The 63,564-nt window shown below is 46.4% G+C and overlaps 2 protein-coding genes across 5 annotated transcripts; both read right to left on the reverse strand.

Annotated features, from left to right (window-relative positions):
- Positions 1-5,101: 5,101 nt before the first annotated feature.
- Ints15 (integrator complex subunit 15) lies at positions 5,102-19,037 on the reverse strand. 2 transcript variants are annotated; one of them, XM_059248871.1, is made up of 6 exons: positions 18,637-19,037; positions 17,866-18,087; positions 15,010-15,175; positions 10,153-10,677; positions 9,265-9,304; positions 5,102-5,888 (listed from the first exon to the last, which is right to left on the reverse strand). In XM_059248871.1, the coding sequence occupies exons 1-6, from the start codon at positions 18,796-18,798 to the stop codon at positions 5,687-5,689; spliced, it is 1,317 nt and encodes a 438-aa protein (XP_059104854.1). In that variant the 5' UTR covers positions 18,799-19,037; the 3' UTR covers positions 5,102-5,686. The 2 variants fall into 2 exon arrangements, with proteins under 2 accessions (XP_059104854.1, XP_059104853.1); XM_059248870.1 differs by having other exon boundaries at positions 18,607-19,037.
- Positions 19,038-20,016: 979 nt separating this feature from the next.
- On the reverse strand, positions 20,017-42,163 carry Zdhhc4 (zinc finger DHHC-type palmitoyltransferase 4). 3 transcript variants are annotated; one of them, XM_059249391.1, is made up of 8 exons: positions 42,076-42,163; positions 41,285-41,460; positions 30,390-30,514; positions 28,799-28,872; positions 27,306-27,484; positions 25,374-25,499; positions 24,224-24,468; positions 20,017-20,357 (listed from the first exon to the last, which is right to left on the reverse strand). In XM_059249391.1, exons 3-8 carry the CDS (start codon positions 30,504-30,506, stop codon positions 20,067-20,069), a joined length of 1,032 nt encoding a protein of 343 aa, XP_059105374.1. In that variant the 5' UTR covers positions 30,507-30,514; positions 41,285-41,460; positions 42,076-42,163; the 3' UTR covers positions 20,017-20,066. The 3 variants fall into 3 exon arrangements, with proteins under 3 accessions (XP_059105374.1, XP_059105375.1, XP_059105376.1); XM_059249392.1 differs by lacking the exons at positions 41,285-41,460; positions 42,076-42,163 and having other exon boundaries at positions 27,306-27,571; positions 30,390-30,428; XM_059249393.1 differs by lacking the exons at positions 27,306-27,484; positions 30,390-30,514; positions 41,285-41,460; positions 42,076-42,163 and having other exon boundaries at positions 28,799-28,867.
- Positions 42,164-63,564: the final 21,401 nt, after the last annotated feature.

A 63,564-nucleotide genomic window follows, 5' to 3' on the forward strand; every position in this document is an offset into this window, starting at 1 on the left:
CACTTTGAGAGGGGAAGTCAGGGCATCGTGGCAGAAGGCACCTCAAATGTGGCAGCAGGATGAGGCTGCCTGCCCACATCTGGGAGGATCAGGAAACAGAGGCCAGGCAGGACTTGGTCCGGGTGTGGCTATAAACCTCAAGGCCCACTTCCTGAAACTGACCTTTCTCCATCTATTTCCCACTTCCCAAAGGTTGTACAGTGTCCTAACACAGCACCACAACTGAAGACCAAGTGTTCAAACTCAGGAGCTTGTGAAATGTGGGAGTCTGAATGTAATTGTCCCCATAACCTCATAGGGAGTGGCACTATTAATTGTGGAATGGTTATGGCCTTGTTGGAGAAAGTATGTCACTGTGGGGGTGGGGTTTCTGGTTTCCTATGCTCAGGATACTGCCCAGTGTCTCAGTCAACTTCCTGTTGCCTACAAGATGTAGGACTCTCAGCTCCAGCGTGTCTGCTCCCTGTCATGATGATAATGCACTAAACCTCTGAACTGTAAGCCAGGCCCAATTAAATATCTTCTTTATAAGAGTTGCCATAGTCATGGAGTCTCTTCACAGCAATAGAAACCCTAACAAGACATGAAGACACTTCACATTCAAACTGTGACACTTGTCAGTGCTCACCTGACCAGACACCCACATTTATCAGCAATCAGCTCTATGTTCTCCAGTGTGGTGCAGCACTCAGTTCTTCCTAGAGTCTCATCCTGGCACACAATGACGCCATTGGACCAGTCTCTGAAGACTTAGGTGTTTACAGCCAGGTGGCGTGTGTGATGGCTGTTTTGGCTAACTTGATAGTCTAGACCAGTGGTTCTCAACCTTCCTAATGCTACAACCTTTTAATACAGTTCCTCATGTTGTGGTGAACCCCAGCCATGAAGTTATTTTCATGGTTGCTACTTCATAACTGTAATTTTGATAGTTATGAATCATAATGTAATATCTGATATGCAGGATCTCTGATATGCAACCCCTGTGAAAGGATCATTTGATCCCCCCCCCCCAGGAGTATGACCCATATATTGAGAACCACTGTTAGAGAGTCACCTGGGAAGAGAGCATCAATGAGCAACTGTTTAGATTAGGTTAACCTGTGGACATACCTGTGAGGGATTTTTAACTGGGTTGTGATGGTGAGCCCCACCGTGAATGTGGGCAGCACCATTTCATGGGCTGAATCTTGAAGAGCGTGAGCTGAGCACTAGTGTGCATTTATTCATTCTCTCCACTCCTGACTGTGGGTGTGATGTGACCAACTGTTTCAAATTCCTGACGCCTTGGCTTCTCTGCACTGACGGAATGTGGCCTGGAGTCATGAGCTAAAGAAATTCTTTCTCCCTTAAGTTGCTTTTGTCAGGGAATTTTATCACAGCTATGGGAAAGAAACAAAGACACCTGTCTTCTACGGATAGCTACTCAAGCAATTTTTTTTCCTAATTAAAAGAATTCTGCACTTAGCAAGTGGGTACAGTGAATCCCATGAGAATTGGCATGTGCAAACTAAAACTTATATACAAATGTCCATGGTGACTGTGGTGATTTGAACAGGAATGGCCCCCAGAGACTCGTGTGTTTGAATGCTTGGCCCATAAGGAGTGGCATTATTAGGAGGTGTGGCCCTGTTGGAGGAAGTCTGTCCCTGTGGAGGCAGGCTTTGAGGTCACATATGCTCAAGCTAGGCCTAGTGTGGCAGGTGTAGTGGTACACACTTTGAATGCCAGCATTTAAGAGGTAGAGACAGGCAGATCTCTATGAGTTCTGGGCCATCTAGGGCTACACAGTGAGAACTCTTCCCTAAATAAATTGATAACTAAAGGCTGTAAAGATGGCTCAGTGGTTAAAAGTACATGCTACTCTGGTAAAGGATCCAAGTTCAGGTTCTCAGTACCCAAGTCGGGCGGCTCACAACAGCCTGAAACTCCAGTTCAGATGCCCTCTTCTGGCCTCTGAAGGTACTACTGCACACACATGGTGAACAGGCACACATGCAGACAAAGCACCGCCACACACAACAAAATCCTTGAAAACTTCAGACCAAACGAAGGAAGCCAGGCACAAAGCCACATTCTGTGCAATTCTCTGTATCTTCAGAAAAGGAAAACCCATACAGAAAAAGGGGATGGGCGTTGCCCAAGAGAAGTAAGTGCTGAGGTACATGGGCATCTTTTGGGGATACTGAAGGATTCTAAAACAGGTGATGCTGGAATGGCCATGTGGGGATACAGTAAGAACCACCGCACCGTGCGCTTCAAGTGGATCAACTGGGTGTGTGAATTCTAGCTCAAACTGCTACTTACAAAGCAAACACTGGGGATCAGGAGGATGGCTCAAAAATGTTGCTTGCTACCAAGAGTGTCGACCTGAGCTTAACCCTAGAACCTACTTAATGGGATAATGTTGTAGAATATAATTATTATTATTATTATTTTTTTAAGACAGGGTTTCTCTTGTGTGATTTTGGTACCTGTCCTGGATCTCACTCTGTAGACCAGGCTGGCCTCGAACTCACAGAAATCCACCTAGCTCTGCCTCCCAAGTGCTGGGATTAAAGGCGTGCATCACCACCACCTGGCTTGTGGAATATAATTTAAGATGTGTTACATTCTGTGGAACATTTGTTTAATGGTGCAAAGATGTGTTGCATTCTTTTATGTTGCATTTGTTTAACTCTGTAAAGCTGTGATACTTTGCCTGTCTAAAACACCTGATTGCTGTAATACAGAGCTGAACAGCCAATAGGTAGGCAGGAGAGAGAAACAGGCAGCGCTGGCAGACAGAGAGAATAAACAGAATGAGAAGAGAGGGAAGAGTGAAAAAGGAAAAGAAGGATGCCAGGGGCCAGCCACCCAGCCACCCAGCCACCCAGCCACCCAGCCACCCAGCCACCCAGCCACCCGGCCACCCGGCCACCCAGCCACCCAGCCACCCGGCCACCCAGCCACCCAGCCAGCTATGGAGTAAGAAGGAAAGAAAAGTAGAATAGAGAAAGGTAAAAGCCCAGAAGCAAAAGTTAGATGAGATAATTTAAGGAAAGCTGGCAAGAAATAAGCCCAGCTAAGGCCAGGCATTTATAAGAAAGAGTAAGTCTCTGTGTATTTATTTGGGAACTGGGTACCAAGCCCCCAAAGAGTAAAAGAGTTTAAAAAAAAAAATCAACTACAGGATAACCAATGCCCACAAATTGTTCTCTGATCTACACACACACAAATAAAATAAAAAAATAAATGCAAAAGAAGTTCAAGGTCATCCGTGATTATTATAGAGTTCAAGCTAAGGCTGGGCTATACAAGACCCTGTTTTGAAAACAACAACAAACAAAAACAGGGCTGGAGAGACGGTTTAGCAGTTAAGTGTGCTTGTTGCTCTTCCAAAGGACCTGAGTTCAGATCCCAGCACCCATGTCAGGCTGCTCACTGTGGTGATATTTTGTTTGTACTCTAACAAATAAAATTTGCCTGAAGATCAGAGAACAGAGCCAGCCACTAGATTAAACACAGAGGCCAGGCAGTGGCTCACACCTTTAATCCTAGCACTCAAGGCAGAGATCCGTTTGGATCTCTGTGAGTTCAAATCCACCCTGGACTACTCGAGATTAATCCAGTCTAAGAGAAACAGAGCCAGGCAGGAGTGGCACACATCTTTAATCCCAGCACTTGGGATCTCATGCCTTTGCTCCCAGTATTTGGGAAGCACACACGTCATTAATCCCAGCACTAGGAAGGTTAAGACAGGAAATGATATAGCTGGGCGGAGAAAGGCATATAAGGCGTGAGGAGACAGGAACTCAGTCCTTTGGGGTGAGGACTCAGAGGCATTCAGTCTGAGGATTCATGGAGACAGGATCTTCCTTTTCCCGCTGAGGAGTTGGCGAGGTGAGAAGCGGCTGTGGCTTGTTTCCTCTGATCTTTCAGCATTTACCACAATATCTGGCTCCAGGTTTTCGTTTTTTGTTTTGTTTTGTTTTGTTTCTGAGACAGGATTCCTCTGTGTAGTTTTTGGTACCTGTCCTGGATCTCACTCTGTAGACCAGGCTGGCCTCAAATTCACAGAGATCCACCTGGCTCTGCCTCCCCAATGCTAGGATTAATGACATGCACCACCACTGCCCGGCAGCTCCGGGCTATTACAAGACCAATTAGGATTCGTGCAACAGCTCACAACCACGTGTAGCTCCAGGGGATCCAATGCTGCCTTCTGGCTTCTGTGGATACCTGCACTCAAGTACATATACCCACACACAGACACATATACATACATATAATTTAAAAATGACCAGAAACTCCCAAAAGAACCATTGTCCTAGGTCCAAGTCTAGACCAGGCAAGTTTGGTGGAGGCCACACTGTTCGGAGAGTAACTGAACTTGGAAACTACATGAGAACGGATGGTTCTTTCTGAAACAGTGTGCACCAAAGCCAACCTCCCAGACTAGCCCAGACTAGCACTTATCTCTTCAGCCTCCAGGAGGCATCCCAGAGAACAGACATTCTTCAGTTCCATGTTAACAGATTTACACATAACTATGAAAGACATTTAAGAGGGAACAATAGCGCCAAGCCCCACCCCCTTTTTAAAGCCTTTATATATAGTTCATGGCTCTTTCAACAATTTTTGTCTTGTTGTTTGAGGCTCAGTCTCATGCATGCTGGCCTCAACACACTATGTATAGCCAAGGATGACCATGAATGTCTGATGCCCCGTCACCACCTTCTAGGTGATGGGATTACAGGGGTGCCCCCACATGCCACTTTGTGTGTGCATGTGCACATGTGTGCACAGATGCAGGTATATGCATATAGAGGCCAGAAGACAACCTTGGGTGTTGTTCCTTATTTTAATGTGTTTTTGCTGTCACTGACCTGGAATTCATCAAGCTGGCTAGACTGGCTAACCCATACACATCAATTTTTTAAAACCTGATTAATTAATATATATAAATATCTATATCTATAAGTATATATAGATATAGATATAGATATAGATATATTCCACAGAGCTGGGAGTGCAACTCATTGAAAAAACACCTGCTAAGTATGTGCAACACCGTAGGTTTGAATCCCAGCACCACAAAAAGAAAATTCCATAATGCCTATAAAACTGTTTAGAAAAAATTTATTTTGAACACATGAAAGGAAAATTTAGAGATACCTCCAAATAAAACACAGAAGATCCTTCCCAAGGTGACGGGGAATCCCAACAGGTGTCCCTGAGCAGTGCCCAGTGCTGCATACAAGCGTGGGTCTCTCCCTCCGCACTCTGAGCTCATGGAGCTGCCGAAAACTTGGGTTAGTGGCAGAGACACGTCACATTCCTGAGGCAGGGCACATGGACCCGAGAGGCGGCTTACCCGCCAGCATTCCCTGGTGGCGGGCTGAGAGTGTCTGTGCGTGAGTGACACCATCACTCTGGGACTGGCATATTTAAAAACACCCGCAGAGCTCTCTGCAGCGGGCTGAGTGCGCTCCCTTTCATCCATCCAATCTGGATATTTAACATGACCAGGTAGGAAGCACCCAGGCAACAGCAACTTGGGACATCAGTACCAAGATGGTTCTGCCAGCTGGAAGGACCACCTGCTGCCTTCCAGGGGTCCTTGTTCATGGGGCCAGCACCCCTCTCTGAAGGCTTCCTTGGCCCAGGTGCAAGGCACACAGCCGCTTGGCGGCTCAGAACGGCCAGCCTAGCGGATGGGCCTGAATGGAAATGTCACGCCTGAGATGAAGGTGTGCCCTGGGTGCGTAGGCAGGGCTGGGTGGGCAGCTGGGTGGGCTGGCACAGCCCCATAGGCAAGCGGGGGTGTGTGGATGTGCGGGTAGAACCCAGGGGGAAGGGCGGTGTGTGGCGACTGCTGCACTGGGCCTGAGATCACCAGCTGGAGCAGGCTGCAAACACAAGGAGAGAGATTAGGACCGAGGCCCCAAGCCCAATGTGACCACTTGGGCCTCTGGCCTGTTCTCCCAAACTGTACAAGCCTGATAGCACAGGCCTGTCATCCCAGCACTCCAGAAGCTGTTCTGTCTCCCTGCACCTGGTGCCTCACACATCTCATGAGTCAGGGGCTCCTGGCAGGTGAACTTGAAGCACAGGAGACTGGGGAAGGGAATGGAGCGATTTGCAGGATCTAGGCCAGGACTGAGAGAGAAGGACCTGCAGGGATAAAGCTACAAGCCCACCAAGGATGGGAAGAGGCGGTCTACACTGGGAACCATGGGCCATGTGAAACTATCCATGTGACTGATATCCATACCCCTCAACCCTCAGAACATGAGGCTCATGCTGGCTAGTTTTATGTCAACTTGATACAAGCTAGCGTTATCAGAAAGAAGGGAGCCTCAATTGAGAAAATGATTCCATAATATCCGACTGTAGGGCACTTTCTTAATTAGTGACTGATGTGGTGGGCCCAGCCCATTGTGGGTGGTGGCACCCCTGGGTTTCTATAAGAAAGCAGGCTGATCAAGCCATGAGCAAGCCAGTAAGCAGCACCGCACTCCATGGCCTCTGATTCAACTCCTGCCTCCAGGTTCCTGCCCTGCTTGAGTTCCTGTCCAGATTTCCTTTAATAATGAACAGTGACATGTCAAGCCAGGTGGTGGTGGTACACGCCTTTGATCCCAGCACACGAGGGGCAGAGGCAGGTGGATCTCTGTGAGTTTGAGGCCAGCCTGGTCTATACAGTGAGTTCCAGGAAAGGCTCCAAAGCTACACATAGAAACCCTGCCCCCCTTCCCCCCCCAAAAAAAACCAAAAAAAAAAAAAAAAAAAGTGTAAGCCAATTAAAATAAAGCCTTTCTTCCCCAAGTTGCTTTGGTCATGGTGTTTCATCACAGCAATAGTAGCCCTAACTAAGACAGCTTCCATGCCAGCCTGGGCCAATGGCCATTCACAGCGCTGAGGACAGCAACATGGCCATCAGAAAAATGTCAATTCTGATTGAGTCTTGACTGCATTCCATACATAAGCCCCACAAAAGTGGCTTTTCAAATGACCCTGAGATCTAGAGTCCAATGCATCTCAGCCCCTGGTAAGCTGAGGCACCTACTCCCCAGCCCCAGAACCCTCTAGGCCAGCCCACACCTTCCCCACTCAGGACCCCGAGGCTCTATTGTGACCCTCACCAGTACCTCTTCTTCCTTCCCTTCCTACATCCCCCACCTTCTGGAATTCCCCATCAATGCTGGTTTGAAACTCTGGTTCCTTTCCAACTGTTGGCATGATCAGAACCTCCCCCTGCTCTAAAGCTGAGCACATCCATCTTCCTGAACTCAGTCTGCCGACCAGCCCAGGCTCTCCCTACTAAGGTCACAGGCCACCTCCAGCCTCCAGCTTAAGTCTCTGCTACTGACACAAGATCTCTGCTCACTCCTGTCCACCCTCCCTGAACCTCAGCCTGGCCATGTGCCTGGAGTCCATGCTGCTCGCTCTCATCACCAAATCCAGCCTTCCAAGAGGTCCTCTCACCCACCTGGCCCCTAATTCCACCATGCTGCACCTCCCAGCATGTTGTCTATATGATACAGCTGTACGCAGTGACAGCCTGCCCCCAAGTGGACCCTCCTGCTCTTTGGACGCTGTCTTATCCTTCTCTAAGGTGGAACTGTCACAGACCTTCCTGCAGCATACACGACCCAGCGCCCACAGGAGATCTCAGACAGTACAGAACACTGTGGGTGTGAAGAGAGCTGGCACAGTTAAGGGGCCAAAGCCCCTCTAAGGACTTTTCAAAACCCCAAAACCAACAGCAAAAGCCACACAGATTTATTTTCATTTTATGTGTATGGATGTGTAGCCTGCAAGTATGTCTGTGTACCACATGCATGCAGTACCCACAGAGGCCAGAAGAGGGCATTAGGTCGTCTGGAACTGGAGTTAGAGCTGGTTTTGAGCTGCCATGTGATTGCTGGGAAGCCAACCCAGGTCCTCTGCAAGAGCAACAAGCGCTCTTAACCACTGAGCTCTCTCCAGCCCCTCTCAGCTATTTCATTTACATCACATTTTCTTTTTGTTAAAATAACTCTGGCCAGCAGGGCCGTGGTGGTGCACACCTTTAATCCCAGCAGGCTGAGTTCAAGGCCAGCCTATTCTAGAGTGAGTTCCAGGATAGCCAGGGCTATGCAGAGAAACTCTGTCTCAAAAAACTAAAAACCCAAAACCAAACAAAACAAAAACCTCTGGGCAAGAAGCTCAACTAAAACATTTACAAACCAAGTGATTCCAGGCCAGCCTGGGCTACATGAGACCCTGTCTCAAAAAAAAGAGGGGCTGGAGAGATGGCTCAGAGGTTAAGAGCACTGACTGCTCTTCCAGAGGTCCTGAGTTCAATTCCCAGCACCCACATAGTGGCTCACAACCATCCATAATGAGATCTGGTGCCCTCTTCTGGTCTGCAGGTGTACATGCAGGTAGAGCACTGTATACGTAATAAATAAATAAATCTTTAAGAAAGAAAAAAGGAAAAAAAAAACAAAACAAAACAATGTATCAAGCCAAGAGAGCAGCACTACAGTTGCCAAAAGTTTCTTCCAGAAGTTTCCTGTCCCTTTGGACAGTCAACCCAAACCAGAAAACGTCAGAAATCACAGCAATCCAAGTGAGACTCAGTGTCTTCTTTCCCATATAATGACTGTGACTAGGGAGAGACCCATGGGGCAGAGGAGACAGGTTTTCAAGCAGCATTTCATCTTTCCTTTGCTGTCACCCCATGAGGCAAACACCATTACCAACCCAGAGGGAAATGAGACCCAGAGACACATACAGAGACTGCCCAAATGCCACCAAAAATCTCTCAGAAGCCAGGACCCTGCTGAGGGAAGCCACCAGCACACCTGGCTGTGGGGTGGTAGCCCTGTCCCTTCCAAATAGAGATGTAACTTGAAGTCACCAGAGAGTGACAGCATACCATCCTTAGAACATACCAATTTTGGCTTCACTTCTAAGGACGGAGTCACAGAAGTGAAATGCCCGGGTTCTAAGAGGGACAACAGCTTACTCAGACACCATGACCAAGCACTGCACTAACAGAAGCATCCTGATTTAGCAGCCTGCAGTGACAATGGGAGGGAGCACACTGTGGCCTCTCCCACTCCAGCAACAGGGCCACTGAGAGCCTCTGCTCTTCCCTGCAGAAGGCTCATCAGTGGGAACCCTGCCCCCTGCAGCCCAGCTTTTCCCAGGACCGAGGGGTCTGTCCTGCTTTGCCCCCTACCATCCCCACCCTGTTCCAACAGCACCAACCCACTTAGAGACCGGGACACCTACTTGTTGTGGGGTAGCCGGGAGCACAAGGTTCTCAGGTCATCTGAAACCAAGGAGACATGAGATTAGATCTGGGGAGACCTGGGTGCTGAGGTCTTAACAAGAATACCGCACAGACATCAACAGGGACTGTCGCAGCAAGTTCCCAGCCTCCTTAAAGCTGGGTTCTCCTGTGTGGCAGTTTTTACTTTGTATAACAAACCCCAAATGGAAGGAACCATTTGGGAAGGGGTTAGCCCTACTGACAATTTGCTGAGCATCTGGAAAAGAGCCCGAAGTCAGGGCTCTCATCGACTTATCAAATGCCCAGAGTAAAATGGGGAACTCATCACTGGTAACCCTCTAGCTGAGGATGCAGGCAACAGTCCATCAGACAGCAGACACGGGGCTGTCGCCGCCGCAGCTCAGGGGTAGAGTGCTCACTTTGCACGCACCAGGCCCTAGCTCAGTCTCTAGTACTGCCCGCCCTCCACCAAAGGAGGGAACCAGACAGCAAACGTATCTGGGCATGGCGGCTCACTCCTGCACTCCTAGCACTCAGAGGCAGAAAAACTGCCATGAGTTTCAGGCTAGCCTGGGCTACAAAGCAGGAGCCCCCTTACCCCCTCTCTCTGTCTCTCTCTCACACAGACCCCAAACCTTAGTCCTCCAGAGGAAACGTTCTGTGTACTCCAGCAGCCCTGTGCCAAAGAGCCAGGCAATATCTAAATGTCCTAGCTAGAGCACATTAGCACCGATGAGGGGACTCTGGGGGATGTCCTAGGACTTTCCACCAGCCTCCCTTGTAGCCACCAGGATGGGGAGCAAGTCCTAAAATAAGCAAAGGTGGTGTCTGTCTAGGATGCCCTGCCCTTTCTGCCTACACCATGGGGCCACGGGATCAGCACTCACCTCTCGTGCAGAGCAGGGCTCCTGATGCCATGGCTACCTGCAATGCCTGGGCCAAGCGGTCCAGTGCAAGCTCGATCTCCTGGGAGGCATTGAGGGGGTTCAGTTCATCTGCCAGTCTGTTGATCTCCTCTACAAGCGGGACCATGTGGTCAAACAGGATGAGTCCCAGGCGCCCATACAGATTCTTCTCGGTCAGGTGCAGCTGGAGCGTCATAAGGACCTGCAGGACACTCAGGTGGAGCTTCGAGTACAGCAGGTGTGAGTCTCTGTCCGTGCCTGTGCCTGAGTCCTTGGCGGCCTTGTGACCAATGTGGCCGTTGGAGAGGCAAGGCTTCTTCCTTTTGTAAGCCAGAGGGGCCTTCACGCACCAGCGGATCAACCCAATGAGGGGTGTGAGCTCTAAGAATCCTATGGGCAGGTTGGCGGCAATGGGAGTATTTAAAAACGTGATGAGAATCAACCTCGGGTCCTCGAAAATCCAGCTGACAATCATTTCAAGCAAGTCCAAAGGTGGGATGAGGTCATCTGCAAAGAGACACTCAGTTGGGAATGGTTCTGGCCTTGGAGACAGGAGCAGAGTGGACAGTGGGTGATGGATGGAAGTTTACGGCCTTCCTCTGGTGCTCAAATATCTACTGCCCAAGTTCCCCCATCTTCCACCTTCTCTCCTACACCTGCTCCATGGGTTAATGTCCTGTCCCCAGTGTCCAGGACCCTATGGTCAAGGTCAAACCTCAAAAAACAAAAACAAAAAACCCCACAAAACTCAAAGCACCCCAGTAAGCTGAACTCCCTTGAACTCCATCACTCCCCCACACACATGTATTTATTTAGTTTTTTTTGGAGGAGGCGGCTTGTGTGCCGTGGGGCATACGTGGAGGTCAGAGGACAATCTGCAGAGCCCTTCTCTTTCCCCCTTTATGTGGGTCCCAGGGATTGAACTCAAGTTGTCAGCTGGGTGGCACATGCTCCGACACACTGAGCCATCCCACCCATCAGCTCCTAGCTCAAAACTACTGGCATACTTCATCTGTCTCTGGGTATAGGTTTCTACCCTATATCCAGTGTCTCCTCCGTAGTACAGTGAGAGCTATAGTGGCCTTCAGAGAGTAGCTTGGAGTCTTGTCAGACATCTACCAACTGCCAAAGGCCACCTCAACTCCAAAGCTGGAACCCTTATCAACAAACCAGCTGGACTCCTGAACAGCATTAATGAGGACAGAGTTGGCACTAACTCTGGGCCTATTATGTGTTAGGTGCTGGTCCTGGTCCTTTATAAAGACCCAACCACTTAATCCACACAGCACCGCAGACTGCTGCCCCAGAAAACAGAGGCAAGGTGCTGTTGAGTCCTTTCTTGGGACTCATTAGAAGCACACGGTGGGCTTGTATCTGAGCCTGGCTTTTATGCCACCAGGCTACACTGCCCAATTTGCAATCAGCTGGTATGTGCTCAGGCTGGCTGTGGCCCAGCCTCCTCTCTGGGAAGAAGCATTCTCAGCTCACGGGAAAACAAAGCATGACAGAGTCCCTTCCTATGCTCTGCTCAAGCATGGCAGGGAAGGACTTGGGAAGCATAGCACATGCTCCCTCTGTTAGAATAAGGTTTCCAGCCTTGTCTCCTCTGCAAAGCCGGTCCTTTCTCAGACTGTCCCTACTCTGTGGTACACGTGTCCCTCCAGCAGTAGGTAGCAGCTGTAGTCTACAACCTCCCTATGGCAGTTCTGCCTCTGCCCCTCGATTCCCCAAGGAGTTAGTTTCTCTCTGAGTAATGCCATCTACATTTCCAACATGTTCCCAGGCCTCAGTAGAGACACTCGCAGTGGCCAGAAGGCAGCATGTGCATAGGTGAAGGTATGCATCTGTGCTCTGGGCATGCATGCACAGGGCACGTGCTTAGTGACTGAATTCTCCATCTCCACATAGAAGACCTGTGCTCTTGAATCTGTCTAGCAAGAGGTGGTACCGTGTGGTTAGGGGATTCCTTCCTTTTGCTAGCTTGCAGAAACAGACCACCCCATATGCTGTCAGCAGCAGCATCCAAAGGCAGCACTGCTCGCCATTTTGACAACTGTCTTCAGGGCTGGAGCCAGTGCTCAGTGGCTGGTCACTGTGGCTTATATGAAGATATCCTGTCTTGGATACACAACACAACAGTGGCTCCTGAGCCTGACTTCCCATTCCACATGCAGCTCACCCACTCTCAATGTCAAGGCCAACTTCCATCCTGTTGGTCTAAGGTCTGTAAGGAACTGCAATGAGGTGAACTAGGTCTAGTGACATCTCTGCCACTGGAAAACCAAAGGCTGAGTACAATCGCTGGCTAGTGACCGCTCTTGGGAACTTTGACAAGAGTGACCAAGGACGCTCTACCTTGCCAGCAGGGCTCTGCTTCACAGAACCTGCCAATCTGAGGCAGACTGATGGAGGAAAGAGCATGGGGCTACAAGGGAATGCATCCCCACACTATTTCCAAACGAATGTTCCAGAGAGTAACAAAGTTTAGGTTTATTTATTTTACTTTATGCACAAGAATGTTTTGCCTGCGTGCGTCTATATGCACTATATGCATGCAACTCAACCTGGGTCCTCTGTAAAAGCGACAAGTGCTCTTAACTGCTGAGCCATCTCTCCAGCCTGAGAGCAACAAAGTTTAAATGCAATAAAAAGGATAAGAAGGGAGACACACATATAATAAAGGGGGCTGATGAACAGAAATAGGAAATGTTCCCGAAGGCTCTCAAACTACTGGCTTAGCTATCAGATCAGGACAAGACACTACTTGTCAACCCCCAGGGCTGCAAGGGCAGGAGGAAACTGAATCCTGAACACAAAAGCAGGCCCAGAGCTTCACTCCACATAGAAAGCCACACACATACCTTTCCATTATGGGAAAACAATGAGCCTGAGCCGCACAACACTGCAGAGCCACAGAACACAGATGTGAAAGGACTTACGCAAAAAAGCCCTATTTATTGACCCTGGTCCTGGAAACCTGTCCACGACAGAGGAAATGGATAGCAAAGTCTGGGCTGTGGAGGCCTCAGCCCTCTACCCCCATTTAACCAGTCAGTCGACTTCTACTGTTTGTTTTTAATGGGGAATCTGACTAGAGAACGCTGCTACTCGACAGGGACAAGGGACACTTGGGATTTCCTGCTCAAAGCCAAATCTCATGGCTAGCCTGGGAATCTCTACCGACAGCTGCTGAGGAAGTCTCAAAACTGTCTTAAATGGTAAAACTGGGACCGAGGATACAGCGCCACTGAGGAAGAATTGCAGCTAAAAAGGTTTACCTGACAGCGCCATGGTTCAGTGGGCAAAGGTACTTGGCTCCGAGCCTGACAAGCTGAGTTCCACTCACAGAACACAAATGGTGGAAGGAGTTGTCCTCTGACCTCCTCACGTATGCAGTGGCATGCAATGGCATGCAAGTGCCCACACATATACACACACAAAATAAATAAATGTAATATGATGAGAAAAAAAAAAAAAGGGTTTAACTCCAAGGCTGGAGAGATGGCTCAACAGTTAAGATCACTAGCTGCCCTTCCAGAAGACCTGGGTGGCTCACTACTTTCTGTAATTATAGTCCCAGGGCATCCGACATCCTCTTCTGGTCTTCATGGGCACCAGGCATGCATGTGATGCACAGATATACATGCAGGCAAAACATCCACACACAGAAGAAAAAAGAGGAAGAGAGGAGGAAGATGGGGAGGAGGAGAAGGAGAAACCTTAAAAAATAATAAAATAGCCAGGCAGTGGTGGCACATGCCTTTAATCCCAGCACTTGGGAGGCAGAGGCAGGCGGATCTCTGTGAGTTCGAGGCCAGCCTGGGCTACAGAGTGAGTTCCAGGACAGGATCCAAAGCTACACAGAGAAACCCTGTCTCGAAAAACCAAAAAAAAATAAAAAAAAAAAAAAATAAGGCCGGGCAGTGGTGGTACACGCCTTTAATCACAGAACTCAGAACTCGGAGGCAGAGGCATGTGGATCTCTGAGTTCCAGGCTAGCTTGGTCTATAGGGTAAGTTCCAGGACAGCCAGGGCTACAGAGAGAAACCTTGCCTTGAAAAACCTAAATAAATAAATACATAAATAATAAAATAAAAAGAGCACTTGCTGCTCTTCCAGAAGACTTGAGTTTGGTTCCCAGCTCCCACACAGAGCAGCTCACAACTATCTGTGACTTCAGCTTCAAGGAACTTGCACCCTCTTCTGGCCTTCTTGGGCAACCACTCTTACCTCTACATACCTACACACACATGCACATAATTAAAAATGAATCTTGGGGGAGGCAGGTCATATGTCTATGGAAAAGGACCGATCTCAGCCCCAGGCCCTGGCTTTTTATGCTTATTTCCACCACTGAGACCCAAGCAACTGAGAAGAATTTAACAAAGTCCCTTTTAGAAAATGGAAGAGGTCTAGATGTCAACCTTTAGGCTTAGGCCCACAATAAGGATGCATATTTCACAGTTAAAAAAGTCAATGCAAGGGGCTGGAGAGCAGTTAAGAGCACTCATTGCTCTTTCAGGACCTGAGTTCAGTTCCCATGCTGGGACAATCTGTAACCTAGCTTGAAGGGATTTGATATCCTCTTCTGGCCTCTGTGGGCACTACACCCTTGACACACACATGCATGGTATGAACACACTCATGCACACAAAAATAACAAATAACAAAACAAAAGCCAATGTAGTCACTGGTGCATGGGATGCAGTTCCATGGTTGAATGCTTGCCTAGCATGCACACAACCTTGGGTTCCACCCCCTGCACCGCTAAAAGATAAATACACAAGGCTGGCCTTCACCAGGAGCTGCTTTGACAGGAACAGCCTGCTTGACACTTACCTGAAGACAGGTCATAGAGCGCAGTCACGGACGTTATGAACTGGCAGCAGAAACGGGGACTGGCACTGAAGATCTGCTTCAACGTCTGAACCGAGCCTGGTACCAAATAGCAGTAGTCATCCACTAGGGCCCTAGCAAGTCTCACGCAGTAGACCACAGGCGTCCGCTGGAAAGAAGCCACAGTCCAAGTCACTGAGGAATCCTGAGCTAGCAGGTAACAGCAGCATATGAACAGTGATCCTACATACAGGAGTGGATGGAGGTACTTGGAGGACAAGGAGAGGAGTGTCCATGGAACCAGTCTGCCTCCTACCCACGTATGTGAACATCGCTCCACTGGGATGGCCATGCTCCTCCGCCTGCTATCCCAGGCTGCTCCTGCACTTGAGGGCAGAGGTGAGTCCTTACCACAGGGATCATGCAGCTGAAAAGCTGGAATATTTGTGTAAACATTCTGAAGAGAAGCCAATTTTGGTAAGATGGTTACTGAGGCCAGACACCACAGATCAAAGTTAACCATTATTACCACTGTGAGGTTCGGAAGAGTCTGTGAACTGTCACATGATGAAATGTTTGTTACAGCTGGGCATGATGGTCCATGCCTTAATACCGGTGCTAGGAAGTCAGAGGCAAAAGGATCAGGAACTTTAGCTAGCCTAAGCTACTTAGCTAAATTTGTCTTAAGATTTTTGGGTTTTTTTGGTTTTTCGAGACAGGGTTTCTCTGTGTAGCCCTGCCTGTCCTGGAACTTGCTTTGTAAACTAGGCTGGCCTCATCTGCCTCCCAAGTGCAAGGTTTTTTTTGTTTTGTTTTGTCTTTGTTTTTTGTTTTTTTGTTTTTCGAGACAGGGTTTCTCTGTGAAGTTTTGGTGCCTGTCCTAGATCTCGCTTTGTAGACCAGGCTGGCCTTGAATTCACAGAGATCCACCTGGCTCTGCCTCCCTAGTGCTGGGATTAAAGGCGTGCGCCACCACCACCCGGTAAGATTTCCTTTTTAATGGTATGTATACCTGTGTTTCTGTGTATGTGCATTCAAGCAAGCCAAAAGAGACGGACTGATCTCTTGGAGCCGGAGTTCTAGGCAGTGCAAGGTGCCCGAACTGGGTGCTAGGAACTGAGTGTGGGTCCTCGGTAACAGCAGTCTGTGCTCTCACCCTCCCGCCAGGCAGGGTTTCTCTATGTAGCTTTGCCCCTTTCCTGAAACTCACTCTGTAGCCCAGGCTGGCCTCGAACTCACAGAGATCCGCCTGCCTCTGCCTCCCAAGTGCTGGGATTAAAGGAGTGCACCACCACTGCCCAGCCATTCTGTGCTCTTAACCACTAAGCCATCCCTCCATCCCTCTGCATACCATTAAGATCGAATCATTTTGCCTAAGAAATAAATTTTTCATTTATTCTGAAGATGAGGCATTTTTCTTTATTAAAAAATTTAATTTGGGGCCAGATGTGGTGTCACAAACCTTTAATCTCAGGAGGCAGAGGTAGGTAGATCTCTCTCTGATTTAGAGGCCAGCCTGATCTACATAGTGAATTCAATACCAATCAAGGTTATACAGTAAGACCCTTTAAAAGAAAAAAAAAAAAAAATGGGGGATGGTGAGATGACTCAGCCAGTAAAGCCCTTGTCCCACAAGCCTGACAACTTGAGATAAAACCCCAGAACCCACATAAAGGTAAAAGGAGTTGGGGCTGAAGAGACAGTTCAGTACTTAAGAGCACTGGCTGCTCTCCCAGAGGACCCAGGTTTGATTCCCAGCACCTACATGTTGGCTCCCAACCATCTGTAACTCTAGTTCCTGGGATCTGAAACCGTCTTCCAGCTTCCTTGGCTGGCGCACCAAGCACACAGGAAGTGCAGACATACATATAGGCAAAACATCTACACATAAAAAATACTTTAAAATCAATAAATAATAATTTAAAAAAATAAAGGTGAAAGGAAGCCAGGTGTGGTGGCCCACATCTTTAATTCCAGCACTTGGGAGGCAGAGGCAGGCAGATCTCCGAATTCAAGGCCAGCCGGATCCACAGACGGAGTTCCAGTACAGCCAAGGCTACAAAGAGAAACCCTGTCTCCAACAACAGACAATAAAAAAAGGTGAAAGAGCCGGGCGGTGGTGGTGGTGCACACCTTTAATCCCAGCACTCGGGAGGCAGAGCCAGGCGGATCTCTGTGAGTCCGAGGCCAGCCTGGGCTACAGAGTAAGTTCCAGGACAGGCGCAAAGCTACACAGAGAAACCCTGTCTCGGGGGAAAAAAAAAAAAAAAGAAAAAAAAAGAAAAGAAAAAAAAAAGGTGAAAGTAGTGAACTGACTTCACAAAGTTGTCCTGACCTCCATAGATGTGCTGTGGTACAGGCAACCACACACACACATCATACACACACAATAATAATAAAAATTTTAAATAAGCTGGGGGGGCGGACATATACCTTTAATCCCCAGCACTCGGGAGGTAGAGGCATGTGGGTCTCTGTGTGTTTGAGGCCAGCCGGTCTACATTTCAAATCAGACCCTGTTTCAAAAACAAAACAAATTGTAACCATTTACTACTTACTACTGGGTGCATAAGAAGGCTACAATTCCAGAGCCAGGCACAGTGGCGCCTCTGCTCCTCAGGAGACTCAGGCAGAAGGGTCATGAGGTTTGAATCCAGCCTGGGCTACATACCAAGCCCTTGTTTCAAACAAACAAACGTTATCGTCCATAAAAAACGGGACTGGGTGTAGCACACAGGCAGCAATGATCGACTTCATCACACATGTGTAAAATACCTCTACTGACATCCAGCTACGTCCAAACTCTTGTAATCCTGTCTATGGAGACTCTGGGAAGTAAAACTACTTTGAAAACAGTACCTGGAGCCAGGAGGCCGCACATTCCAACACCGGGATCCGACACACAGCCACGGCCATGGAGACCAGCTTTCCCAACAAGCTCATCCGGCTGTCGTCGGCTTTGTTCCCTTGGGGGCTGAAAAGGGAGGAGAAAATGATCTGCCGTACAGAGTCCTTGCTTTGCTCCTGGAAATAACTGCACATGATTTCAAGAAGCTGGAGCTCCTGGAGCGAATTCAGTCTCTGTAAAAACAAACCCGGGAGAGAAGCTGTGAGAGATGGGGGCCCGCACCTGTCCCTTAGTTCCCACAGTAAAGGGTGGCTGCTCTTTAGTTCCCACAGTAAAGGATTCGGGGAGTGAATGCCTGAAATCCCAGCACTTACGAGGCTGAGGCTAGAGGATCTTGAGTTCTAGGCTGGCCTGCGCTACATAGTAAATAGTGAAGCAGTGTTTTAAAAAACAAATTCTGTTTTGTTTCCCCCAGGATGTACACTTTTTCACCTTTCTGAAGCCTTAAGAAAAAGCCGTGCATCTAATTAAGCAACATCCCAAAGGACTCAGGTTTGAAACTCTAGTGATGTTAATTAAGTAGCCAACTCCCAAAATTCTTCTCCTGGATCCTCGGTAGGCGACTGTCACACACGCCTGCCAAAAAGGCACGCGGCTGAGCATCGCCGCGGGACTGCAGGACCGGGGGCTGGAGGAGAGCGACCTCGGGGCGAGCGCTTGTCACCGAGCGAAGGCACGGTCGGGGCGGGCACCTTGGGCTGCGCGCCGCGCTCCTTGGGCACCTGGAACACGAACTCTTCCAGCAGCTCCACGGGGCCCTTGTCCACGATGGGCAGCGGCGCGCTCTGCAGCTGGCTGCTGAAGTAGATGTCCAGGTGGTACAGCACCTCCTTGGCGGCGCTAAGCGCGTCGCGCCGCAGCAGCGAGTGGCGGATGTCGCTCATGGTGCGGCCGCCGCGTCCCCGCCGCGCGTCCCACTTCCGCCCGGAGAGACAAAGACGCGCGACCAGCCTGGGCTCCGACGCGGGCAGGGCCGCGGCTCCCGCCCGCCCGCCGCTACCTGGCGCCGACCTGCTCAGGGGGCCATCGTCGCCGTCGCCGCCTCCGTGGGCCAGCGGGCGCCCTGGGTCCGACTGCGGCGCCGCCCAGAGCCGCGGGAGCCGACGCCGCTCGGCCGAACCGGCGGCGGAATGCCGGGGCGGCGACGGCGGCCCGCAGGGGCCAAGCTCAGGCCGCGGCCGCGCGCTCTCGTGGGCGCCCCCTGGCGGTGAGGTCCGCACGGGCAAGCACGAGGGCATGAGGCCCCGCCCCGCCGTCTTGGCAAGGGTTTCTGATCTTCCACCATGTATGCAAGCCTTTTCGTGCTCCCCATCAACCAGGGCATGTTCTTAACCCCGGGGGCTACTAGGGTCGATGATGCTGGTAAGCACCACCGCCCAACCCCCCACCTAACGCCCTGCCCCCACCTTCTGTTCCCAGAGCCAATGTTTCCAAACTCTCTCCTGAGTCGGGGGCCCCTCTTGACCCCTAGGCTCTGGCCTAGCCCAGGAGGACTATGGGAATCTTAGTACAAGGTGCAGCCCACATGCTTCCTGCTCCTGAAAACCCTACCACCCTACAACAAACCCCCACTCCCACCCCAAGATTTTTATACAATCTATGGGCAATCATTTACACTTTATATTGGAGATTTTTTTAACATAGCCGAAAAAGTCTTGAATGTGGCCCACAAGTACAACAATGAATGAGAGGCCTATGGCTGCTGAAGGTAGACCTAGGTGAGGATTTGGTTAAGGTGATGAAGAGCCCCTGGACGAGAACATACTAGGGAAAGAGTATGGGCACAACCTGGGCACAACCCTGAGACGTGGAACTACCAAGATCCTGTTATACATCCAGGAATAAGGCAGTATGGTCCTTGTTCAGATGAGAGAATGCAGTGAGAGACAAAGGTCTCCTGGTCACCCATAGCCTTGGACAGGACATCTCTCGACCCTCCTGACAGAAGCTATTGGTTCTAGTAGAAAATCAGCGAGCGGGCAATCTGCCACGGCGCTGGGAAAGGTACACGGAAATCAGCAAGCCTCCCTTGTTTCCCCATCAAAAGCCCATTCACACTCACACAGCGGAAACCAACACAAACAATGCTTAGGAAATAAATATCCATATGTACAAATAGATGTGTACTGTATTCAAAAGAACACTTCCCATTCTATTTCTTCTTTTTCTCATAGCAGGGGATGGCAGGTAGAAAGATCTCTTGAAGGTTGCTCCAAAACCCATGGGAGTGAATGTTCTGATAGATGTGAGGCTCAGCTGATGAGGACCAGGCCACTAGAGGGCAGTGCTGGCACCAGGCCCAGTCACCTCTACACCACTCATTTGTGGTCTGGTTAGTGGCAGCTAGGTACAGAGCGAAGCACAGGTAGCCGGCCAGGAGCAAACTCAGTACCATGACAAAGCCCAGCAGGAAGATGATCCTTGGGAAAGCCAGGAACAGGTACTGGGGACAGAAAAGCATAAGTGTTAGCAAACAGACTATGACACCTGTGAGCAGCAGCCCTGACTCAATGTGAAGACGCTGAGCTCAGTTCACCCCCTGCATCACATCTGACCCACCAGACCGTACACACAGCTCAGAGGTACAGCAATGCCGTAGCATTCATGAAGCCCTGGGTTCAAAACTCTCTTTCTCTCCTCTCTATGTCTCTCTGTCTGCTGAACATAGATATGAGTCACAGTCAAAACAGAAAAACAGCCCAGGAATAATCCCAGTGTGTGCAAGAGTTTCTTGCTGAATAACTGAGGTGTTCACAACACAGGCGAAAGACGACTCAAGACACAGCCCTTTGCCAGTCCGATATTTACAAGATAAATAGTGAAGACAGTTCATGCATCAAACTAAAATCCTGCAAGGCAGACCAGTGTCTCTCTTTAAACCACTGAGCACAAAACACCAGCACAAGGACACTGATGGCAGCACCAGCCCTTTCAGTCTCTTCTTACACACAATGGTGTGGGCTGGTTAGCACAACACTCAGAAGGCGGAAGCAGGGGAATGGGAAGTTTCAGGCCAGCCAGGTTGCAGATACCTTGTCTCAAAAAAAAAACCAAAACAATAACAAATCAAATGACCACGCATAAAGAAGAGTAAAACTTTGGGTCTGTCACACTACAGCACATCAAGGAGCCATTAAAAATCAAGTCAGATTGTGGAATATTGCCCAATGAGACAAGTAAGCCTCAGGGCTCTCACTGATTCGTTATGTGAGTGCGGCACAATGATGGCGAGGGTATAATAAAGGCAGTCTGGGAGTCCATGCCCAACTTATGTGCCAACTAGAAGACGGACTACCTCTGGGAACTGAAACTGAGGGTAGGTTTCTCACATTGCAGTTTTTCTTTTAAACACTATTTTTTTAAATCTCTGGGTGTGAGAGTTCAGGTGCATGTAGAGGTCAGAGAGCAGGGTCGGGCGTCTGTCCTTGCTTTCTGCCTTGCCTGAAGCCATGTCTCATAGCTTACCACTACATTGCCACGTTAGCCTGGTCTGGCAGCTTCCGGGATTCTCCCGTCCGTGCCTCCCAAACTCTCACCTAGCTGCAGGAGTGCACCACCAGACTGTGCATGGGTTCTGGGATCCAAACTCTCACCTAGCTGCAGGAGTGCACCACCAGACTGTGCATGGGTTCTGGGATCCAAACTCTCACCTAGCTGCAGGAGTGCACCACCAGACTGTGCATGGGTTCTGGGATCCAAACTCTCACCTAGCTGCAGGAGTGCACCACCACACTGTGCATGGGTTCTGGGATCCAAACTCTCACCTAGCTGCAGGAGTGCACCACCAGACTGTGCATGGGTTCTGGGATCCAAACTCTCACCTAGCTGCAGGAGTGCACCACCACACTGTGCATGGGTTCTGGGATCCAAACTCTCACCTAGCTGCAGGAGTGCACCACCACACTGTGCATGGGTTCTGGGATCCAAACTCTCACCTAGCTGCAGGAGTGCACCACCACACTGTGCATGGGTTCTGGGATCCAAACTCTCACCTAGCTGCAGGAGTGCACCACCACACTGTACATGGGTTCTGGGATCCAAACTGAAGTCCTCAGGTTAGTGTGCCATGTTCCTTACCCAATGAGCCACCTAGATCCCAAGCCAAATATGACTTCTTGGTTATTAGAATATCATGTTGTTTTTATAAAACGCAGGGTGAAAAAATTTAGAAAGATTTCAATGTTTTTGGAAGTCAGAAGAGGAAAAACCACTCATCAAAACTCTTGATGAGGGCAACTGTGTAGCACAAGTCACAGAGAGGAGAAACATGTGAAGGATGCCTCAACTTTCTTATACCAAAACTCCTACACCAACTGGGCATGGTGGTAATACATGTATTCCCAGCACTTGGGAAGCTGAGACAGGAGGATTGAGTATCTAAGCAAGCCTGGGCTACATAGTGATACCCTACCCCAAAACCAACAACCAACCAACCAAACAAACCCTTTAAAGGTAGGGAGGTAAAAGTATTGGTGAAGATATAAAGAAACTAGAAGCCTTATGTATACGCTGCTTGTAGGAGACATTCAGGCTGCTGTTCAAGTGGTTAAAAGCTCCCATGTGACCTTGTAATTCAACTCCTAAGCACACACCCAAGAGAAGACATGTTGACATGAAATGTGTATGCACTGTTCACAGCAACATTACTAAAAAATAACCAAAAAATGGAATAGCCAAATATCTGCCAACTTCTGAACATATAAAATATACTATATATAATATAGTATTGCTTGGCCACAGAAAGGAATGAAGAACAGACTCTGGCTACAGCATGTACCTTCAGAGCACTGTAAGGAGCCAACGTATAGGGACACATACTGCATGACTGAATCTATGAAATGGCCAGTTCAGAGGTTCTCAACCTGTGGGTGGAGACCCCTTTGGAGTCAAATATCAGGTATCTCGCATATCAGATTATTTACATTACGATTCATAACAGTAGCAAAATTGCAGTTATGAAGTAGCAACAAAAATAATTTTATGGTTGGGGTTCACCACATGAGGAACTGTGTTAAAGGGTCGGAGCATTGGGAAGGTTGAGAACCACTAGTCCAGTTAAAGGAAATTCATAAAGCAAATGAATGATTCCTATGGCCAGGGAGGATGGAATGAGGAGTGTTTTTTCAGGAGTAATAAAATGTTCTCAAATGTAAAAGTGGTAATGGGAACACTACTCTGCTACCCTAACACCACTGACTTGTACATTCACATAGCACTGAGTTTGATCCCCAGCTCTGCATAAACCAGGCTTAGTGGTACACACCAGTTATCCCAGCACTCAGGAGTGGGAAGCAAGAGGATCAAAAATTCAAAGCTAGCCTGACGTATATGAGACCCTTCACAATAAATAAATTATATTAGTTTAAAAAGTATGTCAGCTAAGTGTAATGGCACATACTTTTAATCTCAGAACTCTGAAGAGAGAGAAACACAGATCTCTATGAGTTCAAAACCAGCCTGGTATACATATCAAATTCCAAACCAGTCAGTCAGAGACTGAAGAAAATAAAAATAAATGACCTAGAACCCAAGATTGGGAGCTCAACACCCCCAGGGATGAACCTACTACTATTATTTTGCTAAATGGACACAGTATCAAACTACCCTCTAAATTCATATTTCTCTACCCATAGGTTAGTGAAGATCTCAGGCCTCATCAGAGAAAAATCTTGCTAGTGGACAGTGGCTAGTGCAGTCAACTGGTCGAAGTGCAGAGAGTCTGTGGAGTGCTCAGCCCTAAACAGGACAGAACCCTCTCTCTCTCTCTCTCTCTCTCTCTCTCTCTCTCTCTCTCTCTCTCTCTCTCTCTCTGTCTCTCTAACACACACACACACACACACACACACACACACACACACACACACAGGACAGGAAGGATTGGATTGGAGTTAAGCAGTGTCTTCTGGACATGACAGGATCATGATCTCATAGCAGGTGAAGTTGTCTGCACAAGATCAAGCCAGGCAACATTCCAGCATAGAGCAGGGAGGGACACCAGCCCCCACCCCTAATGAGGAGCTGTAGATGGTTGATGGCTGAGGGAGGGGGGCAGTCAGTTTCCTTTAAGGGTGTGGCTCCTGGGGGTTGACATGATCCAGTGAAAGACCTCACCACTACGAGTACATGGGCAGCACAAACCGGGCCCCATGGGTTTAAGAAAAGAAAAGAGAAAGAAGGACACAAAGTTGGGAGGGGCAGAAAACACTGTATGTGTGTATGAAATCCTCAAAGAGCTCATCAAAATAATGGAGTTTTTAAAAAGAATAAAAGAGTAGCTTTACGTTTTACAGTTTAATTCAGCAAAATTACCTGAATAAGAAAGACTGTGTCCACAGACTGGAAATGCCCCAAGTCATCAATGTAAGTTTCCTGGTACAGATCCGACGCTGCCACTAGTCGGACCAGAAAGGCAGCGCTCAGGATGGCTATGGTGGCAGCCGATGCCGTCAGTGTCAAGAGGTAGATGAGGAAGTACCTGGTGTTCCAGGCCCCAATGCAGTTGTTCACCCAAACACAGTGATGATCGAATCGGTGCACGCACCAGTCACACACCCCTGCAAAGAAAAGAAGGTGGCAGAGCCGGTCTGTCCTCGCTGAGACAATGAAATCAGGCACGCTCCCCGAGACCCTCACTGGAGCACGGCAGCTGTTGTCACCAAGCTTTTAGAGCTGCGGCTTCTGAGGCTGGAGGATGGCTCGGGGTGTGAATGCTTGCTGGGCAAGCACGGATTCACATCCCTAGCGCGCACGGATGCCAGGCGGGTTTGCAGCCTCCCTGTAATCGCAGCAGGCAGAAGGCCACAGGAGTCCCTGAGCAGCTGGCTACCTAGACTGCCTGAACGAATCAGAGAGCTCTGGTTCGGGCAAAGTCCAACCGTCAATATACAGGGTGAAGAACGATAGAAGACGCCCAACCACCAACCTCCGGCCTCCACAAGCACAGGCCACACATCTACCCCCACACACGGGAACATGTGCACGCACACACGTGTATGTATTTAAAGAAGAACTGCAGTGTGTAACTACTATAGTCACTGAGCACCAAGTAGGGACAAGAAAAATCTGAAAAAATAGTTTCTTGACATTAACAAATTTAGTGGTTTTTCACTTATGCAAAACTCCTGAATTCAGTGTGAACACTTGGTGGCACAAGAGTGAGTCTACTACTTGTTGTGGACAGTTTGCTTCCCTTTTCCTGGAGTTGGGGATGAACTCAGGCCCTGCGTTTTGTTAGGTGTGCATTCTACAACTTCTGACCCCCATGTCAGTCCACTGTTCTACCAATCGCCTCGTCAGTGTGGCTGTGTGAAGGAAAATGTCTTAGTACTGGGTTCGGCTGTGGGAAACCGTGGAGAATGGCCAGCATGGAGCTTGGTGTGCACCTCCTCTGGTAGCATGGCCTTGTGGACAGATGGGTGTGTGCTGGGGAGGGCAGTGGAGCCCCGAGAGACACACTTACTGCAGTGCTTGGACCGGGCTGGTTTCCTTAGGTCACAAGTGGAGCACCGCGAGTTCTCTGGAAACATTACATCATCGAATTCATAGACTTGCAGAAGTAATGACTCATTCATTTTATTGATGGTGCCTGAGAAGAAAAGGGATGTCAGTTTTAAGCAATATGGTTGACCAGGCCTACGAAACCCAAACCGGCATGATGCAGCTAAACTTGCGGTGTTTACTATTTTAAAAAATTCACTTTACGTTCTGTGGTGTTCATGGGTGTGGATGCACATTGTGTGGAAGCTGGAGGCCACCTTCCAGTTTTGTTTCCTAGGTGTCAGCCAGCCAACTTTTCTTTCTTTTTTTTTTTTTTAGGCAGATTCTCACTCACTCGGGGCTCAGCAATCAGGCCAGGCTAGCTGGCCACCAAGCTCCAGGGCTGCTCCTGCCTCTGCCTCCCACTGCACCCAGCTCCTGGGTTGTTGTTGTTTTTTTTTTTTCTTCAGTATGTTCTGGAGATTGAACTAGGGTCCCTATGCTTGCATAGGAAGCACCTCACCAACACAGCGACCATCTAGCCTCTAACTCACTTTGAGTAACAACTGGCTTATTGAGACATAACTCAGAAATCCAATTCACTTCTTTGCTGTATTTATGTAGTGTCCTGTGTTGGAGTGACTAATGTGTGCGGAGGTGTGTGGGCTACAGCACATGTGAAGGCCACAGAGCAACTGTGAGGAGTCAGGGTCTCTCCTCCCACTGGATGTCCTAGGATCAAATTCATTGCCAGGCTGAGCTTGTGCCGCACGCAAGTGCCTTTGCCCACTGAGGCATCTCACTGGCCCTTTATTTGGTTTCTTGAGACAGTTTTCACACTGTAGCACAGGCTGGCCTTGAATTTGATGCAATCCTCCTGCCCCAGCCTCTGAAATGCTGAGATTATAGATGTAAGCCAATTTAAAGCACACTCAGTTCTGTGGTTGACAGGGCACCAGGGTTGTGTAACCATCGCCGCAATCAATGTTGGAACACTACCATCACCCTGAAAAGTACCTTTTAAACAGTCACTCCCAATTCCTCTCTAACGCACTTACAGAAATGGAGCCCTATGGCTGGGAGTTAGTACAATGGCAGAGCACTTGCCTAGCATCCAGAGGGCCTGAATTCAATCTGAATTCAATCCCCGGCATCATTACAAAAGAGAAGAGGAGCCGGGCGGTGATGGCGCACGCCTTTAATCCCAGCACTCGGGAGGCAGAGGCAGGAGGATCTCTGTGAGTTCGAGGCCAGCCTGGTCTACAGAGTGAGTTCCAGGAAAGGCACAAAGCTACACAGAGAAACCCTGTCTCGAAAAACCAAAAAAAAAAAAAAAAAAAAAAGAGAGAGAGAGAGAGAGAGAGAGAGAGAGAAGAGGAAAACCGGGCCGGGGTGGTGCACACAATTAATCCCAGCACTCTGGAGGCAGAGGCATGTGGATCAAAGTGAGTTCCAGGACAGCCAGGGCTGTTACACAGAGAAACCCTGTCTAGAAAAAACAAATCAATTAATTAATTTAAAAAGTAAAATAAAATAAAAAGGAAGCTGTGTCATACTGACCATAGCTCCAAGTAGACATGAGCAAGTGAATGAACATTTCAAAAACTAAAAAGTGTACTGAAACCAGCACATGGCTGTGACCCCAGCATGGTGGCACAAGTAGGAAGCTCGTGAGTTCAAGGTCAGCCTGAGACACAGAGCAAATCCCTGTCTCAAAATAAACAGTGCACACTGGAAGATTTCACACTAGTTAAATAACCCATGGGTCAAAGACCAAGAATAAAACAGAAAACACTCAAAACTGAAGGAGTGAAAACGTGAGAGAGGGATCTTCTGCCATCTTCTAGGGAACAGCGTTACCTATGACATGATCAGCAAGAGGCTTGAGCTGGTACTAGCCTGATGCCTGACTTACCCGGATTGGCTGAACTAGTCAGGGTGAAGAACACCAGGTTCACGCCCAGCAGCAGGTAGGGCAGGAGGAGGTAAGGCAGATAGAACTCCAGCTCCTGGCAGTAGCCAAATAGCTCCACGGTGTACTCAGCATAAACCAGCCCTTGCAAGAGCAGGTGCAGGGCAATGAAGGTAGGGTTGCTGGAAGGAATCACATGTGGCTTAAGCACAGGCCCCTCCAAGAAGAAATCACATGAGTCCAAGGACCATCCCTAGGCCAGTCACTTCCTGTAAGAGTTAAATACGGCCCCAACGTGATACACATGCCTGCAATCCCAGCACTTCAGGGATGAGCCAGGTCTGCCTTGAGTTTGAGGCCAGCCTAGGCTACACAGCAAGTACAGGCTAGCCAGGGCTATATAGTAAAGCTCTTGTCTCACAACCAAAGTAAAAGCTAGGCAAGGAGGTGCAAACCTTTAATTCAAGCACTCAGGAGGCAAAGGCAGGCAGATCTCTATGAGTTCTACATAGAAAGTTCCAGGCTAGCCAAAGCAACATAGTGAGACCCTGTCTAGAATAATAATAGTAGTCGTAATTGGGGTTGGGAAGGTGGTTCAGTAATTGGGGGCATGTGCTGCTGTTGCAGTGGACCAAGTTCAGTTCCCAGCATCCACACAGGGGCTCACAACCCTCTGTAACTCCAGTTCCAGGGACTCCAATGCCTGTGTCTGACCTCCACCAGCTCCTACACGCATGTGGTACACACACACTCAGGCATATACACATAAATATTTAAATGAAACAATAAATGAAAAACCAACACATTTTGCATAGATTTTACAGAACTATTTAAGAATACTTTGCTATTTCTTTTTTTTTTTTTTTTTTGGGGGGGGGGTTTTCGAGACAGGGTTTCTCTGTGTAGCTTTGCGCCTTTCCTGGAACTCACTCTGTAGACCAGGCTGGCCTCGAACTCACAGAGATCCTCCTGCCTCTGCCTCCCGAGTGCTGGGATTAAAGGCGTGCGCCACCACCGCCCGGCGCTACTTTGCTATTTCTTCAGCATCTTCACTTGAAAGCAGACCTGATGGCAGTAGGCGCAGTGGCTCACGACTGTTAGCCAAGATAACAGGGGAAGCTGAGGCTAGACGACTATCACGAGTTTGTCTGGTCCATGTAGCCAATTCCAAGCCAGCTGTAAGCTTACCTGAGCTATAGAATGAGACCCTGTCTCAACAAAACCAAAGCAAAGTGGCCATGTTGGTCTGGGGTTATAGTTCAGTGGCTGAGGTAGAGAGCTTGCCAGACACACACAACATCCTCAGTTCAATCCCCAGCACTATAATCAATCAAAAAATGAAAAGGTAAAAGCAGGCATCTTCAACACTCTGGAAGCTTCCAGCCTCCTTCCCCTTCTAGGCTGGAAACCACAAGGCACTTCCAGCAGCTACAGCATGGCAACATGCAATCCTGCAGACTGAATCCGGCCATGTTTAAACCCTGATCCACAAATACCGTGTGTGGAAGAGCTGATGAAGAAGCCTCTGCGCAGCCCTCTGAAGGCATTGTGGGATTACACAGGAGCACACCTGAAATCACAGGAGAAGGGTCAGCCTCCCTCCTCAGTCCCCTCACTCCCACACAAACTGGCAAGGGTGGTAGTTCTAGCCATTGTATCTTCATACGACAGAGAAGCAATCCAAGAGAATAAGGAGGACTTGCTTCTACTACCTTTCCTTCCAGGCCAACTTGCCCACGTTGTTATGGTGCATGTGTGTGGCGTGTTTCTGTGCACATGTGTGCACATGTATGTGCTCAGAGGTTGGTGTCAGGTGTCTTCCTTGATGGCTCTCACCTTATATATTGGCACAGGGTCTCTCAGAGTTCACCTATTTGGCTAGTCTAGCCACCAATTTACACTGTGGCTCTCCTGTCATTGCTTCCCAGGTACTAAAATTATAGGTTGGCCACCATCCCAGCCAGCATTTATGTGCATTCTGGAGATCTGAACCCCCAGTCCCTCTGGTTGCCCTCTAACACTCAGCCATCACCACAGCTCCCCCTCTACTTTTGAAACAGTCTCATTATGTAACCTAAGCTAGCCTGGAATTCATGATCCTCCTGCCTCAGCTTCCTAAGTGCTAGGATTTAGGAGGTGTAGACAATTTCTGCATTTCTGCTTTGACTGCAAAGATGTACATGTCAGAGTCTTTGAAGAAAAGGGAGTGGGCAGAGGCTGGTGTGAAAGCTGCCTTTCCTTACCCTGAGTCCCCATGTTCAAAGTCCAGAGCCCCAGGGTCCTCCCAAGTCTACCCCTTCTCACGGCTACTTGCCCCCATTTTGCTTTGACCCCCAGAGGAAGATGGATGGTATGATGTCAGATGATGATGGACAGCCAGATGCTCAGCTTACTGCTCACATGTCTCCCACTTCTAGCTTCACGCCTGCTGCAAGCATGTCTGTGCAAACACTCTTCACATCCCTGACTGCTGTGGGATGGTCTGTATGTCAAATGTGTTGCTGATTGGTCAATAAATAAATCACTGATTGGCCAGTGGCCAGGTAGGAAGGATAGGCGGGACTAACAGAGAGGAGAATGGAGAGAACAGGAAGCTGGGTGAGGGAGACACTGCCAGCCGCCACCATGACAAACAGCATGTGAAGATGCCGGTAAGCCACGAGCCATGTGGCAAGGTATAGATTTATAGAAATGGATTAATTTAAGATATAAGAACAGTTAGCAAGAAGCCTGCCACGGCCATACAGTTTGTAAGCAATATAAGTCTCTGTGTTTACTTGGTTGGGTCTGAGTGGCTGTGGGACTGGCGGGTGACAGAGATTTGTCCTGACTGTGGGCCAGGCAGGAAAACTTTAGCTACACCTGACCAACTACAAGGTGTTTAAAAAGCCAACCTTGAAAACTAGACCTATCTCAAAGCAAAGTAACAAGACTACTTTTTGTTTGTTTGGACACGGGGTCTTTCTATGGTCTTTCTATCAGCTTCCCAAGAGTTGGGATTAAAGGCAAGACTCACAGCACCTGGCCCAGTGAGCCTTTCAGACTATAGCTAGTACAAACTTCAGCAGTATCCAAGGATCATTGTACCTGTGCTCCTCCCAGGACCAGGCCTTTCAAACGCTGGTTTTTTGTGATGATGCAGATCATGACAACACCAATCAATAAGAAGGCCAGGTAGAACAAGAAGAGAAACAGGAAGTCCATGCTGGAGGCTGTGAAGAAAGACACAGCGTGAGTAACTGCTGTGGAAGGATTTATCTATCCCCCAGCACATATCCCAAGCCCTGAGTTTATTCCTGCATTTGAGATTCATACCCAGATTGGTGGGCATTAGTCCATCCTCAGATGAACACTGTGGTCTGCCTTCAGGGCAACAAATTCCTTTTATTAGTTTGTCTGTGGGCTGTGTGTATACTTGTCTGTGTGTGCACATGTCTACAGGTGTACATGGACAGGTTTATGTGTGCTCAAGCCAGAGGTTGACATATCTTCCTCAATTATGCTCCATTTTATTTTAAATTATACTTTATTTATTTGTCTCTGTGTGTATGTGGGTGCCACGGGGTGTGTGTGTGTGTGTGTGTGTGTGTGTGTGTGTAGGACAACTTTTGAGAGTTATTACTCTTTTTCTACCATGTGAATCCAGGGAACTAAACTCAGGTTCATCAGGCTTGGCAGCAGGTGCCCTTACCCACTGAGACATTTCCCTAGCCCTGGGGCTTGGTTTTATTTTTGTTATTGTTTGAGACAGCGTCTCAATATGCAAATCATCCTAGCCTCAACAGCATGCCTCTGCATCTTAAGTGATGGGATTAAAGGTATGTATGACCATGCCCAGACTTATTTTTAATTTTTGAAAATTTCTTTGTGTATGTGCATTTGTCTAAGTGTGGGTGAATAATGTCGTCTGATGGCATGTGTGTGGCCGTCAGAAGACAACTGTGGTGCTAATCCTTCCCCTCCCCCTTGTTGTTTCTTCGCTGTGGTGTTTGCCAGGCCAGCTGGCCCGTGTGTTCCTGAGGATCCTCCCATTGCACAGTAGGAAAACCGGAATTACAAAGACACATGCTACTACATCAGGTCTCTACATATGTTCTGGAGATTTGAACTCTGGTCTTCACACTTGCAAGACAAGTACTTCACTCACGAAGCTAGCTCTCTTCCCAAAGTATTGGTCAAGGCAACCCAAGTCAACGGGGTCCTTTCTTTCCCCTGTCAGTACTGAGAATTGAACCTAGGGCTTCATGTATGCTGGGCGAGCAATCCGTCAGTGAACTACCACCCATCCCTTTTCCACATTTTTTTGAGGCACGCTCCCTCTCTGAACCTGTAGCTCACAGATTCAGCCACACTGGCTGGCCAGCAGGTCCAACAGACCCACTGTCACCTCCTCCCCTGGGCTGGGATTATAGACCTGTACTGCCCGACACATTTTTTTTTTTTTTTTAAGTAAGATGAGAAGGGCCTTCTTATTTTACTGTTTATTTACTAATCTGTTGTTGAGGGTGGGTGCTTGCAGGTGAATGTTTGCCGGCATGAGGAGGATGTCAAGTGTTCTCTATCATTCTCCATCATATGCCCTTAGAGTCTCCTGCTAAACCTGGAGCTCCCTTTTTACTGTGGTACTGGGGACTCAAACTCAGGACGTCATCCTTTCAAAGTAAGCACTCTTACCCACTGAGTTATCTCCCATCCCCTCAACTTTTGTGCTTTAACATTAGGTCTGGCCATCAAGTTTGAGTCCTCCAGATTAGAAGGCATTATCAACAGAGCCATCTCCCAACCCCTTATTTGTTTTTTGAGACAGGGTCTCACTAGGTAACCCAGGGTAGCTTGGAACTCAAAATTCTCCTGCCTCAACTTTCAGGATATTGGGATTACAGAGGTGCACCACCACACCCAGCAACAAAATATTTTACTTCCATAAGTAGTCACATAGAAAGTGATAAAGTCCCACACACACACACACAAAGAACTGCAGACCTCATCAGAATGAGCAATTCCTAAAAGTAATCAGGTTCCTAACCCAGAATCATGCATCATGGCCTATTAAACAGGTCGGTGGCACAATGTTACAGATCACCATGAGAACCAGAAGAAATACAAAGGCCTATGTTAAGAAATTGGAAATGGTCGGGCAGTGGTGGTGCACGCCTTTAATCCCAGCACTCGAGAGGCAGAGGCAGGCGGATCTCTGTGAGTTCGAGGCCAGCCTGGTCTACAGAGTGAGTTCCAGGACAGCCTCCAAAGCTACACAGAGAAACCCCCGAGTTATCTCCCAGTGTGATTTTTGTCTCGAAAAACAAAACAAAACAAAACAAAAAAGAAACTGGAAATGGGGGGGGGGGGCGCACTGTGGGGAGAGCGCACTTAGGAGGCAGAGGCAGGTGGATCTCTGTGAGTTCCAGGCCAGCCTCGTCTACAGCATGTGTTCTAGGACAGCCAGGGCTACACTGAGAAACCCTGTCTTAAAACGAACAAACTGGAAATGGTGGCACTGTCTTCCAGGCAGGATTCTGGGCCAGCATTCCAACTCAGATAATCAAACCAGAAACTATTAACTAATAAAAGAGGAAACCAGAGGCGCGGCGGCAGCGGCCCGCAGAGGCAGGCAGGCGCGGCAGCGGGCGGCGGGCAAAACACAGTTGCAATAAAGACCAGAAACTGAGCTATTACCCGCCTAAGAGTTAGTGAAAACAAGCTCTTAATCAAGAGCTTGGAACAGGGACGCCTTTAATCCCAACACCTGGGGAAGGAGCCATCTCTGTGGGACGGAACCAGAACTGATCTGAACACTCTGTCTGAGACCAACCAGGGCCCAGCTGCTCATCCTGTCAAACCCAACAACTTGGAGGTGTTGGTGAGACTACCCTGCTCAGCTGAAATCCGTCCGGGAGAGGATTCAGAACTCTACAGTTTGAAGTCTGAGAAAACAAGATCAGCTGAGGAGTTGACGAATGAACAAAATGTGACCTAAGAACACAGAAGAAGGCACCACCCAGCCACCGAACCAGATCACCAGAATTGTAAATATACACTTCACCGACTGAGAACAGGTAAGCTCCCATCTCCAGACCGACAGATCAGGTCCCTAGCCACTAGGCCCTACCCATTGGAGTCCCAAAGACCAGACAGCTTCCTTTCCCTGCTCCTCCACAAAAAAAAAAAAAAAAAAAAAAAAACATCTAACCCCTACGAACCTAACAACCACTGAAACCATAAGCACACCCTGCACCAACTGGGAACAACTGCTCCCAGAGACAGAACTCATTAATGCTGATTTGACTAAGCTGCTCCCGAAGAAACAGAGCCCAACAGCACCAATTTAACCAAGAACTCCTAGTGAACCAAGACTAAAAATTAGAACAAGAGAGGCACCTTCAGACACAGACACCGCCTGCACCGAGCAGAGGGAGAGATGAGTAGACGCCAGTGCAAAACTACAGGCAACAACATAAGGACCTATATGACAACATCAGAACCTAGTGATTCTACACCTGCAAGACCTGAACATACCAAGGCAGAAGAAGTAGAAGAAATCAGTCCTAAAAATGACTATAAGAAGATGATAGAGGCCCTTAAAGAAGAAATAAAAAAATCCCCTTAAAGAGGAAATAAATTCCCTTAAAGAGGAAATGAAAAATTCCATTAAAGAGGAAATAAAAAATTCCCTTAAAGAAATGGAAGAAAAAACAAACAAAAAATTGGAAGAAATCAAAGAAAGCCAAGAAAAAGTAATTAAACAGATGAAGGAAACAATTCAAGATCTGAAAGTTGAAATTGACACAATAAAGAAAACACAAACTGAGGGAATGCTGGAAATAGAAATCCTGACTAAACAATCAGGAACTACAGAAACAAGCATAACCAACTGAATGCAAGAGATGGAACAGAGAATCTCTGACACTGAAGACACAATAGAGAAAATAGATTCATCAGTCAAAGAAAACACTAAAAACAAAAAAGTCGTAACACAAAACGTCCAAGAAATTTGGGACACCATGAAAAGACCAAACCTAAGAATAATAGGGATAGAAGAAGGAGAAGAATACCAACTCAAAGGCACAGAAAATATATTCAACAAAACCATAAAAGAAAACTTTCCTAACCTAAAGAAAGAAATACCTATGAAGATACAAGAAGCTTACAGAACACCAAATAGGCTGGATCCAAAAAAAAAAGTCCCCTCACCACATAATAATCAAAACACTAAACACACAGAACAAAGAAAAAATATTAAGAGCCGCAAAGGAAAAAGACCAAGTAATATATAAAGGCAAACCCATCAGAATAACACCAGACTTCTCAATAGAGACTATGAAAGTTAGAAGGTCCTGGACAAATGTTATGCAGACACTAAGAGACCACGGATGCCAACCCAGACTATTATACCCAGCAAAACTCTCAGTCACCATAGACGGAGTAAACAAAATATTCCATGATAAAACCAGATTTAATCAATACCTGTCCACAAACCCAGCCCTACAAAAAGCACTAGAAGGGAAAATCCAACCCAAAGAAGCTAAACACACCCATGAAAACTCAGGCAATAGATAATCCCACACCAACAAACACCAAAGAAGGACAACACAACACAACCACAAAAAATAACAGGAATTAACAATCACTGGTCATTAATATCCATCAATATCAATGGTCTCAACTCACCTATAAAAAGACACAGACTAACAGAATGGATAAGAAAACAGGATCCCTCCATCTGCTGCATACAAGAAACACACCTAAACTTCAAAGACAGACACTACCTCAGAGTAAAGGGCTGGGAAAAGGCTTTGCAAGCAAGTGGACCTAAGAAACAAGCTAGTGTAGCTATCCTAATATCTATTAAAATAGACTTCAAACTAAAATCAATCGAAAGAGATCAGGATGGACATTACATATTTATCACAGGAAAAATCCACCAAGATGAAGTCTCCATTCTGAACATTTATGCCCCAAATACAAAAGCACCCACATGAATAAAAGAAACACTACTAAAACTTAAAACGCACATCGAACCCCACACATTAGTAGTGGGAGATTTCAACACACCACTCTCACCAAAAGACAAATCTACCAGACTGAAACTTAACAAGGAAATAAAGGACCTAACAGATGTTATGACTCAAATGGACTTAATAGATATCCACAGAACATTCCATCCTAACAAAAAAGAATATACCTTCTTCTCAGCACCCCATGGAACCTTCTCAAAAATTGACCACATGTTTGGTCACAAAACAAATCTCAACAAATACAAAAAAATTGGAATAACCTCCTGTATCTTATCGGACCACCATGCTTTAAAGTTAGACTTCAACAACAACAAAAATTATAGAAAGCCTACATGGAAACTGAATAATGCCCACCTGAAACATCAATGGATTAAGGAAGAAATAAAGAAAGAAATTAAAGATTTTCTAGAATTCAATGAAAATGAAAGTACAACATACCCAAACTTATGGGACACTATGAAAGCAGTGTTAAGAGGAAAATTCATACCTCTAAATGCACACATAAAGAAGATGGAGCAATCCCATATCAATGAATTAACAGCACAACTGAAAGCTCTAGAACAAAAAGAAACAAACTCACCCAGGAGAAATAGATGCCAGGAAATAATCAAATTGAGGGCTGAAATCAACGAAATAGAAACCAAGAGAACAATACAAAAAATCAATGAAACAAAGAGTTGGTTCTTTGAAAAAAATCAACAAGATAGACAAACCCCTAGCCAAATTAACCAAAGGCAAAGAGAGAGCACCCAAATTAACAAAATCAAAAATGAAAAGGGAGACATAACAACAGAAAACGAGGAAATCCAGAGAATCATCAGATCATACTTCAAAAATCTGTACTCCACAAAAATGGAAAATCTGGAAGAAATGGACAATTTTCTGGATAGATACCACATACCAAAATTAAATCAAGACCAGATAAACCATTTAAATAGACCAATAACCCCTAAAGAAATAGAAACAGTCAGCAAAAGTCTCCCAACCAAAAAAAGCCCAGGACCAGATGGTTTCAGTGCAGAATTCTACCAGACTTTCAAAGAAGAATTAATACTCTTCAAATTGTTTCACACAATAGAAACAGAAGGAACACTACCAAACTCTTTTTATGAGACTACAATTACCCTGATACCCAAACCACACAAAGATGCAACAAAGAAAGAGAATTACAGACCAATCTCCCTCATGAACATTGATGCAAAAATACTCAACAAAATATTGGCAAACCGAATCCAAGAACACATCAAAACAATTATCCATCACGACCGAGTAGAATTCATCCCAGGGATGCAAGGGTGGTTCAACATACGAAAATCTGTCAATGTAATACACCATATAAACAAACTGAAAGAAAAAAAAAACACATGATCATCTCATTAGATGCTGAAAAAGCCTTTGACAAAATCCAACACCCCTTCATGATAAAGGTCTTAGAGAGACCAGGAATACAAGGAACATTCCTAAACATAATAAAGGCAATTTACAGCAAGCCAACAGCCAACATCAAATTAAATGGAGAGAAACTCAAAGCGATAACCACTAAAATCAGGAACAAGACAAGGCTGTCCACTCTCCCCATATTTATTCAATATAGTACTAGAAGTTCTAGCTAGAGCAATAAGACAACAAAAGGAGATCAAAGGGATACAAATTGGAAAAGAAGAAGTCAAACTTTCACTATTTGCAGATGATATGATAGTATACATAAGTGACCCCAAAAATTCTACCAGGGAACTCCTACAGCTGATAAACTCCTTCAGTAAAGTGGCAGGATACAAGATTAACTCAAAAAAATCAGTAGCCTTCCTATACACAAATGATAAAAAGGCTGAGAAAGAAGTCAGAGAAACATCACCCTTTACAATAGCCACAAATAATATAAAATACCTTGGGATGACACTAACTAAACAAGTGAAGGACCTTTTTGATAAGAACTTTAAATCTCTAAAGAAAGAAATTGAAGAAGATATCAGAAAATGGAAGGATCTCCCATGCTCATGGATAGGTAGGATTAACATAGTAAAAATGGCAATCTTACCAAAAGCAATCTACAGATTCAATGCAATCCCCATCAAAATCCCAACACAATTCTTCACAGACTTGGAAAGAAAAATACTCAACTTCATATGGAAAAACAAAAGACCCAGGATAGCTAAAAGAATCCTGTATGATAAAGCAACCTCTGGAGGCATCACCATCCCTGACCTCAAGCTCTACTATAGAGCTATAGTAACAAAAACAGCTTGGTACTGGTATAAAAACCAACATACAGACCAATGGAATTGAGTTGAAGACCCTGACATTAATTCATGCACATATGAACACCTGATTTTTGACAAAGAAGCCAAAACTATACAATGGAAAAAAGAAAGTATCTTCAACAAATGGTGCTGGCATAACTGGATGGCAATATGTAAGATTACAAATAGATCCATATCTATCACCATGCACAAAACTCAAGTCCAAGTGGATCAAAGACCTCAACATAAATCCAGTTACACTAAACTTAATAGAAGAGAAAGTAGGAAGTACTCTTGAACGCATTGGCACCGGAGACCATTTCCTAAATATAACACCAACAGCACAGACCCTGAGCACAACAGTTAATAAATGGGACCTCTTGAAACTGAGAAGCTTTTGCAGGGCAAAAGACACAGTCAATAAGACAAAAAGACAGCCTACGGAATGGGAAAAGATCTTCACCAACCCCACATCTGACAGAGGATTGATCTCCAAAGTATATAAAGAACTCAAGAAACTAGACATCAAAATACTGAACAATCCAATTGAAAAATGGGCTTAAGAGCTAAACAGAGAATTCACAAAACAAGAATCAAAAATGGCTGAAAGACATTTAAAGAAATGCTCAACATCCTTAATCATCAGAGAAATGCAAATCAAAACGACTCTGAGATACCACCTTACACCTGTCAGAATGGCTATGATCAAAAACACTAATGACAGTCAATGTTGGAGAGGATGCGGAGCAAAGGGAACACTCCTCCACTGTTGGTGGGAATGCAAGCTTGTACAAGCACTGTGAAAATCAGTATGGCGGTTTCTCAGAAAATTAGGAATTGAACTAACTCAAGACCCAGCCATACCACTCTTGGGCATATACCCAAGGAATGCTGATTCATACCACAAAGATACATGCTCAACTATGTTCATAGCAGCACTATTTGTAATAGCCAGAACCTGGAAACAACCTAGATGCCTGTCAACTGAAGAATGGATTAAGAAAATGTGGTACATATACACAGTGGAGTACTACTCAGCAGAGAAAAACAATGAAAGCATGAAATTTGCAGGCAAATGGATGGAACTAGAAAAAAACATCCTGAGTGAGGTAACCCAAACCCAAAAGGACAAACATGGTATGTACTCACTCATAAGTGGATTCTAGAAATAAAGAACAATCAGACTACAACTCACAGAACCATGGAGACTATATATATATATATATATATATATATATATATATATATATATATAGCATGGGGGACCCTAGGACGACTGTGGCTTATAATAAGTTTTGGTTTTACTCAATTACTGAGCAAGCCTCAATGAAACATTTCACAATTAAGATGGGAATACATACTGTATCAAGCTGATAATAGAAAGGTGGATAAATTGATTAATTTGAAAAAGTGAAAAATGAAAAAAAAGAAAGAAAAATTTGAACTGTTTAAAAAGGAGCCAAACAAACATATTTTGCTGGAGTAAAAAAAGGGGGGGGGGGGGACTGGGGACTCATCATTCCTCTCCACATTCTATTCTTTCCCTTGTTTTATATATTTTAAATTTTTTATTGGTGGTTTCTGCTGGAGTATCCACTGCAGATAAGCACTGGAGGTCTCCTGTTACAATTCACTCTCTGGAACGATGGAAGGGTCTTTCTACTAGCACTTGAAGGAGACCCGATCTGGTGTTGGTGTAGGCCCGTGGTTCTGTTTGTCTTTCCTCAGGACAATGAGGTTCCTCTTTGGATTCCTGAGCTCTGTGTTCACCCTGTGACTGCTGCTGAAACCCAACATAACAGAGACCTATTGGGCCTTAATGAAAAACTCTCCACTTCCAATGCCAATGGGGATTGAGAGCCCAATATGGCCAGCTTTGGCAAGCATTAACATAAGCCTAGGAACTGTAGCCATGCTTTTGGATTCTCCAGAAGAGCTGCCAGCCTAAGTCATGCTGGGATCAAGAAAAATGGGCCTTGGAGGTTCGTGTTCCTGGAGTTGTGTATCCATGCCAGTGGATGTCCACAGGCTCCAGAAGAGAATTTGACATTGCTGCTGCTGTTGTTGCTGTTATAGCAGTGGTGGCCACCGCTGCTACTGTTTCTGGGATTACCATTTTATAATTGCTTACTACAGCTAGCACAGTGGAGACCCTGGCAGCAAAAGTAGCTACAACAGTTAATTAATCTTTCATTCTATTGGGCATGATAAATTTAATTCAATAGTTATATACATTTCGATTGGCTTTGAAAATTATAAATTTATAAACTCAAGTTCCATTGGCTTTTGGGATACCATCTTACAAGGACTCCAATTTGCAGTAAGGCTCGTTAAGGAAGGGAATGGCTCAGTTGCCTTTAGCCTACTGGCTATGGGTGGGATAGGACCTCTGTTGGTCTTTTCTGTGTCCAACACACTGATTGCAAGCCCAGTGCCACTTTGAGATCTTTGGCAGCAGTTAATTCTGCAACTCACACACGATTGAGCCTGTATGATAATGAGTATTCAGAGATGGGTAATGCCTGGGGGGGTGCTCACCAACCTAAGACAGAGCGCCTGTGTGGCCTGGGCAGTGGTCTCCATGACAGGTAAGGTGACCTGCTGACTTCCCACTCAACCTAAGTCAGAAGCTCATTTTTTAGTAAAAGGGGGACCTGTAGGGCCCTGCCCCCCCCCCCATTTTGGGTAACTGTTGCCTTGCCTGCTGACCTTGACCTTAATATCCTCCCTATGCTAATCCCTGCCGGGTTCCACGTTCCACCCTCCTGAATGCTTAAGGGAAGTTCCTTGTCTGTGTATCCTGCATAATGGGCGTTAACAGCTTAGATGCAAGATTGTAAAACATCAGTAGCGAACTTCTGCCCTCCAGGGTTCTCCCATTGTGCTGTAAGCCTGTATTTAAGACCTCTTCCCTCCTTCAATAAACAGCATTCTGGCACACAAAAAAAAAAAAAAAAAAAAAAGAATTCACAAAAAAAAAAAAAAAGGAAATCTATAAAACAAGAGAAAATATTTCTAAGGACCATATCTGGCAACAGGTTAATTTCCAAGACTTTTGGTATTGTTTGTAGGTTCAGCCTTCTCTTGTATCTATATGCCTCAGCATACTGTCATGAAGTTCTCTTCAGTTTAGCACCTTATCTAGCTCTGGTGTTAGAATGATGATTTCAACATAAAATATCCTGAAAAATGTACATTCCTCCTCTACTTTTGGAACACTTACTCTTTTTGAAAATTTGTTCAAATTCTTCAGAAAGTATATAACATCCTAGATTTTGCTTCATTGAGAGATATTTGGTGGCTAACTCATTTTTCCAGATGTAATCTGTTTAGATGTGTAGATATTCTGCTTCTTTATCTTATACTTAGAATTCTGTATATCCACTGAATCTATCCTGTATTAGCAGTAAGCTAACGTTGTTTAAATTACTCATACTAGTATAATAATCCTTTGTGTTATCTCTGGGGCATCAATTTGATTGTCAATGCTTTTATTTACTATTACTTTTTAATGTTTATCTCCTTTTCTTATTTTAGGGAGATGTGTTCAGTGGGGGTAGAGGAGTTGGAGAGATAGATATGATCAAGACTCACTGCATACATGTAAGAAAAATTTAAAGTATAAAAAGAAATTTGTTAAATGCTAATCTTAATGTAAGTTCTTATCACAATAAAGACCACATCAAAAAAAAAAAAAAAAAAAAAAAAAAAAAAGAGCCGTTCTCACAAGGTAACAGAAGGTCTCCCGCCTACATATTTCTCTTGGTCGGACACTGTTCAGCGGCACCTCTAGCATTCATTCCTCTTTGCCACATCCACCGAGAATTCAGATAGCACGTCAGCTTGGGTAGCGCTGTGCGTCTGGAACGTGCAAAGATGGCGGCATGGTCGTTCCAGAGCTGGCTGCGGAGACAATCAAGTGCAACGCTTACACCGTGTTAAATAAGCTTCAATAGCGGGATGCACTGCGAAAGGCGTTTGGAAGTAGAGGATACTGCCCCGCTGCTGAACTGGGACGAAAATTTAAAGTGCAGTAGCTTTGGGTCTACCACCCCTATAGATGTCACTCTCACTATAGGTATCTCCGCGGCGCCCTCATCGGGGTCCAGACACAGGGCGAGGTGGCCCCCTTGAGGTCCCGGATAGTTTTCCCTTGGTGGACACTTTCCGGACACACTATAGTCAAGACGCTCGCGTACTTGAGGTCACAGAATCTACCGCTGTTGATGAGAGCAGGGAAGGGTAGTGGTGAATGGAGCTCATCCTACAACCAGACCCGGGATGCATCAGGCTCCGAGAAGATCAGGGAGGCTCTGCAGCAGGGTGGGAGACCGCAACTGCGTCCGGAGCCCGGAATGAGGACCAGGCGGACAGCCGACTGGGAGGGGAGCACGCGAAGCGGGGTGCCGGGGGCTCGGAGAGGACTGTGGTCCCACACATAACCAGGAGGTCTAAACACCGGGTACCGACGGCCGCCGCCCAGCCTGCGTGTCACAGAGCCTCCCGAAGCTGCCTTACCCCAGTCCCAGACAACTGTCAGCCACTCGCAGCTGGCGCCATCCAAGCGCTCCCTGAGACTTCCGGCGCGTCCTTGGCGTCATCGGAGCCCGCGAGAAGGATAACTTTCGTCGGAAGTAGTTCCCCGAGGTCGGAAATCATCGGGATTGCACGCTTGTGCCTGTAGGACGTTCTGTTTTGTTTTGTTCTCACCTATTTTCGTTGATTTTATTTCTCTTCCCCCCCCCCCCCGCTTCTCTTTTAACATGTCTCCCTCCCTCCTCCTCTCCGATCCCTTCCTTTCTTCCTTCCCACCTTTACTATTACTTGACATTTTCCTACGTGTGTACAACAGATCTTGGTCATTCCCCACGACTGCTCTCATCCCCCTCCTACCGACTCCCTTCATTTCACCAAACCCCCATCCCATTTTCGTGGCTTTTAGTTGATTCGTGTGGGTGGGTTTGTTTGTTGTTACCCACTGAGTTTAATTCGGATTTCTTGTATGAACATGGTTAGAAAAGCTATTTTCTTTTTCTTTTAAAAATTTTATATCTGGGTTGGGGATTTAGCTCCGTGGTAGAGCGCTTGCCTAGCAAGCGCAAGGCCCTGGGTTTGGTCCTCAGCTTAAAAAAAAATAAAATAAAATTATATCTAAAGCTAAGGTCTCCGCTAGGCATTGTGGCTCAGACCTTTAATCCTGGCATTCAGAGGGCAGAGGCAGTTCCATCTCTTTGAGTCTAAGGCCAACCTGGTCTACATAATGAATTCCAGGCCAGCCATGGATACATACCTAGAGCTTGTATAAAACAAAACAAATGAGCAAACAAAACTGAAGTCCCACGGCATTATACCAGGCTGGTCTTGAGCTTTTGCACCTCCTTGTCTCAGCCTTCCTTTGTTGGGATGACAGGCATACACAACCACACCCAACACAGGAACTGGAATTTTCTAGCACTTTTGCAAAAAAAAAAAAAAAAAAAAAAAAAAAGGAGAAGACTGTCTTGGGTCTGGTGCAGGAGTACCACTGGGCTGCACAAAACAGCCTGGGCCTTCTCTGTGTCCTGGGAGGAGCTTGGTAGTGGCTCCTGACAACCCAGCAGGTGCCCTAGACAGTGGCATCTGTGTCTTACAGGTGGACAGTTTACTCACAGTCAGCCACATCCTTGGGACCTGGCCCAGTCCCCAGCATCTTCCACTACAGAAGTCATATGTCCCCATTTGAGTCAGATTCTGCTGTATGCATGCCCCTTGCTCCTGTGTACAGCTCTGAACATCCTCCCTGTGGGGGGCAGTGACTAGTGTTTGGCCAGAATCCTTGAGGATAAAAGGGCTATTTTGATAATAGGCAGGCTTGGGGTGAGAAGAGCTACTTCCAAACATAGCACCGAGAAGGTCCCTGTGAATGTTGCTTTGCTCTGAATGCCTGCAGGTCCTCTAAGAACTATTCTTGACACCTCTGAAAAACAGGTCCCTTTGAGGAAAAATGTCTGATCTCTGGCCACCTACCTCAAAGCTCACTTTTCCTGTTTGCTTTGCTGCCTACCCCAGCTTCTTGATTCCTTTTTCCTTTTAGAAAAAGAAAATTGTACCTTTCTAAATATATTGCATCCGAGGCCTTTGCAAACTTGGGAACACAGAACGGGCAGCCGTGGTGAGACCTGGAAGAATGGTTGCATACAGAGATCATCTCCATCCACAGTAGGTAGGCTGGATCTCATCAAGGTCTCCAGCAGAGTCCAGCCTGCCGCTTATCACTTAGCTGATAATTATTTTGAATTTTCTTTTTTCCCTCACATGAATGCAGAGCTTTATTCCCATGTCTTTCTGGTTTTCTCCAGATAGTTTCAGTTCAGACTAAACTTGAATCTCAGGTTCAGTCATCCATTTTGTCGCCTTTCATTAAACACACAGAAAAGGGGGTGGAATGGAAATGAGTCAAATTATCCCAAACAAAATCTTTGGTGGCCATCTCTTCCAAATCACATTCCCATGATGGAATTATCCTTATTTAGTAGGTGTCCTGCAAACTACTTTCTTTTTTTTGTAGGGGAGACAACTTCTCGTTGTGTACCCCAGGCTGGCCTTGAATTCACAGTCCTCCTGGGTCTGCTTCATGAATGCAGGGATTACAGGCCTGGCAAGACTCATTTTGCGTTTATGTATATGTTTTCATTCAGTAAACACATATTGACTAATAAGTGCCAGCTGCTGTTCTAGGTCAAGGGAACATAGCAGCCAAGTGAAGAAGTTGCTGGCGTTGGGACTAGGGCTACTGTAGATAGCCAGTTGGTAGAGCCGGGGTTCCATCGCAAGAACCACATAGAACCTAGCACATGCATATAATGCCACTACTGAGGAGGTGAAGACAGAAAGAGTATAAGTTTAAAGTCATACTAAGCTACAGGACAAATTCAAAGCCACCCTGGGTTACATGAGACCCTGCACTTGGCCTGTGGGCCACAGGTTGGATACACCTATCTCTAGACAGATCTAAATTTTTGTTTGTTTGTTTGTTTGTTTGTTTTTGTTTTTTCCGGAGCTGAGGACCGAACCCAGGGCCTTGCACTTGCTAGGCAAGCACTCTACCACTGAGCTAAATCCCCAACCCCCAGATCTAAATTGTTAAGGTTAGTGAGTACACCTGTTTTTTTCACCTCCAACATAGTGGATTTAACATTTAACTGTGTGCAGTTAGTCGTGATGGCATACGCCTTTAAAACCACCACTCCAGAGGGAGGCAGAGGTGGGTCAATTTCTGTAAGTTAGAGGCCAGCCTGATCTACATAGTGAGTTCCAGGACAGCCAAAGCACATAGTGAGACCCAGTCTGGAAAACAAAACAAAATAAAAACATTCTTACTGTGGGACATTATGTTCTCTCCTACTTTGTAATTTTTTTTTCCTGGGGTGGGGGTTGAGACAGATTTTCTCTGTGTAGTCCTAGTTGTCCTAGAATTCACTCTGTAGACCAGGCTAGCCTCAAACAGAGATCTGCCTGCTCCTGCCTCTGCAGTGCTGGGTTTAAAGGTGTGTGCCACCACTGCTTGGCTACTTTGTAGTTACAGGTAGTTTTTCAATGATATATTTATAGCTTTAAAAACTATATAGCCCGATCTGGTAGTACAGTCCTGTGACCCCAGAGCAGGGTACAGAGGAAGGAGGCTCATGAGGGTGAGGAAGAGAATCATGAGTTTGAAGTTGCCGTGGACCACATGGATGCTGTCCTGTAACCCCAGCAATCAGGAGGTTGAGATGTCAACCTCTGTATAACAGAACCCTGTCTCTAAAGTCCAAGTTCTGGATAAATATCTCAGTGCTTTGCTGGCTTTTGAAAATCAAGTTCTTCTTGAGCTTTCTTTTTCCTCTCTGCCCCTCAGAACTTCCGGTCACAAACACTGGGTCTGTTTTATAAGAGCTTAGGAAAAAAACCACAGAAGCCCAAATCCAAGGATTTTACTCAAGTCTTCTAGAAAGGATTGAGTTGCCTTTGATGCATGGAGCAAAGAATTCTCCTTAGAATTATTCTTAGACCTTCCTGTCAACCTCTGAAACTGGACCTGTGATATCAAGTTGGTTTTCTTTAACCTGTCATGAGATCAGTTGACAAGATCAACTTTTACACCATGATCTCTTGTCCCCGGGAGGAATGTCTGAGGCAATGTGGAAATGGGATAAAGACTTCTTAGCTCGGCTGGGGGACATGGCTCACATGGTGAATACTTGCCACTTAAAAAATCAAGCATAGCCAGGTATAATGGCACATGCCTTTAATCACAGCACTTAGAAGGCAGAAGCATGGGGGTTTTTGTGAGTTCAAGGCCACCCTGGTTTCTATAGTGAGTTCCATGACAGCCAGGTCTGTGTATAGAAACCCTGTTTCTGGGGGAGGTGGGAGCCAGGCATGGTGTCATGCTTCTGTAATCCTAGTACTGGCAAGCCAGAATCAGGAAGATCAAATGGATTGGCTGACTATCGTGTCTAGGCTGATGGGCAAGCTTCATGTCCCAGTAAAAAACTGTTTAAAAAGAAAAAGGAAGTGGGGACTGGCAAGATGGCCCAAGGGGTAAGAGAGCTTGTTTTGCAACCTTGAGGACCAGAGTTTATGTCCCAGTTATTCCTATACCAAGGCAGAGGTGGTACCCTGTGGGCTTTCAACCCCAGCCCTGAGGGGTTGGAGACAAGAGGATCACTGGGGCTTGCTGGTTGTCAGCCTAGCTGGGAAAAAAAAAAAAAAAGAAGCAAAAGCTCCTGTTCAGCAAGAGATGCTGCTTCCAAGAAGTAAGTGGAAAGTGGTAGAGAATGACACAGGGAATCCTCATCTAGTCTCTATATACACACAGGTGTGTGAGCCCCATTACACATGTGCATGCAACACACACACACACACACACACACACACACACACACACACAATTTTAAAATATAAAGACAAAGTGGGTGTCTCCTGAGGAACGAATGAGGTTGACCTCTGGCCTCTATACACATGCTCACAAGCACACAGAGACCTAGAGATTCTGTAGCTGTTCACTCAGGAAACATGTATTGGTCATGGGGAATTTTTCCATGCGAAAACAGATGGGTGCGGGGAGGAATGTAATAGAAGTTCATTTCTTGGTGGGTGCTTTTCTGGTGTGTTTTGGTTTGTCATGATATCAATGGCAACTATTTTAATGTCTAACTCATAGTAGATGCTCAATACAAATGGGCTGGATGGGGAGGGGTGAGTTATACTTGATGAAAATCTATACCGCAGAAAATACTCATTGCCAGGTGGCTCAAAGGTGCTGGCTGCCCTAACAACCGGAGTTTCATCCCCAGAACCCACATAATGGTAAGAGAGAATTGACCCCCCACAAGTTATTCTCTAACCTACACACACACACACACACACACACACACACACACACACACACACACATGAAAATAGCAGAACAAAAATTACTCTGGCCAGTAGGTGGTGCCACAGTGTGTTGCTGTTCTCTGGCTTGTGTCACAGCTTGTGGGTGTCCAAGCCACACTTTGGAATTTCCACTTTCCTTTGTTTCTTCGACTGGTGCAGTGTGCTTCAGAACCTCACCACCGAGGCTCCTAAGCACCTTGACAGTGAGGTTCCTAAAAGTGGATGGTGAGGACAGAATCTCTAATTTGGGTCTCACTTTGGGCTGCTCTTAAACTGCATAGTTCTCCTTGTCTTGAATACTTAGGTGTACGGGTGACCTGCTGGAGACAACTTAAGCAAGGGAGGATTTGTTTGAGCTCACAGTTTCAGAGGGTTCCGTATATAGTTGCTTGACCCCGTGCACTTGGGCAGAATACCAGGGTGGTGGCGTTGTGTAGCAGAGGGTGTACCTCACTTGGCAGCCGTTGACAGGAAGCAGAAAATGAGACAAGGAGGGGACAAGGGGTAGAAATAGTTCCCCCAGCTGGGGTCCAAGCATTCAAAACATGAACCTGTGGAGACAATTTGTATTCAAGCCAACACCCAGCATTAGTCTTGTCAGCATCAGCTGTGGTGTCTCTCCTCAGAATGATGCTTGCGAAGGAGAAGGCACAGCATCTCAAACCTGTAGGGAAGAAATGAGTGACAGTTTTTAGTTCATGCTCACGGTCATGTGACTCAACGCATCATAGTTAATCTTCATTGTCAGCTGGACTGCATTTAGAATCACCTAGGAGACCTCTGGGTATATCTATGAGGGCATTTCCAGAGGTTTACGGGTGACTGAGGAGGGAAGACTCAATTTGGATGACACCACGCTATGGGCAGGGTGTTTTGAAAGTGAGCTGAACACTAGCATTTACCTCTTTCCATCCTACCTGCAGATCCAATGTGTTCAATCATCTCCATTGCCATGACTTTCTAAACCAAAGTACTGTCACCCTTCTGAAATCATTAGTCAAAATGATACCCTGGGGGGTTGGAGAAATTGTTGGTTTTAAATGTGGCAGCTTTACTCTGTGAGGAAAGGTCACGTGGCACAACAAAACCCAGTATCAGAGCTTTATTGGTAGGGGAACAGAAGAGAGCATGGCCAGGCCTGTTGGAGAGAGGTGGGGGGAGGAGGAGAGAGCAGAAGAGAGGGGAGGAGTCTGTGACCAGATTTTTAAGGATTTCCCTGCACATGTGCATGTGAGCTTACGGAGCTACGCCACGCATGCAAGATTGCATAATCATGCAGCACACTGATGATGTAAGACAGAAGACCCCTTACTTAGCTATTGAACTGCGCATGTGCAGTCATATAGCTGGAGGAGTGGCAGAATCCTAACAGAAATGACTCAGCAGATAAAGTGCTTGACACCCAAACATGGCGACCTAAGTTTGGATCCTCAGAACCCATGTAATGCCAGGTTGCCATGGAAGCCCACCTGTAACCTCAGCACATAAGATGCACAGATGGGTGGCTCCCCTCCCATAAGATGCACATAAGATGCACAGATGGGTGGCTGATTTGCCAGGTTCTGGCTATCAGTGGGAGACCCTGTCCCAACATATGAGATGGAGAATTATTATGGATACCAACCTCTGGCCCCCATACATGTATGTACATGTGTGCTCACCGACGCAAAAACAAAAATTACTCGGGAGGCAGAGCCAGGCGGATCTCTGTGAGTTCGAGGCCAGCTTGGGCTACCAAGTGAGTTCCAGGAAAGGCGCAAAGCTACACAGAGAAACCCTGTCTCGAAAAAACCAAAAAAAAAAAAATTAACAAGCCCTCCCTTAAGTTGCTTCTGCCAGATATTTTCTCACAGCAGTGAGAAAAGTAACTAATACAACTCTTTGAACACCAAGGACATCTTGACCCCCACTGAGCTCTGCTGAGGACCGACCAAAAGGTGATTCCAACAAGAAATACAGAATGAAAATATTGGGAAGTCAAGTAAGGGTAAAGAGTGTGCGCACAGAGCCAGGCATGATGGTACATGCCTGTGATCACAGCACTGAGGAGGATGAGGCAGGAGGATTGTGAGAGTAAGGACTGCCTGGTCTACACAGTGAGATGTTGCCTTTAAGCTAACCTTTACGAAATTGGGCCTGTTGACATTCTGTCTTGATGTCATTCTTGCCTGACATTCTAGAGGCAGTAAACAGTTGCTGGGAAGGGAGAGACATTTTCTTTAAGTGGTGTTACCACTGTCAAAACACTGATACGCATGCCCAAGAGTCAGATTTCTGGGCTTCTGATGGAGCATCCATGTCTTCCACCTGTGTGGCTACAGGCAAGTTCCCTAACCTTTGGTTCTTTGGTTTCTTCAGACTCAAAAGTAAGAATAAGAGAATCTACTTCAGTGGGTTACTGTGAGGATTAAACAGGGAAACATCCACAAAGCATTTTCAGTAAACGTTGGCCACTGACGTCATAGACACAACCCTCCATATTGACAAAGGGAGTCAGAACAGAACAAAGCAGGAAGGTTCTGGAGTAAGAGCTTTTGGGTGTGTGAAGGTCAATCGTTTAATGGTCAACCTGACACAAGGTAGCATCACCTAGGAAGAGAGTCATGGTGAGGTTTTGTCTAGGCTTTGGTTGGCCTGGGGACATGTCTATGGGGGATGCCTTGACTGTAATTGACGTAACAGGATGAGCTCACTGTGGGCAGCACCATTCCCTGGTTTTGGACCCTGGACTGTGTAAGAGTAGAGAAAGCTAACTGAGTACTTAACACACATACACACACACACACACACACACACACACACACACACACACTCCTTTCCTTCTTCTCTTGACTGGCTGTGACTAGCTGTGTTAACTCACCTGCTACTCTGTAACCTGGAATTATGAGCTAATAAAACCTTGCTCCCCTAAGTTGCTTTTTGGTCAGGCTATTCTCTCATGGTAACAGAAATAAAGCTAGAACAAGGTGTTAGGATGTTTAATTTGTTTTCAATTTTTTTTTTGTTTTTCAGTGTGTGTGTGTGTGTGTGTGTGTGTGTGTGTGTATGTTTGTGTGTGCGCACATGTGTGCAGATGCTCACAGAGGCCAGAAGGGGGAGTCTAATCCCTTAGTTAGAGGCGCTTGGATCTGAACTCCAGGCTTCATGATAGAATACATGTCATCATGCTCCCACATTCATAGACAGAGGAGTGAGGGAAAGCCAGGCAGCCTAATATATTCCTGCTAGGAATACTGAAATTCACCTTGCTGGGGCTAGCTCCAGATATAATGTTCACCCTTGAACCAATGACAAGGGCAAGAAAATAGAAAGTGTCCCTTAGCTTGAGTTGTATTACCTACTGCCGTGCTGAAGCAGTTTGTGGATGGGTGGGCAGGAGAGAATCTGCTTTCTCTCAGCCCAACAGCTGTTTAGAGAAGGGGATAACCCCAGAAAAGAGGTTTGGAGCTGGCAGGAAGAAGCATGAATCCTGTGTAGGCAGTCTATGCATAAGTATATAATAAGTTATAATATTTGAAATGATTGGAGGACTATATCAAAAATGTCCCCAAATTCAATATTGACCCAAGGATGCAGTAGTGCGAATTTTGGACACCATGGGGTGAGGTGAGAATGTGTGGAGTGTGTCCTCTAATTTCTGGACTCAAAGGCAAATCTATTAATAAGTTCCTTCCTGGCAGCTGTCTCCTGGTGCAGATTCAAGGAAATGTATATTCAAAGTCAGGAGAAGGAAATTTTATCCACAGAGCTGCCATTTCACAGTGGTGCAAGGTCAAGGAGAATGGATGCCATTCCTTAGGAGGAGTAAGAGAGAAGAGGCAAAGATGCCCTCGCCTCACAGGGCCAGCAGGACAAAGTGGGATGTAAAGCTAAGGAGATGGCTCAGTGGCCAAGAGCATGAGAACCAATTTCACATCTCCAGCATTCACATAAAGACAGGCGTGGATGGCCGCGACCCCCAACACTAGGGAAGGACAGACATGAGCATATCCCAGGAACTTGCTGGCCAGCCAGCATAGCTGAAATGGGGAGACCCTGTCTCAATGGAATAAGGCAAAGAGTGACTCTTCAGTCACTTAACGTCTTTCTCTGCCCTCTGTATGTATGTTCATAGGCACATACAAAGACCACAAACACAAAAATAATGTGGAAAGAAATTAAGGAAGACAATGTCAACTCTGGCCTTCACACACATATGTGTGCACGTGTTCTGCTCATGTGTGCGCGTCCCCTGGAAAGTGCCAATAGATAAGGCCAATGAGAGGGGCTAGAAAGAGCCTCCCACAGACCCCATGGAGTGGAAAAGGATGTTAGGTACCCCGCCATCCTGGCTCCAGTGATGGCTGCGGACTAGCTCACCAGGTGCTCACTGCTCAATTTAAAGGATCCTTGTTTACTATAGGGAGAGCCATAAATATAAGCAATGAGATAATTTCTAAAGACATAGAAAAAAAGATAAAGCAATTTTGAAGTGAATGTCAAGAGGGGAATAAAACCAACTGAAAATGAACAGAAGTGAGCCAGGTGTTCTAGTGGGCTCAGTGAAGTCAACCTTAGCACTCCCAGCACTGAAACTTGATTATATGAAGCCCCTGAAGTTGGAGGCTGTTTGTTACAGCACCTAGAACTAATGATGCTAATCTACCACCCACACTGGTTCAGTGAAGCCATTGAAATTGGTGGCTATTTGTTACAGCAGCTAGTGTTAATAATACTGACTAATATACTACCCACATTGTTAGGGAAAGCTTTAACATGTCCTAGTGATGGCACTTGTCTTGTTAGGGTTTCTAGTGTTATGATGAAGCACCATGACCAAAAGAAAGTTAGGGAAGAGAGGGTTTATTTGGCTTACACTTTCACACTGTAGTCTATCACTGAACGAGGTCAGGACAGGAACAGGAGCAAGAATCTGGAGGCAGAAGCTGATACAGAGGCCATGGAGGGATGCCGCTTACTGGCTTGCTCATGGCTTGCTCAGCCTGCTCTCTTGTAGAACCCGGTACCACCAGCCCAGGGATGGCACCACCCACAATGGGCTGGGCCATTCCCCATCAACCACTAATTAAGAAAATGCCATACAGCTGGATCTTATGAAGGCATTTTTCTCAATTGACATTCCCTCCTTCCTTTCAGATAACTCCAGCTTGTGTCAGGTTGACATAAACTAGCCAGAGCAACCATCAGCCTCCAAATACTATTGCATTATTCACCGGTCAACTTCAACTCATTCATGAAATTGGTTAATCTTCTCCCTGTACAACGGTTTTGTTTCGAACGGGATCTCATGTAACTCAGGCTAGTCTTGATCTCACCGTATCAAATAGTCAAGGGTGACCTTGAACTACCATTCCTTCTGTCTCCACCTCTCAAGTGCTGGGTCTACAGACATAACACAACCCAATATACCCGGTCTGACAAGCCAAGATTTTAAAAGCACAGTACAGGCACACAAAGGCTTTGGACAGGAATGCTTGACTGCAATATGTAAATTTTGGCTTGGCCTCTGTCTTCAGGATGGCTGGGTGTATCAGACAGACTTGGCAGAAAGAGAAGAAGACACTGACTTATTTCAAGCCAACGTCTGGGTTTTCCCAATAAATTGCTGTCTGACTTCATTTGCTCTGCTGGGCAAAAACCTCTTCCCCATGGCCTCACCACATCCTGAATGAAGAGCCTTTTGTGTGCAGATAGGAGTCTCCCATAATCTTAGGCTTTGCTAGGGCCACCAAGCAAAATGCCACAGATGGAGTAGCTTCCACAGCAGAAAATGCTTTTGTTTTGTTTTGTTCTCAGAAGGGTCTCATATAACGCTGTCCTTGAATGTCTTATGTAAACCAGAATGACATTGAACTTCTGGTCCTTCTTCCTCCACCTCCTGAGAGATCATGGGGTTACAGACATGGACCACCATGCTGGGTTTATGGTGCTGTGGACAAAACCCAGGGCTTTGTGCATGCTAGGCAAGCGTTCTACCAACTAAGCTACAGCCCCAGCACCAAGGTTTATTTTCTCACAGCTCTGGAAGCCACAAGTCTAATTTGTAGTAACAGTTTGTTTCTTCTAAGGCCACTTTGTGGCTTGCTAATAGCTAGCTTCTTGCTGTGTCTTCATCTGGCATCCTCTGTGTATCTTTGTTTAGACTTCTTCCTCTTATAAGAATACTACCTTGGGGTTAGGAATTTAACTTAGTGGTAGAGTGCTTGCCTAGCAAGCGTAAGGCCCTGGGTTCGGTCCCCAGATCCAGAAAAAAAAAAAGAATAGTACCTTGGTATCTCTAATGCTAGCAATTGGGAGGGAGAGGCAAGCAGAGCTCTGTGAGTTCAAGGCCAACCTGGTCTCCATATAGTGATCTCTAGGCCAGGCAGGGATATATATAGTGAGACCTGAGAGAGGGGAGGGGGAGGGGGAAGGAGAGAGAATATATACAATATATACTATAATGGGGGGCTGGAGAGTTGACTCCAGGGTTAAAAGCACCTGTTACACTTACAGAGGACCCAGGTTCAATTCCTGGGACCTATATAGCATCTCACAACTGTCAGCAACTCCAGTCCCAGGGGACCTGACACCCTCTTCCGACCTCAGCAGGCACTATGTGCCCTGCATGGTGCACAGACATACCAACAGGCAAAACACACATACATGTAAGACAACAAAGTAATTTTTAAATATTTTTTAAAGAATACTATCTTGAGGCTGGAGATAGATGTCTCAGTGGTTAAGAATGTCTGCTGCTCTTGAGAACACAGGGGTTCAGTTCCCAGAACAAACATCCCACATGGTGGTCCCAGCAGTCTATAACTCAAGTTGAGAGGATCTGTTGCCCTCTTCTGGCCTCCAAGGGCACCAGGCATGCATGTGGTGCACATACATGCATACATACATACATACATACATACATACATACATACATACATACAGGCACTCACACATACACATTAAATAAAATCTTTTTCATAAAGAATACTACCTTACCTTTTCTTTAATAGCTTTTGATGGCCGCCATGTTGATGAGAGAATGCAGAGGACATGGAAAATCAATAAGGATCTAAACACAGTGGGATGGGGCTGTAATCCCAGCACTAGAGAGATGAAGGCAGGAGAATAAGAAATTCAAGGCTTGTAGCCGGGCGTTGGTGGCGCACGCCTTTAGTCCCAGCACTCGGGAGGCAGAGGCAGGCGGATCTCTGTGAGTTCGAGGCCAGCCTGGACTACAGAGTGAGTTCCAGGAAGGGCGCAAAGCTACACAGAGAAACCCTGTCTCGGAAAAAAAAAAAAAAAGAAAGAAATTCAAGGCTTGAAAGAGACAGAGACAGACAGACAGACAGACAGACAGACAGACAGAATCTGGGTGGTGGTGCACACCATTAATCCCAACAGTCAGGAGGCAGAAGCAGATGGATCTCTGTGAGTTCAAGACCCAGCCTGGTCTACAGAGTGAGTTCCAGGACAGTCAAGGCTATACAGAGAAACCCTGTGTAGAAAAACCAAAGGGGGGCGGGGGACGGAGGGAAAGAAAAATCAATGGAAGCCTCTGGAGTCAAAACAAATCCTTCCTCCTTTGATTGTTTATCTCAGATATTTTGTCCTAGTAACAACAAGAGCTTGACTGCAATAGTAAACAGCACATGTAATTCTGCTCAGCTTTAACCCGGTCTCTCCCTTGGGCTTAGTTCATTCACTACAGTAGAACACAGAACTTCGGGGCACACTATTGCTTATTATTGTCAATGTTTTAGACAGAAGGTTTGGGGGGTTTGTTTATTTGTTTGGTTTGTTTTTATTTTGTTTTTGTTGTTGTTGTTGTTTGTTTGGGTTTTTTTTTTTTGAGACAGAGTTTCACTGTGTAGCCTTGGTTGTCCTGAAGCTCACTCTGTAGCCCAGGCTGGCCTTGAAATCAGAGATCCTCCTGCCTCTGCCTCCCGAGTGCTGGGATTAAAGGCACGCGCCACAACACCTGGCTTACACAGAAGTTTTAAAGGATACGAATGCCCATAATTTGGGGCTGAGGACATAGCTCAGTGGGTAGAGTGGTGGTTAGCATACACCAAGCCCTGGGTTCACTGCATAATTGGCTATGGTGGAGCACACCTGTAATCCCAGACCTGAGTATACGGAGAGAGGTGTATCAGAAGTTCAAGCTCATCCTCAATTACATCGAAAGTTCAAGATCATCCATCCTTGAATTTATGAGATCCTATCCCCAAAAATATCAATAATTTTGTGCAATTGTGTGTCAATTTAAAATGTACTTGCCACACAAACTGGAGAACCTGGATTTTTTTCTAAATTAAAAAATACATGCATTTATTTGTGTATGTATGTATGTGCACACACATATCACAGAGTCAAAGGACAGCTTAAAGGAATTGGTTCTCGCCTTCCAACGTGTGGGTTTCAGGAATCAACTTGTCATTGAATGTCTTAATTTGCTTTCTCTTACTGTGATAAACCCCATGACCAAAAGCACCTTGGAGAATAAAACACTTATTTCAGTTTACAGTTGTAGTCCAACATGAAGGGAAGTCAGGGCAGAAACTCAAGGCAGGAAGCTGGAGGTAGCAACTGAAACAGAGATATGCTGGTTACTTTTCTATTGCTATGATAAGAAGCCATGACCAAGGCAAGTCATAGAAGAAAGATTTTGTTTGAGGCTTATAGCTTCAGAGGGTTGGAGTCCATGACCATCATGACAGGGAGCATGGCAGCAGGTAGACAGGCATGGCACTGGAGCCGTAACCAATAGCTCATGCTTTGAGACACAACTAGGAGGCAGAGAGAGCTAACTGGGAATGGCTAAGAGTCTTGTGAAATTTCAAAGCACACCCAGCCGTGACACTCCTCCTCCAACGAGGCCCCACTTCCTAACCCTTCCTAAACAGTTCCACTAACTAGGAACCAAGAGTTCAAATATAAGCACCTATGGGGGCCATTCTCATCCAAAGAGGCCTTGGAGGAGTGCTGCTCACTGGCTTGCTCCCCATGGCTTGTTCAGCCTGCTTTCTTATACTACTTAGGACCACGTGCCCACAGGTGGCACCGCCCACAGTAGGCTGGACCCTCCCATATCAATCATCAATCAAGACAATGCTCTAAGGACTTGCCTATAGGCCATTCTAATGGAGATATTTTCTCAATTAAGGTTCCTTTTCTCTGATAACTCTTGCTTGTGTCGAGTTGAAAACAACAAACAAACCTGTTAACAAGTATTTTTCTGTCCTGCCAGCCAGCTCCCAAATAATGACACAGAGTCTTCTTATTAATTATGAAAGCTCAGCCTCTATAGTTTAGGCTTGTTCCTAACTAGCTCTTATAACTTAAATTAGCCCATCTATATTAATCTATGTTCTATCACATGGTGTTACCTCTCTTCCATCTTGCTCCTCCTGTTTCCTCTCCGTGTCTCCTGCTGTCTCCTGAGCACCTAGATTCCTCCTCCTCTTTCTTTCTCTCCCTGGAAATCCTGCCTATACCTCCTGCTGTTCAGCTTTTTATTACACCAACCACAGCAACATACCTTCACATGGTCTGGTGATGATATATTGTGTACCCTAATAAACTTGCCTGAGGACCAGAGGACAGAGCCAGCCACTAGATTAGACATAGAGGTCAGGCAATGGTGGCATATGTTTTTAATCCTATCAGTTGAGAGGCAGAAATCCGTCTGGACCTCTGTGAGTTCAAGGCCACACGGGGCTACATGAGATTGATCCAGTATAGGAAAGGAACAGATCCAGGCAGTGGTGGCACACACCTTTAATCCCAGCACTTGAGATCTCATGCCTTTGCTTGGGAAGCACAGACGCCTTTAATCACAGGAAGTAATATGGCAGGGTGGAGAAAAGTATACAAGGCGTGAGAAAACAGGAACAATCTCTCTTTTTTGTCTGAGGCCTTTCAAGTGAGAACTCAGAGATTTTCAGTCTGAGGATTCATGGAAACAGGATCAGCAGGGGAGTTGGCAAGGTGAAGTTGGCTTTGGCCTGCTCTGCTTCCCTGATCTTTCAGTTTTCACACCAACATCTGGCTCTGGGTTTTTTTAAATTATAAGAACCATTTAGGAATTCGAGCGACAACATGATGTACAAATATCCCACAACAACAAACAAACAATTAACTAACCAGGATGTCAGGTATGGCAGTGAGAGCCTTTAGCTACTCAGTGATCATGCCAGCCCCCAGGATCAGAGTTTGATCACAGGACAGAGGCAAAAATCAATCAAACAAACAAATAAAAACCAAGCCATGGTGTACTCCAATTCCAGAACAGGAAGGCAGAGTCAGGAGGACCCCTGGGGTTTATTGATTGACCAGACAGGTTGACCTACTTTGAGAGCCCTTGGAAGGGCTGGAAAGACAGCCCAGTGGTTAAAGTGCATATTGATTTTGCAGAGGACAAGTTCAGTTACATAGGGCAACTCACAACTGCCTATGACTTGAGCCCCAGGGAACTCAAACATCCTCTACTGGTCTCCTCTGGCACAACACTTAAGTTCATATGCTTACATGGAAATACACATATTCACACATAATTAAAATTTAAAAAATCTTGCCGGGCAGTGATGGCACACGCCTTTAATCCCAGCACTCGGGAGGCAGAGCCAGGCGGATCTTTGTGAGTCTGAGGCTAGCCTGGTCTCCAAAGTGAGTTCTAGGAAAGGCACAAAGCTACACAGAGAAACCCTGTCTTGAAAAAGAAAAAATCTTTTCTTTTAAAAAGGGAGGGTACCTGAGAAAGAACACCCAAAGTCGACCTTTGGTACACACACACATGTGTGTGCATGCATATACACAAATAATAAATAAATAGCCAGGCATGGAAGTGCATAACTTTAATCCTAGCATTTGGGAAGAAGAATCAGGTAGACCTCTGTGAGTTCGAGGCCAGCTTGGACTACATAGTGAGTTCCAAGCCAGTCAGATCTACATAGTAAGGCCCTGTTTAAGGCAAGATAAAACAACACCCACCCCACATATGTATGTATGTATATATGTATATATGTATGTATGTATGTATGTATGTATATATATACATACATACATACATATGTGGTATAGGCCATCTGTAATCTTAGCACATAGGAGACTTAAGCATGAGAATTGTAGGTTCAAATCCAACCTGGGTTATGTAGTGAGAACTTGAGCCAAAACCAAAAAATGCAAAACAAAATAAATAAACTTAAAGAATACATATGAAAAAATAAAGGGTACAAATGAACAGACAGATGGAGAGACTGAAAGGATGAAGAGCGCTGGTTGGTCAGCAGAAAAGTCGCGGGCCATGGCTACCGGAGTTAGAATGGGCTTTATTAGAAAGAAGAGAGGACAGGAGGGAGAAGCCAGGCCTGGCAGGGGACGCAAGCCGGGCAGAGCAGAGAGCAGAGAGGAAACAGAAGGAGAAGGTGGGGGTCTGTGTCCAGCTTTTTTTTTTTTTTTTTTTTTTTTTGTTTTGTTTTGTTTTTCGAGACAGGGTTTCTCTGTGTAGCTTTGCGCCTTTTCCTGGAACTCACTTGGTAGCCCAGGCTGGCCTCGAACTCACAAAGATCCGCCTGGCTCTGCCTCCCGAGTGCTGGGATTAAAGGTGTGCGCCACCACCGCCCGGCTGTGTCCAGCTTTTTAAGGCGGGGCTGCAGTCGCCCACCCGGAAGAGTGAGAGCAGGATCCTAACATTTTTTAAAATGTTTTAATCACCTTTATTTAGTTAGTTGTTTTTGTGGGGGTGGGGTATAGATTTCTGTGGGTGTGCCACAGAGCACATTTAGAGGTCAGAGGACAATTTGTAGAAGTTGGTGCTACTTATACTTCTACTGTGTGGGTCCCAGGGATCAAACTTAAGTCCTCAGCTTTAGCTGCAAGCTCCCTTACTCACTGAGCCATCTCATTTGCCCAGAAAACCCATATTACAAGGTTTGGGAAGGTCCTGTGCACAGCAGTTTCTGTACCCACGGAGTCAGGGCACACAGCATTCCTTTCCCAAGCACAAAGCCTTGTTCTTGTCCCCCAACCTAGTCACCCTTGGAAACCTGTCCTTCAGAGTTTTCTGGTGGTTCCATCGATGGCATGACTAATTATAGGGGTCGAATTGAGAGTTCCAACCCTCTAATCACATGTCTGGTTCCCCTGGCAACCGGGCCCCATCCTGTGGTACCCAGAAGCCCACCACGAGTCATTTCATTAGCACAAAAGACACTCCTGTTCCACAGGAAATAAAGTCTTAAAAACTCTGTGTCAGAAGCCAGGGCAAAGAGCATAGGATTGATTTTTTTCACATGAGTGGTGTGTGTGTGTGTGTGTGTGTGTGTGTGTGTGTGTGTGTGTGAGAGAGAGAGATATGCCTGTGTATGTGTACATGTGGGTGTGCGGGTACAGGAGGATGCCAGAGGCTGACACTGGGTGTCATCAATTGCTCTCCACTGTGATCTTCCTGCCATCAGCCCCAGCATTCCCCCAGGGCTTGGGCTACTGATGGACACATGTGGCTTTGCACAGCGATGCTGAGGATCCGAACTCAGTTAGTTCCTCATCTGTGCAGCAAGCACTTTACTCACTGATCCACCTCCTCAGTCTCTATATAGTTATTATTTTCCCCAGTGGCAAAAATTTCTGGATAGACCATGAGTTCTGGAGTCAAGGACAAATACAGTCTTAGTCACTCAGGTCTATGTGACTTGTGACACATTCTGCAGTCTCCCTGGCACTCTATTTTCTCTTGTTTAAACTGGACTCATGGTTCTGGGTTTCTCAGAATTGTGACAATTGAGTGAAGTAAAGGCTGTATGTAAACCATCTGCTGTAAGACTGGCTTTGGGGGCCGGCAAGATGGCTCAGTGGGTAAAGGGGCTTGCTGCCAAGCCTAACGACCTGCGTTTGATGCTTGGATACATGGGGTAGAAAGAGAGAACCTCTTGTGAGCCACAAGAGTATATTATAGAGATTCAGCTTGTTGTACCCAGGTGGCAAGACCACCAGAGAGCCAATATCTGATGCAAGCACACAGAGGTTTTTTAATAACAAAACAAGCAAGCTTGGTCTGCCATCCAGCATCCGACCCAGCGGGTGGAGGAGAACAGTCCCGAGCACTCACTTTAAGGGGTTTATATAGGAAAGGTTCACACACAGAATGTTATGTGAAGGCCTAGACTTTACAGGCTCAGGAATATGCCATGATAACTCAAACGGATACAGAGCAGTATCCTCCTGCAGACATCCTGTCTGTGGTTTATGGCCCTTGGAGATATCTAGATAATCCTGCTGAGCAGTCCAGATAATCCTGTTCAGCGGGTTGTGGTTTCACACCCAAAGTCTAGACCAATAGTTTCAAAAAATCAGCTTGCCCCTTCTACCCAATCCCAAATTGCCAATTCCCAGCTTGTGGTTTAACCCTATAAAAACCCTCTACACCTGGGCTCGTGGACATCGCCACATTTCCTTCCATCTGCCATGTGGCGGCCCAGGTTGAACCTGAATAAAAGGACCCTTATGTGCTTGCATCAGAAGCCAGCTCTGGAGTGGAATCCCCCCCCCCCTGCATTTTCTTTTGTTTGACAGGGTCTCTCTTAGCCCAGGCTGGCCTTCAATTCACTATGTAAACAACACAGGGTTTGAACTCCTGACCTGCTTGTCTCTACCTCACCATTCTGGGATTAAAGAAGTATACTACCACCGGGCGTGGTGGCGCACACCTTTAATCCCAGCACTCGCACTTGGGAGGCAGAGTCAGGCGGATCTCTGTGAGTTCAAGGCCAGCCTGGGCTACAGAGTGAGTTCCAGGAAAGGCGCAAAGCTACACTGAGAAACCCTGTCTTGAAAAAGAAAAAAAAGCATACTACCATGCCAGTTTATATAGCGCTGGGGACTGACCCAGAGGTCACCTAATAGTCTAGGCGGAACGGCCAGCAAACCCCAAGGATCTGCCTTCTCCACCTCCCCTACACTAGGATTACAAGCATGTGCTCCCATGCTGGGCTCTTTTACTCCGTTCTGAGGATGGAGCATCAGGCTTGCAAGTCAAACCCTTTTACCTAGTGAGCCATTACACCTGCCCTGGGGGCCCGCCTTTGATGGACACATCTTATGGCCTGCCCCTCCATCCCTCCCTACAACATCCTGCTCCCACGCCATCACGACGTGAACAATTCTCGACTCCTATGCCATGGTGTTCCTCCTCCCCACTAGAGTAATTTTGCTCATCCATTTTCTCTGAGTTGAAGCACCCCTTCCTCAAGAGAGGAGGCTGAGAAAGACTCCTGAAAGCTCGTGAAAGTCACAAGACCCTGAAGCTCAGAAAACTGGGACTTCTGAGGCCCATCCCCAGAGTCCTGTGAGCAATGCACGGTTGCTGGAGAGGAACGGATACTCAGCTGAAGCGGCTTGCAGTCAGGCACCAAGCTCTGGGAACACAGGTTTCTGTGGGCTTTTTTGCTGACATAGCAGCCTTTGAGTCCCAACTCTTCCCCACCATCCTGTAGGTAGCCCCGCACCCCCATAAACTAACTGGTTTACCAAGGTAGACTTGGGTCGAATAGTTTCTTCTGTTAGCTGTCAGTTCCCTATGTACATGTGTCTTCAAGACAAGTCACATGATACATTCATTCTCTCAGGGACTACTGTTTGCCACAGCGATGGACCTCTAACAGAGTACTGCTCTGAGCATATCTAAGGCTCTGTATGGAGTTTATGTCTGCATTTCTTTAAGGTAAATTCTTATAAGTGATATTGTGAATGAGATGTATGTGTCCTATCCAAATTCCTTTTAGTTTTTTTTTTTTTTTTTTTAAAGACATGGTCTCTCTGTGTAACCCCAGCTGTCCTGGAACTTGATCTGTTGACCAGGCTGGCCTCAAACTCAGAAATCCACCTGCCTCTGCCTCCTGAATGCTGAGACTAAAGGCGTGCGCCGCCACTGCTAGCACCAAATTGATATCTTAAAATCCCAACCAGTGTGCTTGAAGATAGGGCCTCTGAGGCAGTGATTAAGGTTAACTGGGGGTTATCAAGATGCGATCTTGGGATTGGCAAGATGGCTTACTGGGTAAAGGTGCTTGCCACCAAACTTGAAAATTGAATTCAATCCCACAGGCCCACGTGGTGGAGGGGGAGAACCAACTCCTAAACACTGTCCTCTAGTTTCCACATGTGCCCATTGGCAGCCGTACATAAAGACACACAGTAAAAATAAATGTAATTCTTAATTTAAAAAGAACGAGACCTTGATTTGATAGAATTAATGTCCTTATCCAAGCACAAAACAAAACAGACTGGGCATGGTGGTTCAGGCAAAACACTCTGAGTTCAAGGCAAACTTGGTCAGTACAGCAAGTTCCAAGCCACACAGGGCTGGAGATGTGGCCTCAATGGGAGAGCACCTGCTTAGAATCCCCAAGTGAGGGGCTGAGGATATGGCTCAACCTTTAAAGCTTTTACTTTGGATATATGAGGAGATTAAGACAGGAAGTTATTTGTAGTTTAGACCATCATGATGGAGCTATGTGATTTCTAGACTCACTGTACCTTAACATTCTGTTCTCTCTCTCTCTCTCTCTCTCTCTCTCTCTCTCTCTCTCTCTCTCTCTCTCTCACACACACACACACACACACACACACACACACAGAATCTGTAGTCTTTCATCTTCTACCCACTATAAACTCTCTACTGTGGAGCTTCTATATGATGCTGCATGAGCAAGAGTGGTCCAGAGTAGGGCAGGATCTGAGTGTCTGATCAGATTCTGTTGTAAGAGAAGACACCTCAGAGCAGGGCATCAAATGCTTCACGGGCTGCTTAATTGTTGGGCGGCACAGCAATTAGAGAGGAACAGCAGCAGTCACATGAATATCTTGGCAAGCTTTTTTGTCTCCTCTGTTAACAAACTAGGTGTAGTGATGCATGCCTCTAGTTCCAGCACTTGGAGGGGAAGGCAGGAAGATTAGGGATTCAAGGTCATCCCTGACTACATACTGAGATGAGCCTAAGCTACTTAGAACCTTGTCTCAAAAAATAACAATGAAGCCAGGTGTGGTGGAGGCCACCTTTAGTCCCAGCACTGAGGAGAGAGAGGCAGGCAGATCTCTGTGAGTTCGAGGCCAGCCTGGTCTACAAATCGAGTTCCAAGACAGCCAGAGCTGTAACACAGAGAAACCCTGTCCTGAAAAACCAAATACCAATAATAATAGTTTTATTTGTAAAATTATGTACATATGTGTATGTGTCCTCTGTGTGGGTATATACACACTAGTACAGGTGCCTGTGGATGCCAGAAAAGGATTGGTGGATCCCGTGGAACTAGGTAGTCATGGCCATCTGGTCTAGGTACTGGAAATGAATTCTGCTGTTCTGCAAGAGGCAGTATATAGTCTTAACTGCTAAGCCATCACTCCAGCCTCTAAAATAAACTTTTAATTCTTTTTTTGTTTTTGTTTTTCGAGACAGGGTTTCTCTGTGTAGCTTTGTGCCTTTCCTGGAACCTCACCTTGGTAGCCCAGGCCAGCCTCGAACTCACAGATATCCGCCTGGCTTTGCCTCCCAAGTGCTGGGATTAAAGGCGTGCGCCGCCACCACCGCCCGGCAACTTTTAATTCTTAAATACTTTCAGCTTCATGAAAAGC

This window comes from Peromyscus eremicus, chromosome 23, assembly GCF_949786415.1.
Source record: "Peromyscus eremicus chromosome 23, PerEre_H2_v1, whole genome shotgun sequence".
NCBI classification, from domain to species: Eukaryota; Metazoa; Chordata; class Mammalia; order Rodentia; family Cricetidae; genus Peromyscus; species Peromyscus eremicus.

Coding starts and splice junctions, on each gene's coding strand:
- Zdhhc4 (XM_059249391.1), bottom strand. CDS start 30,506: ATGGACTTCCTGTTTCTCTTCTTGTTCTACCTGGCCTTCTTATTGATT. Junction 27,485..28,798: donor CATCAGCTCTTCCACACACG/GTATTTGTGGAT, acceptor GATTCCTTCCAG/CAACCCTACCTTCATTGCCC. Junction 20,358..24,223: donor ACACAGTCTTTCTTATTCAG/GTAATTTTGCTG, acceptor TTCTGTCCCCAG/TACCTGTTCCTGGCTTTCCC.
- Ints15 (XM_059248870.1), bottom strand. CDS start 18,798: ATGAGCGACATCCGCCACTCGCTGCTGCGGCGCGACGCGCTTAGCGCC. Junction 18,088..18,606: donor AGCGCGGCGCGCAGCCCAAG/GTGCCCGCCCCG, acceptor TTGTTTTTACAG/AGACTGAATTCGCTCCAGGA. Junction 10,678..15,009: donor GCTCTATGACCTGTCTTCAG/GTAAGTGTCAAG, acceptor GTCTCTTTGCAG/ATGACCTCATCCCACCTTTG.